The 61,936-nt window shown below is 45.0% G+C and overlaps 3 protein-coding genes across 3 annotated transcripts; all 3 read right to left on the reverse strand.

The window, feature by feature from the left end:
* Positions 1-33,272: 33,272 nt before the first annotated feature.
* On the reverse strand, positions 33,273-37,994 carry LOC123080447 (uncharacterized). The gene is made up of 2 exons (XM_044503375.1): positions 37,770-37,994; positions 33,273-35,586 (listed from the first exon to the last, which is right to left on the reverse strand). Exon 2 carries the CDS (start codon positions 35,578-35,580, stop codon positions 33,481-33,483), a length of 2,100 nt encoding a protein of 699 aa, XP_044359310.1. The 5' UTR covers positions 35,581-35,586; positions 37,770-37,994; the 3' UTR covers positions 33,273-33,480.
* A 2,189-nt stretch (positions 37,995-40,183) lies between these two features.
* On the reverse strand, positions 40,184-41,885 carry LOC123075396 (autophagy-related protein 18a-like). The gene is made up of 3 exons (XM_044498008.1): positions 41,636-41,885; positions 40,689-40,815; positions 40,184-40,599 (listed from the first exon to the last, which is right to left on the reverse strand). The coding sequence occupies exons 1-3, from the start codon at positions 41,661-41,663 to the stop codon at positions 40,509-40,511; spliced, it is 246 nt and encodes an 81-aa protein (XP_044353943.1). The 5' UTR covers positions 41,664-41,885; the 3' UTR covers positions 40,184-40,508.
* Positions 41,886-42,556: 671 nt separating this feature from the next.
* LOC123075397 (uncharacterized) lies at positions 42,557-47,486 on the reverse strand. Its single transcript, XM_044498009.1, has 2 exons — positions 47,177-47,486; positions 42,557-44,875 (listed from the first exon to the last, which is right to left on the reverse strand). Exon 2 carries the CDS (start codon positions 44,867-44,869, stop codon positions 42,773-42,775), a length of 2,097 nt encoding a protein of 698 aa, XP_044353944.1. The 5' UTR covers positions 44,870-44,875; positions 47,177-47,486; the 3' UTR covers positions 42,557-42,772.
* Between the last annotated feature and the right edge of the window lie 14,450 nt (positions 47,487-61,936).

Genomic DNA, 61,936 nt, shown 5'->3' on the forward strand with positions numbered 1-61,936 from the left:
CTTGATTGATCTTGATGAATATGAGTATTACAAGAGTTGATCTATCACGAGATCGTAATGGCTAAACCCTAGGAGTCTAGCTCTTATGACTATGGTAATGAATCTCTCCTCCTCCAGACTAAGTCCTCCGGTTTATATAGATGCCGGGAGGATCTAGGGTTACACAAGGTCGGTTACAAAGAAATGAATCTACATATTCGGTCGCCAAGCTTGCCTTCCACGCCAAGGAGAGTCCCATCCGGACACGGGTGCAGTCTTCGGTCTTCGTATCTTTACAGCCCATCAGTCCGGCCCATGGCTAACAGGCCGGACGCCCGAGGACCCCTTAGTCCAGGACTCCCTCAGTAGCCCCTGAACCTGGCCTCAATAACAAGGTATCCGGCGCGTAGGTCTGTCTTCGACATTGCAAGGCGGGTTCCACCTTCCGAACTCCAAGATAGTCCTCAGACGTATTGAACGTATCCGGACCTATAACATACACACCACACACAACGCAGAGAGAATTTAATTTTACACGAGTCCAATCCGCTGACAACTTTCTGTAACATGACATCACATCTGTCCGGTCATAATTTGAAACTGTTTTTCGTCTGCCGCTCCACGTTTCGAGACGCGGTTGCCATTGGCACGTCTTTTCAAAGCAGAGATCGTGTCCCCTTATTACGGGATTCTCATCAATATGGGCGTGGGTAACCCCACTGTACCATTTACACAGTCCTTGGGAATAGGAGAGTTTTGAGGCGAGTGGGGAGGCGTTCAATATTCACTGCCTTTATAAGGGGATAAGGATTCCCCCTTCTTCTCCCACGCCTTCTTTCTCCTCCGCCCTTCCAATCTTGAGCTCCAGCGCCCAAGATCTCTTCTTCTTCCCACTCAAGCTAGCACTCAACCATGTCCGGATCCGGAGGTCAAGGCAAGTGGATGGTCTCCTCCGTCAAGGAGAAGGACATTACTAAGCTTCGGGCGGCCGGGTACTTGGCGAAGGAAATCGCCCACCGTCTGCCGGCCCACGGACAAGTCGTCCCTACGCCGAAGCCTAACGGGAGGGTGGTATTCATCCCTCATTTCTTCCGCGGGCTAGGGTTTCCACTCCACCCTTTCGTCCGTGGGCTGATGTACTATTACGGGATAGACTTCCATGATTTGTCCCCGAACTCCTTCCTCAACATCTCGGCGTTCATCGTCGTGTGTGAGGCCTTCCTCCGCATCCAACCCCACTTCGGGCTGTGGCTCAAAGTCTTCAACGTGAAGCCGAAGGTGGTGGATGTTGGAAATATTCCCTAGAGGCAATAATAAAATGGTTATTATTGTATTTCCTTGTTCATGATAATTGTCTATTGTTCATGCTATAATTGTATTAACTGGAAACCGTAATACATGTGTGAATACATAGACCACAACATGTCCCTAGTAAGCCTCTAGTTGACTAGCTCGTTGATCAATAGATGGTTATGGTTTCCTGACGATGGACATTGGATGTCATTGATAACGGGATCACATCATTAGGAGAATCATGTGATGGACAAGACCCAATCCTAAGCATATCACAAGATCGTGTAGTTCGTTTGCTAAGAGATTTTCTAATGTCAAGTATCGTTTCCTTAGACCATGAGATTATGCAACTCCCAGATACAGTAGGAATGCTTTGGGTGTACCAAACGTCACAACGTAACTGGGTTGCTATAAAGGTGCACTACAGGTATCTTCAAAAGTGTCTGTTGGGTTGGCACGAATCGAGACTGGGATTTGTCACTCCGTATGACGGAGAGGTATCTCCGGGCCCACTTGGTAATGCATCATCATAATGAGCTCAATGTGACTAATGAGTTAGCCACGGGATCATGCGTTACGGAACGAGTAAAGAGACTTGCCGGTAACAAGATTGAACGAGGTATGGGGATATCAACGATCGAATCTCGGGAAAGTAACATACCGATAGACAAAGGGAATTGAATACGGGATTGATTGAATCCCCGACATCGTGGTTCATCCGATGAGATCATCGTGGAACATGTGGGAGCCAATATGGGTATCCAGATCCCGCTATTGGTTATTGGCCGGAGAGGTGTTTCGGTCATGTCTGCATGGTTCCCGAACCCGTAGGGGCTACACACTTAAGGTTCGGTGACGCTAGAGTTGTTATGGGAAATAGTATGTGGTTACCGAAGGTTGTTCGGAGTCCCGGATGAGATCCCGGACATGACGAGGAGCTCCGGAATGGTCCAGAGGTGAAGATCGGTCTATTGGACGAAGGGTATTGGAGTCCGGAATTGTTCCGGGGGTACCAGGCTATGGCCAGCATGTCCGAAAGGGGTTTCAGAGGCCCCGGCAAGCGTTGGGGGGGGCCTTATGGGCCAAGGGGAAGGGGAAAACCAGCCCACTAAGGGGTTGTGCGCCCCTCCCAACCCCTCTCACGTAACCAGGAGAGGTGGGGGCGCCACCCCTAGGGCAGCCGCCCCTCCCGGCTTGGGGGGCAAGTTTCCTAGGGGGTGGGGGCGCCCAAACCCATCTAGGGTTTCCCCTGGCCGCCGCCTCCTCCTCTAGATCCATCTGGAGGGGCCGGCACCCTCTCCCCTTCCCCCTATATATAGTGAGGGGGTGGGAGGGCAGCCAAAACCCTTCCCTTGGCGCAGCCCTCTCCTCCTCCAACTCCTCCTCCTCCTCCGTAGTGCTTAGCGAAGCTCCGCCGGAGAACCACGAGCTCCATTGCCACCACGCCGTCGTGTTGCTGGAGTTCCCCCTCAACTTATCCTCTCCCCTTGCTGGATCAAGAAGGAGGGGACGTCCCCGGGCTGTACGTGTGTTGAACGCGGAGGCGCTGTCCGTTCGGCGCTAGATCGGATCTTCCGCGATTTGAATCGCCGCGAGTACGACTCCATCAAACGCGTTCTTGTAACGCTTCCGCTTAGCGATCTTCAAGGGTATGAAGATGTAGTCCCTCTCTCACGTTGCTAGCATCTCCTAGATTGATCTTGGTGACACGTAGGAAAATTTTGAATTATTGCTACGTTACCCATCAGTGGCATCATGAGCTAGGTCTATGCGTAGATTCTATGCACGAGTAGAACACAAAGTAGTTGTGGGCGATGATTTGTTCAATTTGCTTACCGTTACTAGTCTTATCTTGATTCGGCGGCATTGTGGGATGAAGCGGCCCGGACCGACCTTACACGTACTCTTACGTGAGACAGGTTCCACCGACTGACATGCACTTGATGCATAAGGTGGCTAGCGGGTGTCTGTCTCTCCCACTTTAGTCGGATCGGATTCGATGAAGAGGGTCCTTATGAAGGGTAAATAGCAATTGGCATATCACCGTTGTGGCTTTTGCGTAGGTAAGAAACGTTCTTGCTAGAAACCCATAGCAGCCACGTAAAACATGCAACAACAATTAGAGGACGTCTAACTTGTTTTTGCAGGGTATGCTATGTGATGTGATATGGCCAAAAGGATGTGATGAATTATATATATGTGATGTATGAGATTGATCATGTTCTTGTAATAGGAATCACGACTTGCATGTCGATGATTATGACAACCGGCAGGAGCCATAGGAGTTGTCTTAATTTATTGTATGACCTGCGTGTCAATGAAAAACGCCATGTAATTACTTTACTTTATTGCTAACCGTTAGCCATAGTAGTAGAAGTAATAGTTGGCGAGACAACTTCATGAAGACACGATGATGGAGATCATGGTGTCATGCCGGTGACGAAGGTGATCATGCCGCGCCTCGAAGATGGAGATCAAAAGGCGCAAGATGATATTGGCCATATCATGTCACTTTATGATTTGCATGTGATGTTTGTCATGTTTACATCTTATTTGCTTAGAACGACGGTAGCATAAATAAGATGATCCCTCACTAAAATTTCAAGAGATGTGTTCCCCCTAACTGTGCACCGTTGCGAAGGTTCGTTGTTTCGAAGCACCACGTGATGATCGGTGTGATAGATTCTAACGTTCGCATACAACGGGTGTAAGCCAGATTTACACATGCGAAACACTTAGGTTGACTTGACGAGCCTAGCATGTACAGACATGGCCTCGGAACACAAGAGACCGAAAGGTCGAACATGAGTCCGTATAGTAGATACGATCAACATGGAGATGTTCACCGATGATGACTAGTCCGTCTCACGTGATGATCAGACACGGCCTAGTTGACTCGGATCATGTATCACTTAGATGACTAGAGGGATGTCTATCTGAGTGGGAGTTCATTAAATAATTTGATTAGATGAACTTAATTATCATGAACATAGTCAAAAGGTCTTTGCAAATTATGTCGTAGCTTACGCTTTAGTTCTACTAAGATATGTTCCTAGAGAAAATTTAGTTGAAAGTTGATAGTAGCAATTATGCGGACTGGGTCCGTAAACTGAGGATTGTCCTCATTGCTGCACAGAAGGCTTATGTCCTTAATGCACCGCTCGGTGTGCTGAACCTCGAGCGTCGTTTGTGGATGTTGCGAACATCTGACATACACGTTTTGATGACTACGTGATAGTTCAGTGCGTAATGTTAAACGGTTTAGAATTGAGGCACCGAAGACATTTTGAAACGTCGCGGAACATATGAGATGTTCCAAGAGCTGAAATTGGGATTTTAGGCTCGTGCCCACGTCAAGAGGTGTGAGACCTCCGACAAGTTTCTTAAGCCTGCAAACTAAGGGAGAAAAGCTCAATCATTGAGCATGTGCTCGGATTGTCTGAGTACTACAATCGCTTGAATCGAGTGGGAGTTGTCTTCCAGATGAGATAGTGATGGTTCTCCAAAGTCACTGCCACCAAGCTACTAGAGCTTCGTGATGAACTATAACATATCAGGGATAGATATGATGATCCTTGAGCTATTCGCGATGTTTGACACCGCGAAAGTAGAAATCAAGTAGGAGCATCAATTGTTGATGGTTAGTAAAACCACTAGTTTCAAGAAGGGCAAGGGCAAGAAGGGATACTTCATGAAACGGCAAATCAGTTGCTGCTCTAGTGAAGAAACCCAAGGTAGAACCCAAACCCGAGACTAAGTGCTTCTGTAATGAGGGGAACGGTCACTGAAGCAGAACTACCCTAGATACTTGGTAGATGAGAAGGCTGGTAAGGTCGACAGAAGTATATTGGATATACATTATATTAATGTGTACTTTACTAGTACTCCTAGTAGCACCAGGGTATTAGATACCGGTTCGGTTGCTAAGTGTTGGTAACTCGAAATAAAAAGCTACGGAATAAATGGAGACTAACTAAAGGTGAGATGACGATATGTGTTGGAAGTGTTTCCAAGGTTGATGTGATCAAGCATCGCATGCTCCCTCTACCATCGAGATTGGTGTTAAACCTAAATAATTGTTATTTGGTGTTTGCATTGAGCATAGACATGATTGGATTATGTTTATCGCAATATGGTTATTCATTTAAGGAGAATAATGGTTACTCTGTTTATTTGAATAATACCTTCAATGGTCTTGCACCTAAAATGAATGGTTTATTGAATCTCGATCGTAGTGATACACATGATCATGCCAAAAGATATAAGATAGTAATGATAGTACCACATACTTGTGGCACTGCCATTTGAGTCATATTGGTATAAAACGCATGAAGAAGCTCCATGTAGATGGATCTTTGGACTCACTCGTTTTTGAAAAGATTGAGACATGCGAACCATGTCTATTGGTATATATGCATGAAGAAACTCCATGCAGATGGATCGTTTGGACTCACTTGATTTTGAATCACTTGAGACATGCAAATCATACCACATGGGCAAGATGACTGAAAGGCCTCGTTTTCAGTGAGATGGAACAAAAGAGCAACTTGTTGGAAGTAATACATTTGATGTGGGCAATCCAATGAGTGCTGAGGCACGCAGTGAATATCATTATGCTCTTACTTCACAGATGATTTGAGTAGATTCTAAGTATATTTACTTGATGAAATACAAGTCTGAAGTAATTTCAGAGTGAAGTAGAAGATCGTCGTGACAAGAGGATAAGATGTCTATGATATGATCATAGAGATGAATATCTGAGTTACGAGTTTGGTACACAATTAAGACATTGTGGAAATTGTTTCACAACTAATACCGCCTGGAACACCATAGTGTGATGGTGTGTCCGAACATCATAAATGCACCCTATTGGATATGGTGCATACCATGATGTCTCTTATCGAATTGCCACTATCGTTTATGGGTTAGGCATTAGAGACAACCGCATTCACTTTAAATAGGGCACCACGCAATTCCGTTGAGATGACACCGTATGAACTATGGTTTAGAGAAACCTAAGGTGTCGTTTCTTCAAAGTTTGGGGCTGGGACGCTTATGTGAAAAATTTTCAGGCTGATAAGCTCGAACCCAAAGCGGATAAATGCATCTTCATAGAATACCCAAAACAGTTGGGTATACCTCCTATTTCAGATCTGGAAGCAAAAGTGATTGTTTCTAGAAACGGGTCCTTTCTCGAGGAAAAGTTTCTCTCAAAAGAATTGAGTGGGAGGATGGTGGAGACTTGATGAGGTTATTGAACCGTCACTTCAACTAGTGTGTAGCAGGGCACAAGAAGTTGTTCCTGTGGCACCTACACCAATTGAAGTGGAAGCTTATGATAGTGATCATGAAACTTCGGATCAAGTCACTACCAAACCTCGTAGGACGACAAGGATGCGTACTACTTCAGAGTGGTACGTAATCCTGTCTTGGAAGTCATGTTGCTAGACAACAATGAACCTACGAGCTATGGAGAAGCGATGGTGGGCCCATATTTCGACGAATGGCTCGAGGCCATAAAATCCGAGAGAGGATCCATGTATAAAAACAAAGTATAGACTTTGGAAGAACTACTTGATGGTCGTAAGGCTGTTGGGTGCAGATGGATTTTAAAAGGAAGACGGACAATGATGGTAAGTGTCACCATTAAGAAAGCTCGACTTGTCGTTAAGATGTTTTCTGACAAGTTTAAGGAGTTGACTATGATGAGATTTTCTCACTCGTAGCGATGCTAAGAGTCTGTTGGAATTATATTAGCAGTTACTGCATTATTTATGAAATCTTGCAGATAGGATGTCAAAAAACATTGTTTCCTCGACGATTTTCTTGAGGAAAGGTTGTATGTGATCAACCAGAAGGTTTTGTCAATCCTGAAAGATGCTAACAAGTATGCAAAGCTCCAGCAATCCTTCTAAGGACTGCAGTAAGCATCTCGGAGTTGGAATGTACGCTTTGATGAGATGATCAAAGATTTTGGGTTTTACAAAGTTTATGAGAAACTTGTATTTCCAAAGAAGTGAGTGGGAGCACTATAGAATTTTTGATGAGTATATGTTGTTAACATATTGTTGATCAGAAATGATGTAGAATTTCTGGAAAGCATACAGGGTTATTTGAAAAGTGTTTTTCAATGGAAAACCTGGATTAAGCTACTTGAACATTGAGCATCAAGATCTATAAGGATAGATCAAAAACGCTTAATAGTACTTTCAAATGAATACATACCGTGACAAGATTTTGAAGGAGTTCAAAATAGATCAGCAAAGAAGGAGTTCTTGGCTGTGTTACAAGGTGAGTATTGAGTAAGACTCAAGACCTGACCACGGCAGAAGAGAGAGAAAGGACGAAGGTCGTCCCCTATGCTTTAGACGTAGGCTCTACAGTATGCTATGCTGTGTACCGCACCTGAAGTGTGCCTTGCCATGAGTTAGTCAAGGGGTACAATAGTGATCCAGGAATGGATCACATGACAGCGGTCGAACTTATCCTTAGTAACTAGTGGACTAAGGAATTTTCTCGATTATGGAGGTGGTAAAAGAGTTCGTCGTAAAGGCTTACGTCGATGCAAACTTTGACACTAATCCGGATGACTCTGAGTAGTAAACCGGATTCGTATAGTAGAGCAGTTATTTGGAATAGCTCCAAGTAGCGCGTGGTAGCTGCATCTACAAGATGACATAGAGATTTGTAAAGCACACACGGATCTGAAAGGTTCAGACCCGTTGACTAATAACCTCTCTCACAAGCGAGATATGAACAAACCCCATGGGTGTTGGATTCATTACAATCACATAGTGATGTGAACAAGATTATTGACTCTAGTGCAAGTGGGAGTCTGTTGGAAATATGCCCTAGAGGCAATAATAAAATGGTTATTATTGTATTTCCTTGTTCATGATAATTGTCTATTGTTCATGCTATAATTGTATTAACTGGAAACCGTAATACATGTGTGAATACATAGACCACAACATGTCCCTAGTAAGCCTCTAGTTGACTAGCTCGTTGATCAATAGATGGTTATGGTTTCCTGACCATGGACATTGGATGTCATTGATAACGGGATCACATCATTAGGAGAATGATGTGATGGACAAGACCCAATCCTAAGCATAGCACAAGATCGTGTAGTTCGTTTGCTAAGAGCTTTTCTAATGTCAAGTATCGTTTCCTTAGACCATGAGATTGTGCAACTCCCGGATACCGTAGGAATGCTTTGGGTGTACCAAACGTCACAACGTAACTGGGTGGCTATAAAGGTGCACTACAGGTATCTCCGAAAGTGTCTGTTGGGTTGGCACGAATCGAGACTGGGATTTGTCACTCCGTATGACGGAGAGGTATCTCTGGGCCCACTCGGTAATGCATCATCATAATGAGCTCAATGTGACTAATGAATTAGCCACGGGATCATGCGTTACGGAACGAGTAAAGAGAGTTGCCGGTAACAAGATTGAACGAGGTATGGGGATACCGACGATCGAATCTCGGGCAAGTAACATACCGATAGACAAAGGGAATTGAATACGGGATTGATTGAATCCCCAACATCGTGGTTCATCCGATGAGATCATCGTGGAACATGTGGGAGCCAATATGGGTATCCAGATCCCTCTATTGGTTATTGGCCGGAGAGGTGTCTCGGTCATGTCTGCATGGTTCCCGAACCCGTAGGGTCTACACACTTAAGGTTCGGTGACGCTAGAGTTGTTATGGGAAATAGTATGTGGTTACCGAAGGTTGTTCGGAGTCCCGGATGAGATCACGGACATGTCGAGGAGCTCCGGAATGGTCCGGAGGTGAAGATCGGTATATTGGACGAAGGGTATTGGAGTCCGGAATTGTTCCGGGGGTACCAGGCTATGGCCAGCATGTCCGAAAGGGGTTTCAGAGGCCCCGGCAAGCGTTGGGGGGGGGGCCTTATGGGCCAAGGGGAAGGGGAAAACCAGCCCACTAAGGGGTTGTGCGCCCCTCCCAACCCCTCTCACGTAACCAGGAGAGGTGGGGGCGCCACCCCTAGGGCAGCCGCCCCTCCCGGCTTGGGGGGCAAGTTTCCTAGGGGGTGGGGGCGCCCAAACCCATCTAGGGTTTCCCCTGCCCGCCGCCTCCTCCTCTAGATCCATCTAGAGGGGCCGGCCCCCTCTCCCCTTCCCCCTATATATAGTGACGTGGTGGGAGGGCAGCCAAAACCCTTCCCTTGGCGTAGCCCTCTCCTCCTCCAACTTCTCCTCCTCCGTAGTGCTTAGCGAAGCTCTGTCGGAGAACCACGAGCTCCATTGCCACCACGCCGTCGTGCTGCTGGAGTTCTCCCTCAACTTCTCCTCTCCCCTTGCTGGATCAAGAAGGAGGAGACGTCCCCGGGCTCTACGTGTGTTGAACGCGGAGGCGCCGTCCGTTCGGCGCTAGATCGGATCTTCCGCGATTTGAATCGCCGCGAGTACGACTCCATCAACCGCGTTCTTGTAACGCTTCCGCTTAGCGATCTTCAAGGGTATGAAGATGCACTCCCTCTCTCTCGTTGCTAGCATCTCCTAGATTGATCTTGGTGACACGTAGGAACATTTTGAATTATTGCTACGTTACCCATCAGTGGATGGCCAGCACGCTGTCCAATGTCTCCTGGCGGAAAGGCACTTTCGTGGAGACTGACAAGGAATGGCAGAAACAATGGTTCTACATTACAGAACCCCGTGGCGCCAACTGGGCCGCAGTTGCCGAATTCAACTCCGGTGCTCCAATGCGGCTCACCTCCTAGGTCGAGAAGATCCCGAACTGGTGTTCGCCAAATGAGCTGATAGCGCTGCAGACGCGCGTTCAAAGCATGGTGGACAAGGTTGTCAAACTTATCGATATAATCTAGGTGATGCTAGTTCGCCGGATTCTCCCGTGCCAAAGCCGAAGCCTCCCGCTATGGAAGTTCAATCCGAAGAAGCACCATACCCTGAAGAGGCTCTTCGAGACCACTCATAAAGATGCCTGGAAGTTGCTCTTCAAGGGCAACAAAATTCCGCCAGCCACGGATTCGGATCATGGGCACGACATTAACCACCCTGCCAGCGAGGTGAGTTTCCAACGCGTCCTCTACTTGTTTGCTTCAAGGAGGATATCTGAACTTTTACTGTCATTGCTTCTTCAGGAATGGATGGAGAGGGCGAAGCGGATCCAGTGTCCGGCTCCGCTACCTGAAGAACCAGTCATTCCGCGTTTAGCGAAGATGCTGGTGCCGGCGCCCTCTACCGCGCCGATGAAGAATGCCAAGGGGAAGGCCAAGGGGATCTGGAGTGGACCCCGTCGCAAGGGCGCTTCGGACGCGACGTCCGAAGACAAGACCCGCTCCTCCTCCGCCGAAGATGACGACGATGAGGAGGAGGAGGAGGACAACCCTCCCCCTGATGAGGGAAGGAAGAAGAGGGCGGCCTCCACGAACCTGGAGGCGCGGACGTCCAAGAAAGGGAAGGGCTCCTTCGCGGATAACTCCGCGTGGGACGTCGGCAGCAGTCCGGAGTGACACCCCCGCACTAAGCCTCCAGCTGCATCGTAAGTGCTATGACTCCCGCATACCCATATGTCCAGCCTCTCCTCTTCAATGTATTGACATGGTTAATTATGCTATTGCAATCCGGCCCACGACAGCTCCCAGCGATCCTCATCAAGAGGTTCGTTGGATTCAAAGGAGATGGCCAGCGAGACACTGCCGGCCGCTTACTCTCCCAAGGCCAAAGGAGACGATGAGGTGCTCTCCCAACGGACCTTCCCAGGCCTGGGAGAGGCTCAAGAGGCGCCCGAAGGTGAAGCCCCCGTCGCCGAACACCAGGGGGAACCAATCCCCCTGGAGACTGGGGATGAGGGCCATACTCAGTTCAGCCCTCAACCGGACTTGATTCCGGAGACCGATACGGCTCCGGAATCTGGCACACTGCTACCTCTTGAGCACTGCGTTGGTTTTCCATTCAAGAGGAAAGGGTGATGCAGCAAAGTAGCGTAAGTATTTCCCTCAGTTTTTGAGAACCAAGGTATCAATCCAGTAGGAGGCTACACACAAGTCCCTCGCACCTACACAAACAAATAAATCCTTGCAACCAACGCGATAAGGGGTTATCAATCCCTACACGGTCACTTATGAGAGTGAGATCTGATAGATATGATAAGATAATATTTTTGGTATTTTTGTGATAAAGATGCAAAGTAAAATAAAAGGCAACGAAAATAGCTAAGTGTTGGAAGATTAATATGATGGAAAGTAGACCCGGGGGCCATAGGTTTCACTAGTGGCTTCTCTCGAGAGCATAAGTATTTACGGTGGGTGAACAAATTATTGTTGAGCAATTGACAGAATTGAGCATAGTTATGAGAATATCTAGGCATGATCATGTATATAGGCATCACGTCCGAGACAAGTAGACCGACTCCTGCCTGCATCTACTACTATTACTCCACACATCGACCGCTATCCAGCATGCATCTAGAGTATTAAGTTCATAAGAACAGAGTAACGCTTTAAGCAAGATGACATGATGTAGAGGGATAAACTCATGCAATATGATATAAACCCCATCTTGTTATCCTCGATGGCAACAATACAATACGTGCCTTGCTGCCCCTACTGTCACTGGGAAAGGACACCGCAAGATTGAACCCAAAGCTAAGCACTTCTCCCATTGCAAGAAAGATCAATCTAGTAGGCCAAACCAAACTGATAATTCGAAGAGACTTGCAAAGATAACCAATCATACATAAAAGAATTCAGAAGATTCAAATATTGTTCATAGATAAACTTGATCATAAACCCACAATTCATCGGTCTCAACAAACACACCGCAAAAGAAGATTACATCGAATAGATCTCCACAAGAGAGGGGGAGAACATTGTATTGAGATCCAAAAAGAGAGAAGAAGCCATCTAGCTAATAACTATGGACCCGAAGGTCTGAGGTAAACTACTCACACTTCATCGGAGAGGCTATGGTGTTGATGTAGAAGCCCTCCGTGATCGATGCCCCCTCCGGCGGAGCTCCGGAACAGGCCCCAAGATGGGATCTCACGGGTACAGAAGGTTGCGGCGGTGGAATTAGGTTTTTGGCTCCGTATCTGGTAGTTTGGGGGTACGTAGGTATATATAGGAGGAAGGAGTACGTCGGTGGAGCAACATGGGGCCCACGAGGGTGGAGGGCGCGCCCAGGGGGGTAGGCGCGCCCCCTACCTCGTGGCTTCCTGGTAGCTTTCTTGACGTAGGGTCCAAGTCCTCTGGATCACGTTCGTTCCGAAAATCACGTTCCCGAAGGTTTCATTCCGTTTGGACTCCGTTTGATATTCTTTTTCTGCGAAACTCTGAAATAGGCAAAAAACAGCAATTCTGGGCTGGGCCTCCGGTTAATAGGTTAGTCCCAAAAATAATATAAAAGTGTATAATAAAGCCCAATAATGTCCAAAACAGAAGATAATATAGCATGGAGCAATCAAAATTATAGATACGTTGGAGACGTATCAAGCATCCCCAAGCTTAATTCCTGCTCGTCCTCGAGTAGGTAAATGATAAAAACAGAATTTTTGATGTGGAATGCTACTTGGCATAATTTCAATGTAATTCTTCTTAATTGTGGTATGAATATTCAGATCCGAAAGATTCAAGATAAAAGTTCAATATTGACATAAAAATAATAATACTTCAAGCATACTAACTAAGCAATTATGTCCTCTCAAAATAACATGGCCAAAGAAAGTTCATCCCTACAAAATCATATAGTTTAGTCATGCTCCATTTTCGTCACACAAGAATGCTCTCATCATGCACAACCCCGATGACAAGCCAAGCAATTGTTTCATACTTTAGTAATCTCAAACTTTTTCAACCTTCACGCAATACATGAGCGTGAGCCATGGATATAGCACTATGGGTGGAATAGAATATGATGATGGGGGTTATGTGGAGAAGACAAAAAAGGAGAAAGTCTCACATCAACGAGGCTAATCAATGAGCTATGGAGATGCCCATCGATTGATGTTAATGCAAGGAGTAGGGATTGCCATGCAACGGATGCACTAGAGCTATAAATATATGAAAGCTCAACAAAAGAAACTAAGTGGGTGTGCATCCAACTTGCTTGCTCACGAAGACCTAGGGCACTTGAGGAGGCCCATTGTTGGAATATACAAGCCAAGTTCTATAATGAAAAATTCCCACTAGTATATGAAAGTGACAAAACAAGAGACTCTCTATTATGAAGATCATGGTGCTACTTTGAAGCACAAGTGTGGTAAAAGGATAGTAACATTGTCCCTTCTCTCTTTTTCTCTCATTTTTTTGGGCCTTCTCTTTTTTTGGCCTTTCTCTCTTTTTTTTTATTCCTCACTTGGGACAATGCTCTAGAAAATGATGATCATCACACTTCTATTTATTTACAACTCAATGATTACAACTCGATACTAGAACAAAGTATGACTCTATATGAATGCCTCCGGCGGTGTACCGGGATATGCAATGAACCAAGAGTGACATGTATGAAAGAATTATGAACGGTGGCTTTGCCACAAATACTATGTCAACTACATGATCATGCAAAGCAATATGACAATGATGAACGTGTCATGATAAACGGAATGGTGGAAAGTTGCATGGCAATATATCTCGGAATGGCTATGGAAATGCCATAATAGGTAGGTATGGTGGCTGTTTTGAGGAAGATATAAGGAGGTTTATGTGTGAAAGAGCGTATCATATCACGGGGTTTGGATGCACCGGCGAAGTTTGCACCAACTCTCAATGTGAGAAAGGGCAATGCACGGTACCGAAGAGGCTAGCAATGGTGGAAAGGTGAGAGTGCGTATAATCCATGGACTCAACATTAGTCATAAAGAACTCACATACTTATTGCAAAAATCTACAAGTCATCAAAAACCAAGCACTACGCGCATGCTCCTAGGGGGATAGATTGGTAGGAAAAGACCATCGCTCGTCCCCGACCGCCACTCATAAGGAGGACAATCAAAGAACACCTCATGTTTCAAATTTGTTACATAACGTTTACCATACGTGCATGCTACGGGACTTGCAAACTTCAACACAAGTATTTCTCAAATTCACAACTACTCAACTAGCACAACTTTAATATTACTACCTCCATGTCTCAAAACAATCATCAAGCATCAAACTTCTCTTAGTATTCAACACACTCATAAGAAAGTTTTTACTAATCTTGAATACCTAGCATATTAGGATTATTTAAGAAAATTACCATGCTATTTAAGACTCTCAAAATAATCTAAGTGAAGCATGAGAGATCAATAGTTTCTATAAAACAAATCCACCACCGTGCTCTAAAAGATATAAGTGAAGTACTAGAGCAAAAACTATATAACTCAAAAGATATAAGTGAAGCACATAGAGTATTCTAATAATTTCCGAATCATGTGTGTCTCTCTCAAAAGGTGTGTACAGAAAGATGATTGTGGTAAACTAAAAAGCAAAGACTCAAATCATACAAGACGCTCCAAGCAAAACACATATCATGTGGTGAATAAAAATATAGCTCCAAGTAAAGTTACCGATGGAAGTAGACGAAAGAGGGGATGCCTTCCGGGGCATCCCCAAGCTTTGGCTTTTAGGTGTCCTTAGATTATCTTGGGGGTGCCATGGGCATCCCCAAGCTTAGGCTCTTGCCACTCCTTGTTCCATAATCCATCAAATCTTTCACCCAAAACTTGAAAACTTCACAACACAAAACTCAGCAGAAAATCTCGTGAGCTCCGTTAGCGAAAGAAAACAAAAGACCACTTCAAGGTACTGTAATGAACTCATTCTTTATTTATATTGGTGTTAAACCTACTGTATTCCAACTTCTCTATGGTTTATAAACTCTTTTACTAGCCATAGATTCATCAAAATAAGCAAACAACACACGAAAAACAGAATCTGTCAAAAACAGAACAGTCTGTAGTAATCTGTAACTAACGCAAACTTCTGGAACTCCAAAAATCAGCCAAAATAGGACGACCTAGACAATTTGTTTATTGATCAGCAGCAATTGGAATCAATATTTTATCACGTTCTGGTGATTTTTAACAATTATTTTCGTGAACAGAAAGTTTCTGGAATTTTCTGCAAGATCAAATAACTATCATCCAAGAAGATCCTATAGGTTTAACTTGGCACAAACACTAATTAAAACATAAAAACACATCTAACCAGAGGCTAGAACAAATATTTATTCCTAAACAGAAGCAAAAAGCAAAAAAACTAAAAATAAAATTGGGTTGCCTCCCAACAAGCGCTATCGCTTAACGCCCTTAGCTAGGCATAATAGCAGGATAGATCTAGGTATTGTCATCTTTGGCTTTCAACTTTTTAGCGGAATCAAGCTCGAATCCGGGAGGTTCTTTACGTTTCCCTTCATATTCTAAAATTTTTAGATCTAAAGAATCCAACCGCTTATTGCAAAGAGTAATCAACATATTCATGCGGTGAATATTTCCGCTAACGTTCTTAAGAGGTTCAAGAGACTTCTGTAAAATCTTAGTTACTTCGCAATTTTTTTCAAAAACTTGTGTCTCTTCCTGGGTATGATGGGGCCCCTTTTGTTGAGGTAGTGTTCCCACTATACCTTCTATAACTTCATGCGCAATATGGGGATCAATTTCATAAAATTGCCTTTGGCAATGCAATCCAAGAGTTGTCTATGAGACATATTTAATCCAACATAAAAATTGCGAAGCAAAATTCTCAGGTTCACTTCAAAGGTACAATTACGGTAAGACTCCATTATTCTCAACCAGGCATCTTTTAAGTTTTCTCCTTGTCTTTGTTTGAAGTGAAAAACTTCAAACTCAGGGGACAATGGAGTAGATAAGGGACTAGCCATAACGACAAGCAAACGGAAAAGAGGCAAACAGAAAAGAGAGGGCGAATAAAACGGCAAGGATGAAGTGGGGGAGAGGAAAACGAGAGGCAAATGGCGAATAATGTAATGCGGGAGATAAGGGTTTGTGATGGGTACTTGGTATGTTGACTTTTGCGTAGACCTCCCCGGCAACGGCGCCAGAAATCCTTCTTGCTACCTCTTGAGCACTGCGTTGGTTTTCCCTTGAAGAGGAAAGGGTGATGCAGCAAAGTAGCGTAAGTATTTCCCTCAGTTTTTGAGAACCAAGGTATCAATCCAGTAGGAGGCTACACACGAGTCCCTCGCACCTACACAAACAAATAAATCCTCGCAACCAACGCGATAAGGGGTTGTCAATCCCTACACGGTCACTTACGAGAGTGAGATCTGATAGATATGATAAGATAATATTTTTGGTATTTTTGTGATAAAGATGCAAAGTAAAATAAAAGGCAACGAAATAGCTAAGTGTTGGAAGATTAATATGATGGAAAATAGACCCGGGGGCCATAGGTTTCACTAGTGGCTTCTCTCGAGAGCATAAGTATTTACGGTGGGTGAACAAATTACTGTTGAGCAATTGACAGAATTGAGCATAGTTATGAGAATATCTAGGCATGATCATGTATATAGGCATCACGTCCGAGACAAGTAGACCGACTCCTGCCTGCATCTACTACTATTACTCCACACATCGACCGCTATCCAGCATGCATCTAGAGTATTAAGTTCATAAGAACAGAGTAACGCTTTAAGCAAGATGACATGATGTAGAGGGATAAACTCATGCAATATGATATAAACCCCATCTTGTTATCCTCGATGGCAACAATACAATACGTGCCTTGCTGCCCCTACTGTCACTGGGAAAGGACACCGCAAGATTGAACCCAAAGCTAAGCACTTCTCCCATTGCAAGAAAGATCAATCTAGTAGGCCAAACCAAACTGATAATTCGAAGAGACTTGCAAAGATAACCAATCATACATAAAAGAATTCAGAAGATTCAAATATTGTTCATAGATAAACTTGATCATAAACCCACAATTCATCGGTCTCAACAAACACACCGCAAAAGAAGATTACATCGAATAGATCTCCACAAGAGAGGGGGAGAACATTGTATTGAGATCCAAAAAGAGAGAAGAAGCCATCTAGCTAATAACTATGGACCCGAAGGTCTGAGGTAAACTACTCACACTTCATCGGAGAGGCTATGGTGTTGATGTAGAAGCCCTCCGTGATCGATGCCCCCTCCGGCGGAGCTCCGGAACAGGCCCCAAGATGGGATCTCACGGGTACAGAAGGTTGCGGCGGTGGAATTAGGTTTTTGGCTCCGTATCTGGTAGTTTGGGGGTACGTAGGTATATATAGGAGGAAGGAGTACGTCGGTGGAGCAACGTGGGGCCCACGAGGGTGGAGGGCGCGCCCAGGGGGTAGGCGCGCCCCCTACCTCGTGGCTTCCTGGTAGCTTTCTTGACGTAGGGTCCAAGTCCTCTGGATCACGTTCGTTCCGAAAATCACGTTCCCGAAGGTTTCATTCCGTTTGGACTCCGTTTGATATTCTTTTTCTGCGAAACTCTGAAAAAGGCAAAAAACAGCAATTCTGGGCTGGGCCTCCGGTTAATAGGTAAGTCCAAAAAATAATATAAAAGTGTATAATAAAGCCCAATAATGTCCAAAACAGAAGATAATATAGCATGGAGCAATCAAAAATTATAGATACGTTGGAGACGTATCACACGCAACCTCCTTCGAAAGAAGGGGGGTATGCCTATTCCACCGGTGACCCCTGTCCAACCAGGGGCACCAGATAATCTGCTAGAACCGCTGCGAGGCGCTTCCCTTGTGGATGAGCACCGTGTTGTTATGGACATGGTGATTGAAAGGGTTCAGTCCGCCTAAAGCGGACTAACCGAAGCTTGCAGCACCCTGCTGACAGGTTTTGAGGTAAGCGACGCAGAAAGAGAAAATCCCAATATAGACAGTAGCCCCTGAGACGGAATCCGGCACGCAACCTCCTTCGAAAGAAGGGGGTATGCCTATTCCACAGGTGACCCCTGTCCAACCAGGGGCACCAGATAATCTGCTGGAAGCGCTGCAAGGCGCTTCCATTGTGGATGAGCACCGTGTTCTTATGGGCACGGTGATTGAAAGGGTTCAGTCCGCCAAGTGCGGACTAACCGAAGCCTGCAGCAGCCTGCGGACAGGTTTTGAGGTAAGCGACGCAGAAAGAGAAAATCCCAATATAGACAGTAGCGCCTGAGACACTGTCCGGTGTTTCGGAAAGAAAAGGCCGGATAGAGGATCAATCCTTTATTGTAGGAAACTAACTAAATTTGTCGGGAATGAATATGCAGGCGTCGCTGCTGGCCGCGGCCTCGCATGCTGCCGAAGTCTCCGAACTAAAGCGGAGGCTGGAGAAGGCCGGGGAGGAGCTTGGCTAGGTGAAGAGGCAGCTCCAGGAGAATCAAGGTATGTAATAACCAGGGAAATACTCGAAAAGAGTAAGATGATATATATTGACCGAAGTGTCATGATATGTATAGGAGCAACAACCAAGGTCGAGACCCTGAAGAAGGCCCTGGCCGAAGCCGAGGGGAAGGCTGTCAAGGAGCAGGCCGCCCGTAAGAAGCTCAAGGCCCGGGTCAACGAGGTCCAACAGGAGCTCCAGGACGCGGTGAGGAAGTGCGAGACTTTGGAGCGCGATGCATCGGTTCGAGAGACCGAACTCGCCAAGGCTCGTCAGGGCGCGGAGACGGCCCGAAATGAGGCCCAGGGCGCCCTCCAAGAGATTCAGGAGGCCAAGAAGATCGTGGCGGCAAGGCATTTAGTATGCAAAGCAAGTATATGAAGAAGAAGTATTTCTTACTAACCCGGATTCGGAGTTCTCCAGGAGCCTTCGTAGATCTACCGCAGAGTGTGTCCGACGCCGCGGAGTTCTTTCAAGCCGAAGAAGGGAGCTCCACGAAGAAATTATTCTGTCGCAGTATCTTGCGCCAGAGCATCCTGTGCCCTTCACCGATCAGCTGAAACAACTGGTGGAGCTGCATAGGGTGGCCGAACTAGCCATGAAGGATTTGATAATCCGGCTATGGCCAGCCGAAGCTATGCCCGGCAGCTACTTCGGACTCGTGAAGCGGCTGGTGAACGCCTGTCCTCGGCTGGACGTCGTCAAGCGATCGGCCTGTATTGAAGGTGCACGCATGGCCTTCGCCCGTTGCAAGATGTGGTGGGCGAAGATGGACGCTGTCGAGCTGACCAGGGGACGCCAGAGGGCAAGGAGCACCGCACACCTGAGCGCTATTTTGCGGATGTCCTAGAGGGGTCTCGCATTGCAGCAACGCAGTGTGGGCAAGACATTATTTTCGAATGAATACGTTCATGTTGTCTTTTCCTGGAATGATGAAAAGAAGTCGGTTTGTAATATAATGCTTGTTATGTTTTAATTTTTTTCCTCCTGTGCGGCCGTGTTGTATGAAATCTGAGGGTTGGCCAGTCGTCGGCTTCATCCCCCACGTAGGTAGTACGGACGTGCTTGGGATGGAATCTAAACAATCTTGATCCAATTATATGGTCCTTGAAGGAGTTGTTTAGCGCAACGAACCAGGCAATCAGACTATGCGGCTTGAATGCCCTCACTTAGCCATAGGAGTTTTACAATAAAACATGTGTGCAGCCCCTAGTATCCGAACCAGAGTGCTATGGGCGTCTGATCGGGAAGTGCCGATCCTTCGCGTAATGCGGAAGAAATCTCCAACGATTTGCAACCTCCGAAGAGCTGACCGGCTCTCGCTGTATCATGATAGTCAGTTTTTGGCTTTCTCTACTGAGGTGCTCCTTTGGATAAATCAGGGCACAATCGCAGTAGTTCTCCCTTTACTACCTTAGCCGATATAGCGGAACGTAAGGTAGCAAGCACAGGAGCCGGGCAACCCAACTATTGACCAAAGACATGATTCGGAGCCAATGCATATAGTGCTAAATTCGGGGTGCCGAACTATACTGTAAAAGTGTTCGTACTTTTGTTGCCATGTTGTGGGGTGCTATGAAGCCCCTGGCAAGTTGGAACGCACCGAGTGTACGGATGCTATCTGATAGAATTACCAGAAAGAAAAAAAAAGGAAGAGAAAAAAAAGGAAGAAGCAGTGGTAAGCTAAAGTCGTGGAAACTTGGGCCGCAAACTGTTTCTACTATAATTTCATTGGTGCATTACAGCGCATTTATACAAGTAGTGCAGTAAGCTAAAAGGCTATTTACTATGGCTTCACCAAGAGAGAGCTGCGTATGAGTCCTGAAGATAGGTAAAGGGATCGTTAAAGAGACCACCTAAGAGTTTTCCAGTACGTCCATGCTTCTTGTTGTCTTGGTGTTTTTGTCCTTCAAGAGGACCAATGATCAGGCCGCCAGGAAAGGCCTGTAAAAAGAACAAAAATAAAAGAAGAAAGGGAAATAGTGAAAGTATGAGTGTCCGGGGCGGTCGAGCTGCCCTGTGGATCACAAGTTAGCTATGCCTCCGTCGATATCCATGGGATTTTGAGTGCGTAGTTATGTACGCGCGGCACGATTGCCACAACTCGATAGGGACTGAGACGGAGGCCGGATTGCTAGTCGAGCTCCTGACGAGCCGAGCTATCCTTCTGCAGGGTAGTTCGGACCCTCTTAATGGTGTCCATGGGCCCGGCAACCGAATTAGGGTTCTGCTTGAGAAGACCACTATGTACTTCTGCTGCTAAGGCGGCTGTGTGCTCTTCTGTACGGAGGGAGCATTCCGTATTTCCGTTGACCGTGATGACGCGGCGTGGACCGGGCATCTTGAGCTTGAGATAAGCATAGTGTGGCACAGCGTTGAATCGCGCGAATGCGGTTCGTCCGAGCAGTGCGTGATAGCCGCTGCGAAAGGGGACGATGTCGAAGATTAACTCCTCACTTCGGAAATTGTCTGGAGACCCGAAGACAACCTCTAGCATGATTGAGCCTATACAACGGGCCTCCACACATGGTATGACTCCCTTAAAGGTAGTTTTTGTGGGCTTGATCCGTGATGGATTGATGCCCATTTTTCGCACTGTATCCTGGTAGAGCAGATTGAGGCTGCTACCTCCGTCCATAAGGACGTGCGTCAGGTGAAATCCGTCAATGATTGGATCGAGGACTAGCGCGGCCGAACCGCCATGACGGATGCCGGTCGGATGATCCCGACGATCAAAGGTGATCGAGAATGATGACCATGGATTGAATTTTGGGGCGACTGGCTCTATCGCGTAGACGTCCCTTAGTGCGCGCTTGCGTTCCCTTTTATGGATGTGTGTAGCATATATCATGTTTACTGTTTTGACTTGGGGGGGGGAGGACTTCTTCTGTCCCCCTGTGTTCGGTTGCCAGGGCTCCTCGTCGTCGTCCTCTCTCTGTGGTCCCTTTTTCCTGTTCTCGACGTTTAATTTGCCGGCCTGTTTAAAAACCCAACAATCTCTGTTGGTATGATTGGCTGGTTTGTCTGGGGTGCCATGTATCTGGCATGGCGGTCGAGTATGCGGTCCAGGCTAGATGGTCCCTGATTGTTTCTCCTGTACGGTTTCTTCCGCTGGCCGGACTTGGAGCCACTGAATTCGGCGTTGACTGTAGTGTCGTCGGTATTGTCACCATTGCTTCGGCGTTTGTGCTTGTTACGTCGGAGCTTGCCGTTGCTGTTCTTAACCTCAGAGGGGCCTGCCTCCCTGGCTGTGTTTTTGCTACAAGCCAACCAACTATTCTCACCCGCGCAAAAGCGGGTCATGAGTGCCGTGAGGGCTGCCATAGATTTTGGCTTTTCTTGGCCGAGGTGGCGGGCGAGCCATTTGTCACGGATGCTATGCTTAAAGGCCGCTAGGGCTTCTGCATCCGGACAGTCGACAATCTGGTTCTTTTTAGTTAGGAACCTAGTCCAGAACTTCCTGGCTGACTCCCCGGACTGTTGAACTATGTGGCTTAAGTCATCGGCGTTTGGTGGCCGGACATATGTACCTTGGAAGTTGTTGAGGAAGGCCTCTTCCAAGTCCTCCCAGCTGCCAATAGAATTTTCAGGCAGGCTGTTTAACCAGTGCCGAGCTGGTCCTTTAAGCTTTCGCGGGAGGTACTTGATAGCGTGGAGGTCATCTCCCCGTGCCATGTGGGTGTGGAGGATAAAATCCTCGATCCATACCGCGGGATCAGTTGTCCCGTCGTATGATTCAATATTCACGGGTTTGAACCCTTCGGGGAATTCATGATCCATTACTTCATCAGTGAAGCAAAGAGGGTGTGCGGTGCCTCTGTATCTGGCCGCATCGCGCCGTAGCTCCGATGGAGTTCGTCTGCCGTTATCGGCTCGGGTGTGACTAGGTTTGTCACGTCCGAATAGGTAGCCATCATCACGTGTCGAGGGACGTCCTCGCGATCCATAAATCGATCAGGTATGTCCTGCTCTACTATCCAGCGTCTGCCGGAGGTCGTATGTATGACTCCGAACTGTTTCGTCTCTATTTTTACGAGGCGGTGGGGCAGGCTGCTGTTCGGCCAGAGTTGCCGCTCTATCCCGACCACGTGGTGATCGGTCCGCCGCACTGTCCCGACCGCGTAGTGGTCGATCGGCCGCATTACGCGAGGGAGGTATGGGCTCCGGCGCCTCTTCATCGAACTGGGGTAGCAGCCTTCGCTTCGGGTAACTCTTGGCTGGGCGTCTGAGGCCGTATTCTTCGGCTGCCAAGACATCAGTCCATCTGTCGACGAGCAGATCTTGGTCAGCTTGAAGCTGCTGCTGTTTCTTTTTCAGGCTCCTTGCAGTGACTATTAGCTGGCGCTTGAAGCGCTCCTGCTCGAGAGGTTCCTCAGGCACGATGAAATCTTTGTTGCCGAGGCTTTCCTCATCCTCGAAGAGCGGACGATAACTACCGGCCTCCGAGTCGTTGGGCCTGGCCTGTTCGTCGGGGCTAGCTTGCCCGTTTTCTTGCTCCTCCTGTTCGGATGTTACCTCAGCAAGGTCTTCACTATTTTCGGCATTGTCCGGAGTATTATTTTCACCGGTGCCAGCATTGGTGTCTTTTGAACGACGTGACTTAGAGCGGCGCTGAGGACGCTGGCGTTTTTGCTGTGTCTCAGGAGGTTTATTCTCGACTGGATTTTCTTTGTCATCGTCGTTGGTTGTTTTGGGTGTATCCACCATGTACACATAGTACAAAGAAGTGGCCGTCCAGCGTCCAGTATATGGCGGATTTTGGTCTTGCTCTTCATCAGCATCGTCGTCCATACCGTCGATGTCTTCGGAGCCGTAATCAAGCGTGTCGGTTAAATCCTCGACCGTGGCTATGAAGTGGGTGGCAGGTGGGAAGCAAAATTCTCCATTGTCAGCCCCTAGTTCGAACCGAACATAGTTCGGCTGTGAGTCCCCGCCAAGGACAAGTTCTTTAAGGAGTTCAGCACATCGCCCAAGGGCGAGTGCTGGAAGATGTCTGCGGCGCTGAACTCGAAGATCGATAAGCGATCAAGTTCGGCATCCGCGGACTCACATGGTTCGGAACTTATACCCAGAGAAGAGTCCGGAGTTCCGGTGACACGAGTATTGTGTGAGGTTAAGTCCATGTGCGACTCCAACGCCGGGGAATCTCTGGCCTCCGTGGTGGGGTTGAGCCTCCAATCCTTGGATGCCGCAGTATGCTCCGGATCTAAGGCCAGAGTGGTTACATGAGCTATCTTCTGGATGCGGTCTGACGACAGATTTAGGTTATGTTCGTCGAGGTGACCAGGAGCGGTCGCCGCGGTCTCGAATCCGGCGAAGATCAAATCTCCACGGATGTCCGCAACGTAATTCAAGCTCCCAAATCTGACCTGATGGCCAGGGGCGTAGCTATCGATCTGCTCCAAGTGGCCAAACGAGTTGGCCCGCGGCGCGAAGCCGCCGAACACGAAGATCTATCCGGGGAGGAAGGTTTCTCCTTGGACATCGTCATTGTCGACGATTGAAGGGGCCATCGACCCTTTTGGGGACGGCACAGTGAAACTCTCAATGAAAGCACTAATGTCGGTGTCAAAACCGGCGGATCTCGGGTAGGGGGTCCCGAACTGTGCGTCTAAGGTTGATGGTAACAGGAGATAGGGAACACGATGTTTACCCAGGTTCGGGCCCTCTCTATGGAAGTAATACCCTACTTCCTGCTTGATTGATCTTGATGAATATGAGTATTATAAGAGTTGATATACCACGAGATCGTAATGGCTAAACTCTAGGAGTCTAGCTTGTATGACTATGGTAATGAATCTCTCCTCCTCCGGACTAAGTCCTCCGGTTTATATAGACACCAGGATGATCTAGGGTTACATAAGGTCGGTTACAAAGAAAGGAATCTACATATTCGGTCGCCAAGCTTGCCTTCCAAGCCAAGAAGAGTCCCATCCGGACACGGGTGCAGTCTTCGGTCTTCGTATCTTTACAGCCCATCAGTCCGGCCCATGGCTAACAGGCCGGACGCCCGAGAACCCCTTAGTCCAGGACTCCCTCACCTACTGCTAAGCCACTTAGCAGTAGCGCTGGTAGCGCTACTGCTAAGTAGCTATTGCAGTAGCACGGGTAGAAACGCGCTACTGCTAAACGTTAGCTATAGCATCGTATCAGTAGCGAAGTGCCCCGCGCTACTGATAGCACTTAGACCCGCGCTACTGCTAGGCTTTTCCTTAGTAGTGATATTTTTATAAATAACATGAAATTCATGTTTTGTCGGGCTTGGGGCCAGGCTGCGGGCTAGAAAGTGCGCAAACCTCTTTTTACCTGTTCCTCGAGGTACCGGCAAACCATCCGCCGTTCGTCTGGTTGCGATTCGTGTGTTGACGTGGCCCACCTCTCCTATAGCACTTGTATTCTCATAACCCACCTCTCGTATAACATTGTTGTATGTCAGATGGCTGGCCCACCTCTTTTCACCACTTTGCACTAGTATGTCAGCTATAGGTACTACTTTTGCCAGCGCACTGTACGCATGCATGCAACTTCATTCCTCTCTCTGCCCTTCCAAACAAATCCATCTTTTTATTTTTGCTTACGATTTTAGATGATCACTATTTTCACAATAAAAATCTGTTATTGAACTTTTTATATATATTCAGATTCCTTGCAACATGATCTTCAGAACAAGTTCAATCTTGAATATTTTTCAACTAGATTTAGAAATAACGTTTTTCATAGTCTCAAAAAAATACCTAGTTTCATAGATTTCAGTTAGTCCAAAAAATAAATTTCACTAAGTTCATAGATATAAATTATTTCAAAGAATTGAAACATATATTTTAAGTCAAAATGATTGAAAATCAATCTTTTATAAGGACTAAAATCGGTATTCTAAAATGAGTGAAATAATTCAACCACGTCTTTTGAAATGAAACGAGCAAAATTTGTACTTTCAAATGAGTGAAATTAGTTCTCTAAAATGATTGAAATAAATTTTATTTGAATGATATTTTTTCAATGAGTGAATAGTTTTAAATTGAAGTTTTTTTAAACCCCTTATTTCAGTGTGTATATTGTGAGTGTAATAGGTTTTTTGAAAATAGTAAATGAGTGAAATCTATCTTTTGTAACAAGTGAAATCACTTTTTTGAAACAAGTGAAATATAGTATTTCAATTGAGTGTGTGTAATATGTTTTCTGAAATATATTACACTCTCTCAAATCTTGTATGTATTCAGATAAGAAAATATAGTATTTCAATTGAGTGATCGGATTTGTTTTTTGAATTGAGTGAAATCAGTTTTTGAAATACTTGAAATGGGTTATTCGAAACGAGTGAAATCAAATGAGTAAAGTTTTTTAATGAAATGATTTATTTTTATTTTTATTTGAAACATACCAGCTTCTTGAAACAAGTTTTTTTAAATGAGTTAAATTATCTTTTGAAAATTATTGTAACATGTTGTTCTTTCAAATGAAACAACTGAAATCAGTTGTATCAAATGAGTGAAATCATTTGTTTGATGAAATCAGTGAAATCAGTTTTTGTAATGTGTGAAATAAATTTTGGAAATGAATGAAATCCATCATTTTGAATGGGCCTAAATCCATCTTTTCAAAATGAGTGAAATATGTTTTCTCAAGTGAGTGAAATTAGGAATACTCTCAAAACATTTTTACGAAAAAGCAAAATAATCTTACGTTTTATGAAAGTGATTTCAAAGATAATTGAAATATATAAAATAAAAAAGCAGTCCAAATATATCCAAGATTGATCTTCATCCGAAGGTCTTGTAACCACGATTTCAAATATATAAAAAGTTTCAAAAATGAACATTTGGTTTAAAACATATCACTCGTTTAAAAAACAAAGATGAAATAAAATGCATGTCATCATGTGGGGAGAAACAATACATGCATTGGCGGTCATGTTGTATTCTAGAGTATTGCTTTGGGAAAGAATTGTCTTGTTTATACCTAACGTGCTGCACCAATCTTGATGAATTTAACGAACGATGGATTGTTCACCTGTAGATACCGATTCCGGTAAATTTACTTATTCGCTGGAAAGTGAGGCCCCAGCCCGGCCCGAACATCGGGCTTCAACAAGCACCTTCTGTCAATCGGACAGCACCACCGCGCCGACCGTGTTGACGCCCGGGAGGAGCGGCAACCCGTTGCGCCGGCGAGGTCACCCAATGCCGCAGAACTTGAGCAGCAGCATGCCGGTGCAATGCTTGAGCACGTCAAGGTGCGCCCACGCACTGCCCAGGCACCGGAGCCCTACGCCCGCCCGCCGACCCCGAAGAACTACGACAGAGCCACCGCCTCCTCCTCCTGGTCATCATCGGCAGCGACGAGAGCCCGAAGCACCCCTGTGCGACAAGCACGTTGAGAGAGTCGATGACCCCCGCGGGCTCCGGCGTGGGCAGGCCGAAGGCGGTGAAAGGCCCTGCGCGCACGGCGACCCGTCGCGCCGGATGCCATGGCCCGCCCACACGCGGCCATCCAGCAGCTAGAAGATGTCCGGAAGATGTCTGTGGCACCGGCGAGAGGTGCAGCTGCACGGGGAGAGGATGCGTTGCGGGGCCGGAGGTGCTAGCCCAAGGCCCCAAGCCCACGCCGGAATGCATGCGTGCAGGAGGTGTCGGTTTGAGGAGCAGCTGTAGCACCGCTGTACAACCTGCACGCGCTCCTTCGTGCCCTCAGAGTCACATGGCAAGCCAAGCAGGGGCGCGGGTCGGCGAGCACGAGAAGCAGTAGCGGCAACAAAGGCTGCTTGTGGCGGTGTGCGACGGCAGCCCATGGCGCCGGTTAGCACCACGGGGTGGCGGCCGGGAGGTGCCTAGGTGGCGAGCAGCACGCGAAAGCCGGGGGAGAGCAGCCCATGCTTTGACGCGCATACTAGCTGCTCGATGAAATGTCCTAGAGAATATATTGTCAGGAAGAAGAGTGTTGGTGTTGACATGTGGGCCCCACATGTCATAAGGGTCAACTTAACGGCCCGACGTAACGGAGTTGAATTTCGCCCCGCCTATCATATACACGTTTAAATCGTTTAAACTGACCGTGCTGTGCCGTGAGGTGCAAGTTGTGGCTGTGTCCCGTGTGGTCTTCAGGTGTCCGAAGGAGTGGCCAGCACGGATGGTTAAGGAGGAGCACAAGGCTTGCCGGGGATGAGCCGTGGGTGGGGACAATGACGAGTAAATTGCATAAAACCATCACTTTGAAGATTAGGTTTGCAGAAAACACTACGCTACAATTCTTTTGCAGAAAACACCATGTCTTGAGTAATCATTTTGCAAAAACCACTGATCGGCGGATTAGAGCACTTTGAGCATGTTTATGACAGATGGGTCCCCTTCGTCAGGAGCTGACTTGGCAAAAAACGCCACCTTGGCACTTTGACTAGTCAAAATCCCCTTCCTGCAACCCACCCGGTCGCCCTCCATGGCCCCATCTCTCACGCCAATGCACTCACGGCCAGCGGCCAGCCACAAGCCCGACTCCATCTTCCCCCGCCCGCATGGTCTGCTCGTCCTCACGCCCTGCCTTCTTCCACCGCCCCCGGATCCGGCCCAACCGCGATGCTCCGACCTCGCCACGCCGTCCTTCATCTGGATCGAGCCGCCACCGCTCTGTCCTCGATCTGGATCGAGCCGCCACCGGCCGCCCTCGATCTGGATCGAGACGCCGCCACTTCCTCTCGATGGCAAACGGCAGGCGGGGAGGAGGGGCAACAGCGACTAACGCGCGCTTGGAGGGAGGGGCCGGGCGATAACTACCCCGCATTCAAAGAGCCAGTCGCCGATGTAGACCAGCCCGGCGTCGGCGGCGTCGGCAGCGCCTGCGCCATGGCTCGCGTCCACGCCACCGGTGGCAGGTCGAAGAGAACCAGATGGGTGAGCTCCACGCCGCCGAGCAGGTGGTGCCCTTCCGTGGGCGGGAGCAGCTGGTTCGCCCAGTTCTGCAACGGGGATGACGTCTCGAGCCACCGGCACTAAGTTCTGCAACAGGGACGACGTCTCCGGCCACCGGCGCGAAGTTCTGCGGCGAGGACGGCATCTCCGGCACCCGCGCGAAGTTGCCAATGATTGCATCAACGGGTCGACGCAGCTGGACAGCGGTCTGCTCATGTACACGTGGCTTTTTGACTAGTCAAAGTGTCCAGGTGGTGTTTTTTTGCCAAGTCAACTCCTGACAAATGGGACCCATCTGTCATAAACGTGCTCAAAGTGCTCTAATCCGTCGATCAGTGGGTTTTGCAAAATGATTACACAAGACGTGGTGTTTTCTGCAAAAAAAAATCAACATAGTGTTTTCTGCAAACCTAGCCTCCAAAGTGGTGGTTTTATGCAATTTACTCCACAATGACAGCCGGCGATGACTGCGGGCATACCGGCACGAGATGTGACGGACGACATCAGATGCACGAGGAGGCGCGGAGTCACATGACAGCTTGAAGTGGCGTGTTTAGTAGCCAGAAGGGCAGCCGGTGGTGCGTGGTAGTTAGCACGACCACTAATGGTGGCGGCGCTGGCTCGTCGACTGCTAGCACGCTCGGTTGTGGCACGGTGCAACAATTGCAAGTCAACTGTTTGACGAAATGTCTACATCGGAGATGGATGAAAAGAAATAGACATATTGCCACCTGGACATGACCCGGTCAAAACGATGCTGAGTCAACATGGATACTGCTTCGGTTGAGTCAGGGGACCAAACTTCTCCGGTTTCAAGAGTTCGTGGTGCAGGTTGTACGGTTTCGTAGTTGAAGGACCAGATCTAAACTCCGCCAAGGGGTTGAAAGACGAAAAATATACTTTCCTCTACTAAAAAATAGTCGTAGAAGTTGTCTAGCGGAATAGTGTCAAAATTTCGTGACATATACTACCGTAGAAAAATGTATTGAAAATCTGGCCACGCAAATGCACCGGATAGACCATCAGCGCAAACATGACGTGAAGGAGCTCAGTAAATGAACAGAAATTAAAAACAGATCATGGATGAATGAGCAGCAATGCTATTACCTAGAAAGCTTCGTCTCGGTCCTGTAGAGCGGGTAGCTAGGCTGTCTACTCCAGCCAAAATTCTGCAAGAAAGAAACCACCGAGCGACCAAAATTAGGCGAGATGAGGTGCAAATGGTGCATGGAAGGAGGGGAGGAGGGGTGATTCCAGCGTGCGTACATTGAGCGCGGAAAGTCGGGGTGCTGGTGCGGAGGTTTAGGGGGACAATTTCGAAGTCGAAGCCTTCTCCGTTCAGCACGCCATACGCTTCCTGCTTGTTCTTATACCCTCATTCTTATGCCCAATCTCTGTCTCTGTCTGACCGTCTCTCCCCTAGCTCAATCTCACAGAAACCATCAAACAGTTTTTGAGATTAGAACATGCCAACCATGCCAACTGGTTAATTGCATGACACCTCTGCCGGAATTAGCATCGAGTTGACCAACAGGGGTAGTTCGAGGTTGCACCCGGCAGCACGCCCAATCATTATCACGATCTCTATAAACACGCAATCTATAAGATGCAGGGCCGCCTTAACAAACTACCAATAGGGCAGAAGACCTGTAGCTGAAGATGTCCGACCCAGGTAATTTATTCCCAAGAGGAATAGTGGACTTTTGGCAGAAATATCACAAGAAAGCTTGAAAACAAAATGGTATGCTAGCGCTCATAAAATAGTTGCATTCTATGTTATTTCATCTCCGCAAGGATTCTTTCCTCTAAGACCAACACCAAGATATATAGTACTTCTATATACAAATAAACATTAGCAGTACAACGGGGTTGCGGTTGCATCTCCATGATGGCGGAACGATGCCGTGGCGCGATTTAACCGTGCCCTCATCTCTGCGCGACGGGTAGACATGACACAGTAAATGTGGAAGTAGTCTATACAAACTGAAAGTTCAAGAGAGTACCAGGCCATGATTTTGACCTTCCTGGCATAGTCTCCTATCTCATAGTATTAACTAAATAATTAAACTGTACAAGACACACCTGAAAACAATCTTAAATAGAATCGTATAATCATAATTGGCCGATAAATACAACATGTGGTAAGTATGAAAAGGAAAAACCCAAATATTTGCACTATTAGGCTTGCCCAACAATCCCCTGTCGCGATTCGGTTTGCTAACACCCCTACATGGATGCAGGTGTTACGTCTTGCATGTTTGCAGGTGTTTGGAACTCTCCACTCACTTTCCTTTCATCCTATCTATCGACAAAATTTGTCATCATTAATGGGTCCTTCATCATTGTCACCACATACAACCACATGTTATTCCCTACTCTTTTCACGAATTGTCCAATTCTTTTATGGCATACTCTAGTTACTCCTATTACTATTCATTTGATCATTGTTCATCAATCTACTTCTGGTAATAATTGGTCTGTTGGATTTGATTATGCGGGTCTTTTGTGCAGAGGGCCTTGGAACCAAGGTCGTGATTCTCAGGTGCAATAGTGCACGCGACCTCAATTCACACTCCACTTCCACATCTTCTCCACCGTTAATTCAGATCTATGGCGTTGTCGACCTAGACACCTTGCATCGTCATGACATTCTTCGTCCGCTTGCATCGTCATCTTCAGTTCCATGCAATAAAACAATAAATGAGCATAATTTTAGTCACCTGTGTTAGTTTGGGTGCCATGTTCATTTCCCCTTTTCAGTCCTCGCTAGTTGCACGGTGCATCCTTTTGAACTTATACATTGAGATATCTGGACATCCCCATTAAAAGCCATCCAGCCTAGCTGTCGAACCAGCATTCTCGGGGTCATCCTTTTCATCGCGCTCTCCCTCACCTATAGGATTCGTCAACTTGAAGTGAAGAACGCTTTCCTGCATCAGTCGTTCTTCAAGGTCGTCTTCCGTTGCTAGCTTACGAGATCTGTCCTCCCCCAACTATGTGTGCCGCCTCAACAACTCGTCTACGGGGTTCTGCAGGGACTCTCTAGTACATGTCGTTCACACGTCTGGACATCATCTATGAAGTGCAGTTCGTCTGCCTCCACATACATGACCAATGTAGTACCTCTTATGGGTACATGCAGTGCCCCCTACCTCAGATCACCGTCATGTCGACACATGACAATGTTAACACAGTCTACATGTCTACGAATCGACGCAACGTCGGTGAAGTAAACACATCAAGATTGACTCAGCACTTGGACGCCGACCGCGGGCACATACAGAATCCTTCTTCAACCAGATACGGTGTCCCTCACCTCCTCCATCAATTGCGTACTAAAATCAGAAAATAGCCTGCTAAAAAATAGAAAATAGGAAGAAAAATAGCCTCGCAGGCAGCCATCGTGAGTGGTTGGTTCATGGCTGCTAATTAAACAAGTTCTTTGTTTCATGTCATCATGCACATATGGGGGCTGCTAAGAACGTATCTTACCATCTCTGGGTGGAAAGTGTGCAACATGCCAAAGTTAGCTCGATCAGGCAACGGATTACCAGTCCACCTAACTGGGGCCTCATCCGTATCGATGAGTAGTTTCAGACCTGCGATTAGCGTAGGTACGTGGAGGCGGCCCACCACAAACACATGGAAAATCATTTCCTGAAGCAGACTACTTTGACAACGGCCTACTCTACAAAGAAACAGAAAACAAATCGCTAGCTCCCAGCAACCGTCAACGGTCTGATCCGTGAATACTAATTAAGAAATTGTTATATTATGTTTTGAGGGAGGCTGCTAACGAAGGTGTCGACTCCCCGGTTATATTAAAAAATGCCCAACATTTCAAATTGTCAATCGACTGAGCTGGAGCTATCAGGCAACGACTTTTGCACAGAACAGGTCACTACAAGGCAGCGCCCTCCACTCCATGCAAAGCCTCCTGTCTGGATGTTACGATCCTTGACACCGGCGTCACGCACAGAGGATTCGGGTCATAATTTGGATACAATGGGAATACAAATCAAAAGAGAAATAAAGGAGGAAGAGCAATGGAGGAGGGAAAAGTAGCCATGCAGCCATGCTACAGTTCAGTTCATCATCGATGCCTCCTGTCAGGCAACACACAGGTTCAATACATGGGCCAAGCCAGACATCAAATAGGCTTGCAGGCCCGAACTGTCTACCCGCTACTATCCTGTTACCAGCCCAGGACCCAGGTCGTGACACTCTGTCGCCAAGATTTGCTACCCTGAGCGTCGCACAACCATGAAGACATTCGCATTGTGTGTCTGAGCTTCCAAACAGTCCATGTGTGTTGGTACTGCTAAGAAGAGGAGTTAGCTTGATTAGGGATGTAAATGATGCAATAAACGCCGTCCACAAGTCATGTTTAGTTAGTTTTTGCTAGCTCGATAGATCATAAGTGGGCTTAAATGTATAGTGAACTAAGTTAACTTAAGCCTGTATGTACTCTTTTGCTTTTATGAAGAACAATGACTCTGCTTACCGTTTTGAATTCAACTGTATAGTGAGTCCAAAATGGGAGCAACTAGCCTGAGCCCAAAACATCTGATTCCAGGGGCACAATCATAAAACAGTTTGCCTGCAATATGAAAGAAATCTTATCCCTAGTGCAACGAAAACAATCAAGCCCCCAACAAAAGCAAGTTCATATCACAACTCCACGAGGCGTTGTGCAACCAAAGCAACAAAATCAAATCCTGCTCCAGCCGGCTGCAACAGACCCATGGTACATACATAACCAATCCACATGGTATCATTAGTAGTACAAGCGTACACCAGATTATAGAGTTTCAGACAGGAAATACAACACATAATCACAATATTACACCAAACCAACAAGCGCAATGTCATCATAAACGCAAAGCCTTAAATATACAAATTGTGATGGATACACATAGACTGAGTGTAGCTCCTTGCAGCCTCGCCTTGAGACCTTGGTCTAGGGGATTATTGTAGTACTGGGACGCTCAAGAATACCGGCATGCATGAGCAAAGCCCAGACGTGAGTCACAAACTCGCCTCCTTCCGCAAGAAGTTCTATGTGACCAGCTACATTGTTAGATGGGGCAATATACACCATCATCTCGGCCCAGAAATCTGCCAGTAGGTCCCACCGGTTCGCATGATTGTCCATGCTCTCCAGCGCTTTCCCCAGCACAGCACCATAGGTGAACAATTTTCTTCCACCACCTACGACATACTCTAGTTCACTAAGTTTTCCATACTTTTCCCTTGGAGAGACGAGGTCATGTAGCATTTCTTTTGCTTCTTTTACCATCTCATCGAGAGCACACTTTGTTTCTGGTGCACTGCCTGGAAGCAACGTTGGTGCAAAGGCGACCAAGTAGGTACAATACTTGGACAAGATAGTGGCGACAACTTGATTCGGGTGCACATCGTGTGGGCGTTTGATTGTATCCGAGATCTCACAGAAGCTAGTCGCGACATGCCATGCCAGTATGGTGTCGGTCAGTGTATATTCATCGTTGATCTGGCATGCACCGCATAGTTCATCACTCATGCCGTGTCTCATTAGTGCGGAGGTTCCATGTGAAAGATGGCCGTTTGTCGAGTTTCTGATAGTCCGTGCCACTGCCCTCTTCACTTGCATTGGCAACTCCACAGGCTTGCCTGCTTTCTCAGTTGGAAGGAGATGCTTCAACTGACACCGGTAGCTGGAACTAAAGGAATCAAGAACCGAGTATTGGCCAATAGTGTTGCGCCAATAACGAAGCCACTTGTGAGGTCGTCCATAACATAAAAGAAGCTTCTCAATACGGGTGTTCCCTTGCCATGATGGATGTGCTACGTACTTACAAACAAAGGATATTTTTGCCCAGCCAGAGACACAGTAAGACCATATCTGCAGGAACTGAGATACCGATAGTGCAGCCAACGCTATTAGGGTAACCAGGACATCTTTTGTGCTGGTTTCTACAAAACGACTGTCCAAAATAGAGCCGTGCCGGTTCAAAACACTAAGAGACCATGCACCAGCCGCTATACTGACCAATGTGAGGGTGAGTGAAAGAGCATAATACCTTAGCTCGTTGCCATACATTATGAAGGTATATTTGGTGAAGAAGAAATCGTAGAGGAAAGCCAACTCTGCTTCAATCACTTGAAATGCTCTTTCATAGTCCTGTTCTGTTTGCAATAGCCCATCAAGAACAAGATCACGAGTCTTGTCAAGCCCAGATTCAGGACAAGTGTAGCCAAAGTATCGCCGAACCACCAGATGGAACAATGCGAATGAGAGACACAGATCCTTGAGACGACGGATAGGAGCACTATAGTAAGATGACAAGATACCGATGTTGTCACACCAAATGTTATCCAGTGTTATTGCATTTTCTCCAATTGTTGCCCGCCCAGAATGGATTAGAACCGGGTACTTGTATCCCTGCATGGTACGAGGGTCGTAGGATGTGCTGAGTATGTGCTCACCCTTCATGTAGCGGGCCAGCCACTTGATTCCATTGTCCGATGATGGTTTGCTTGCTAACAATGCAGCACCAAACTGCTCAGCCGTTTTAATTCCCAATAGAAATCCCACGACAAACAAGCAACCAATGGGAACAAGGCGACTGGAACTATGCTTCATACCGAATGTATAAATAAAACCACCTGATACCGTGGCACTGCACATCGTGAACAAGAGACAATCACAGTAGAGCTTCATGAGTTGCTTGTTTTGATCGAGCTTCTGGACAGACATTGAGCTGGTGCCTCCAAAAAGCATGGCCAGAAACATTGCCCACACCGGGTACAACTCATTTTTAATTTTCCCCGCCTGCATCAGTCCCACAGTGTAGGAGAGAAGTGGGAAGGATAATATAAACACTCCGCCCACTCCATATCTTATAATGATGCTCCGAGATTGACGCCTCCTGGGCGAGAGAATGGCAAGGGCGATCATAAACACAGCCGCGACGATGACAAAACCTTCCACGCGGTCTACACTCTTCCTTGGTTCTAGATTATTGTTGACCCAACCCTCTGTGTAGTTTTTGCATACTTCTTCCATGATTGTATTCATTTCCTTCTGCATATGTTATTCAGGTAAAGAGTGTGAGTTTGATATACCGATTGGACAAAGGGAAATGCATACGAGCACTGGTGTGCATGGGGGTCGGAAGCCAGCTTTTATTTTGAAGATGCATTTTTCTAATTCTTGGGGGGCATGCACAACTGACAAGGGCTCCACTGGCATTCGGGAGAGGGGACCCTCCTGTGGGCATTTGGGCCGGTCCAATTTGTCATCCCAAACATTTTTTATATTAACTTTAGTTGACGTGAGGTGGCAACTTCAGTTGTTAAAACATGGCAACTTTGCCCCAGTTTGTTTTTTGTCAGAAAATTGTCATGTTTGTCAACCTTGCATGAACTAAAATTGCCACGAAAAATGTTCGGATTGCCATGCTTAAAATCCGAACGTTTGGGATTTATCATTTCTGTAAATCAAATATGCATGCATTGAGTAGTTTTTGAACTGTACATTTTTTGAGTTTTTTTTAAGTATACATGTATGCAAGCAAACAATTTTCTTACTCCACTAACAATAGATGGGCCCTTTTTCTAGTTCGCCCATGGCCCCTCGAAGATTAGGACCCTGTTTGGATCTACGCCCCGAGCTGCCCTGCCAAAAAATTGGCGTTAACCTGCTCGTGCGGGCGCGTTTGGATTGTCACCGAATAATTGGCACGCCCTGCATTCTTTAGTTGTACTAGTTCACTTTCACGCTAATATTTTGGCCAGATGCGGGCGGCCAAAACGGTCGCCAATTAATTGGCACGCCCGCAGTTGGCAGGGCCAACACCGGTGCGATCCAAATAGCCCCTATATATGACCGGCCATAGTTTTTTTTTCCTTCTACTTTGCTGCTGAGCTTCGCACTGACACATGAGAGTTGCGACAGCAGACAACAGCGAGTCTGACGTGTAAAACGCTGCAAGTTTCGGCTACAATGATCTTGTATTTTATCTGTCTATATCTTTTAATCCTTTAATTAACCTATCTATTAATTTTTATTAATAAAGGAAGGTGATATTCTTAGTCCACCATGCTATTTTGTAGTAAACCCTCGGATGTTTCTGGTAATCAAACAACAGTTCAGTTTTAAGGTAGATTTTTGCTTTTGTAGAAAATCCCTTGATAATTATGGTAATCAACCTGCAAGTCAGTTTTTTAAGTCAGATTTTTGCTTTTGCAAAACCCCTATGATATTTGGGTTAATCAACCTCCAGTACTTATCAAATGCTTTTAAAAAATATTCATATATTTAAACTCTAACTTCATATTTAACATGTTGTATATGTGTAGAATTTGATATGATGTTATTTTACTTGTTAACCATTTTAAAAATGCTATTAAGGGTGCAACCTTAGTCAGTAATGCATGATCCGTCTTTCTTTCACACTGGTTTTGATCCGGATTGGAAAGGAATACCTCGGAAAACAAGCATTGAGCATGAAAGAAACCACCTATTTGTGCATGCACGTCTTGCCAAAACCTCACGAAAAAAAAAAACAGATCTCTCGTCTTGTACCAAGAGATATACGCCTTAGGATTGACAACATTTAAACACGTTATGATTGTGTGAGCACTGAGCCTACCGTCGGAAAGGGTGGGAAGGATGATATGTGGCAGCAAGGATGGGATGCCATGTGTTGAAATAAACAACATGCACCTATTGGGGTCTTGAGTCGTGGTTACTGGGTTAGGATAGTGTGGTATTTTTTTCCTGTTGGAACCTTAATTAGTAATTTCTAAATAAATATTAAAAATTCTGATTCTTTATGTTTTTTTGTTAGTGTAGCAAGCATGCTTGACAATTTTCAAGTGAAACAAATAGTAGCGCATCATCGGTGGAAAAAAAGTTAAGTATAACATTTGGTGTTCGACTTGTTATTTTTGCATATGTCAAAATGCTTAACCTTTTCCCATCAAAATTTGCAGGTAACATTTGAGTGTGACAATGACCACATCTAATTTTTTAAATAAAAAATACAAAAAATATTTTTGGTTGGCAGGTTCCGGAATTGGATTTCCGAAATATCACAAACTAGATTTCCCAAGATAACCTGCTATATCGTGCGGCAAAAGAGAAAATATCACCCGCTAGACTTCAAGACAATCTGCTATATTGTGCACGACCGAGTGGGTTTGTGCACGTTCAGCAGCAGAATTAGCTCCAGTATGCATGAATGGATTGAGGTGAGATCTTACCGGTGACCACTGAAGAGCGTACGTCCTGGTGCGGCTGCAGGAGAGGGACGTTCGTCTGGACTCCGGAGGGTGGAGGCTGGCTGATCTCCGGCTCTGGTTTGGAACACGAAGGAAGCTGGAGTAGCAGTCTAGCAGAATGAAGGTGGAGGGGGAGGCCTCTCTCTTTGTGCCCTACACTAAACTACACTGCGCAGGTCAATAATTGGAACCGAAACTCTGTTTCAGCATTGCCACTGTTTTAGCGTGGCCCAGCAACCAGCATTCAGACTCGTTTCTAAACAACAAGAATAATGTTATCAACCTACTGTTACGATAAGATCCGTTGTCCCACACGGATCTACCTACTGTTAATCAGCTCGGCTCCTAGCTCCACAATGATATTTATAAGAAATAATGTTATCAACCTACTGTTACGATAAGATCCGTTGTCCCAGGCACCTAGGCACCATGCAGGTAAGGCCCATACGATTGATCACTTTCCAAATATTGTTGAATACCATACCTGCCATAATAATGCATGTTATTATAATACCTTGCAATTTATTTCCATCTATAAAATGGCATCCTAGTTTCCTTATAAATATGTACGCATTATAATACCTTGTCTATGCTCTCTTGCTTTTGCCTTGTATTCGTAACCAGAATACAACGCGCACACACATATGCTGCACCCATCTTTATATTTTGGCTACTAAAAATAAAAAGATACTGCCATGCATGTAGAAAGATTTTGTCCTAGGTATCATATACCTAACACTAAGAATTTGTGTACATATAATAGTAGGTATATAACAGAAACATATAAATAATATACCCAAGGTACGATTGAGAGAAATGATACCTAAGAAATATATATCCAAAAACATATACCCCTGAATGATAATTAAAGTATGACAATGATAAATATATTTTTAAGTGCAAACTCAAGTCCCCGTAAAAAATATATATGTGCAAAAAAAAGTATATACCCATAAGTACATACTCAAGTCCTCGTAAAATATTTTTAAGTGTATATACCCATAAATGTACGTACCCCAACGTGAAATTTATGTGATATACCAAAATGTAAAATTTATTTGTACATACCCAACGTGAAATATATGTGTACATATCCCGACGTAAAATTTATACGTAAATACCTGACAGAGATGTATCCAAGGTATGATACTCGAGGAATATGATACTCGATAAATTATTCTACCATGAATTATGATATGTTGTTCATTGTCTTTGTTTCGGCGGCGACAATGACAGCGCTGAATAAAGATTCTTCAAATCCTTCCTTGACATGGCCATCGGTCCTATGGTTGGGGATGGATTTGGAAACCAGTCTGTTGAAGCAAGGATGGCGTGGCGGCGGCGGCATCCTCGTGGTGGACCTGTGTCCTCGGGCTCCGCCGTTGTGACGACGTTTGCTCCAGCATCGGCGCGGAGCTTGGGAGGTAGTCCAGGAGCGGATGCAGATTGTGGTCTGCATCGACGACATCTGGAAGACGGAACATGTGCTGGGTTCGTGGTTCGTGAATGGCAGGTATGGTTTCCTTCTGCAACGTCTTAGTCGCGGTGGGGTGCCATATCTGGAGTTCGATAGCGTGTCCGGGGTGTTGCCCCGGTCTGATTCGTTCAACGGTAAGGGCTTCACTTTTGGTGAGCCACCTTGGAGGTCCGCAAAGCTGCATATCAGCGATGAAGCCGCGTCGAGCTCGGGTGAGGAGGTGATCCATCATTCTTTTCTTCGGTGGCGGCTGTCGTGGTGCCGGAGGCAGGTGATGGGCGTTGGTATCAAGCTCAGATATGTTTTGCTATCTTTTTAGTTTTGTCATGTCGGTCCTTACGTGACTTATACTTTAATCTTTATGATATGAATGAGACACGTATTACCATGCAAAAAAATTATTAATAGGCCAATAATTATTAAGTATTTCTCACATACCTTACTACACGTTCATGCTTTGAAATTAGGAAGATTTAATGCATTGATGACTATCCATTAATTTAAACTATAAATGGTTGCTCCAATCTATATTACTTGTCGCGGCTTTACTCTACTACAACTTTCTACCAAAGCTGAACTAAAGTTACGACAAGTATATGGAATGGAGGGATTACTATTTTTTGCAACTAAACAATAATTTTACCTCAAAAATTGATCCTTATACTATGAAAATTTATGTACGCTCACTTGGGGATTAAGCCATTGACTTTCGCGGTAAGGAATGCCGAAAGCAAGAAGTGTCACAAACATGGGGCAAGTGGCCCAAGGTACCCTGGCTGCTGGGCTGATGCGTGGCAGGGACGCGTTGAAGGTGTGTTGCGAGTTATGAGAAGAACATTATGGCATCATAGTCAAAGAACTCGGGAATGCAAAACTCGTAGGAGTGGTACATTTGCAAGTCTTGCGCTCTTCATTGCAGTTCAGCTCAAGAGATGTGTCATTTCAATTTTATTTGAAGAGCAACAAGAGACCTTAGCAGAAAGACTTTCATGCCAAGGACATTGGTAAAATTCAACTAGCAAAAGTATTGTTAATCGAACACTCATAGATAAAAGATGCATTCTATCATTGTTCATCTGCACAAGGCTCCTTCTGACCCTCCACAGAGCACATTATGGCATCGTCACCAAAGGCATATATTTACACATAACATTAGCCCTCGGGTGAGCCGAGAGCTTACAGAGATACTGTACAGACAGCCATGGCACACAATGCAGACAAATAGTTGCTGCTTTATTATCTTGCTACGGTTGATCTGATGGTTTTAGGAAATTGTGGCATTCCAGCTGCTGCATTTCTCCTCCATTGACTGGGTCAAACTGGCACCGGTAGAAGCTGCAAGCCAAAAAAAATAGATACAAAGACCAATTGTTGGAAATCTAATCTTTTATTTCCAGAATTAGAGTTTAATTTCATGTATGTACCTTCCGTCCATGCCAACAACTGCCACGGTATTCTTCTCATGGCCAAATGCGACGATGTATTGCTCACCCTCATGGAGCCTGAATTGAGCAACAGACCACTCCGAGTGGAAATATTTAGGTAGCACACCTGCCATCAATGAAATAGACATGCTTTAGTAATAGATGAAAAACTGAAAAGTGTCTTCAGCACTTCAATCTCAAGATCCAGGTCAACTTCATGCAATCCCACTCGCACCTAAACATGCACTCAAGACCCAAAAAATATTTAGTTTGTGCATGCTCTAAACCATCAAAATACAGAACATAACCAAATGCAAGACACCAACAAGTGCAGACCAATCATGCTATGCTCATTTCCAAGCTTCGAGCAAAAGAACATATCAAAAGATATGTAAAGCAGTAACTTGGAGAAAGATAAGGAGTACGGGGCAAAAATTATCATGGGAACTAGAACCTAAAGAACATTTATGTATACTAACTACACAGTAAACCAATCAAGCATTATACGCAGTGTCAAACATGCTCAGAGAAACAGCTAACCAAAACGTTTTTCAGTACCCTTCATTTAAGTAGAAAATGCCACAAACAAATCTGAAAAGCTAAAAGGCTTGTTGTAATGGGGAAACTCCGCCAAAAAAAAGTGTATTTCATTATTGGACGTCAACAGTTCTTTAGTCTTACTTGCAATAGAAAGAAAGGAAATACATAGTATGCAGCAGTGAATACGGTTGATACAGCATTTGCTACAATTTAATTCATAACAGGAGCAACTCACCATTTATACGTTAACTATAAAAGCTTAGTTCTTGGTTTGTAAGTTATGAAGATGATTTTTTCAAGCGAATTACATGTAATGACATTAAACACACAAGAAGCTGAGAATAACTTCATTATTGCAAACAAGAAGATGTATGCAACTCAAGATATCTGAATGATTAGGAATTTACCTTTAATAAAGGAGAATGATGGACTCATGTGGGGAACATCAGCGTCTGGAGCTGGCAGAGGCTTATCATTTGTGGTCAAACCAACATTTATCTTTAAATTGAACACATGAATTGTTCCTTTATCACTAGATACAGCCAAATACTGTAAATTATTTGAGAAAGCCAAGCTATATATCTCTGCTCTGTCAGCACCTCTCCTTACCTGCAACAGAACAAAGCAGACAATAATTAAATGCTATATCCCCAGCAGCAAAAGGTAAGGTCATGTGAGAGACTTCATGCATCATAAGTTTCCCACTAATTAGGAGTTCGCAAATTATAACTTGATATGTGGTGACCAACTCAGTGTCCTTCGTCATCATAATTTGGCAGTAATTTCAGAGTTCCACAGCCACAGGCACAACTTTGGTAAGTTAAATATTGGCAGTAATTTCAGAGTTCCAATCATAATTTGGCAGTTTCATCATAATTTGGCAGTAATTTCAGAGTTCCAATCATGCTATATAAGGGATGTAAATGATGCAATAAACGCCGTCCACAAGTCACGTTTAGTTAGTTTTTGCTAGCTCGATAGATCATAAGTGGGCTTAAATAGGACCCGGTTTACATCCCTAAGTTAACCTCAGCCTGTATGTACTCTTTTGCTTTTATGAAGAACAATGACTCTGCTTACCGTTTTGAATTCAACTGTATAGTGAGTCCAAAATGGGAGCAACTAGCCTGAGCCCAAAACATCTGATTCCAGGGGCACAATCATAAAACAGTTTGCCTGCAATATGAAAGAAATCTTATCCCTAGTGCAACGAAAACAATCAAGCCCCCAACAAAAAATAGTTCATATCACAACTCCACGAGGCGTTGTGCAACCAAAGCAACAAAATCAAATCCTGCTCCAGCCGGCTGCAACAGACCCATGGCACATACATAACCAAGCCACATGGTACCATTAGTAGTACAAGCGTACACCAGATTATAGAGTTTCAGACAGGAAATACAACACATAATCACAATATTACACCAAACCAACAAGCGCAATGTCATCATAAACGCAAAGCCTTAAATATACAAATTGTGATGGATACACATAGACTGAGTGTAGCTCCTTGCAGCCTCGCCTTGAGACCTTGGTCTAGGGGATTATTGTAGTACTGGGACGCTCAAAATACCGGCATGCATGAGCAAAGCCCAGACGTGAGTCACAAACTCGCCTCCTTCCGCAAGAAGTTCTATGTGACCAGCTACATTGTTAGATGGGGCAATATACACCATCAACTCGGCCCAGAAATCTGCCAGTAGGTCCCACCGGTTCGCATGATTGTCCATGCTCTCCAGCGCTTTCCCCAGCACAGCACCATAGGTGAACAATTTTCTTCCACCACCTACGACATACTCTAGTTCACTAAGTTTTTCATACTTTTCCCTTGGAGAGACGAGGTCATGTAGCATTTCTTTTGCTTCTTTTACCATCTCATCGAGAGCACACTTTGTTTCTGGTGCACTGCCTGGAAGCAACGTTGGTGCAAAGGCGACCAAGTAGGTACAATACTTGGACAAGATAGTGGCGACAACTTGATTCGGGTGCACATCGTGTGGGTGTTTGATTGTATCCGAGATCTCACAGATGCTAGTCGCGACATGCCATGCCAGTATGGTGTCGGTCAGTGTATATTCATTGTTGATCTGGCATGCACCGCATAGTTCATCAATCATGCTGTGTCTCATTAGTGCGGAGGTTCCATGTGAAAGATGGCCGTTTGTTGAGTTTCTGATAGTCCGTGCCACTGCCCTCTTCACTTGCATTGGCAACTCCACAGGCTTGCCTGCTTTCTCAGTTGGAAGGAGATGCTTCAACCGACACCGGTAGCTGGAACTAAAGGAATCAAGAACCGAGTATTGGCCAATAGTGTTGCGCCAATAACGAAGCCACTTGTGAGGTCGTCCATAACATAAAAGAAGCTTCTCAATACGGGTGTTCCCTTGCCATGATGGATGTGCTACGTACTTACAAACAAAGGATAGTTTTGCCCAGTCAGAGACACAGTAAGACCATATCTGCAGGAACTGAGATACCGAAAGTGCAGCCAACGCTATTAGGGTAACCAGGACATCTTTTGTGCTGGTTTCTACAAAACGACTGTCCAAAATAGAGCCGTGCCGGTTCAAAACACTAAGAGACCATGCACCAGCCGCTATACTGACCAATGTGAGGGTGAGTGAAAGAGCATAATACCTTAGCTCGTTGCCATACATTATGGAGGCATATTTGGTGAAGAAGAAATCGTAGAGGAAAGCCAACTCTGCTTCAATCACTTGAAATGCTCTTTCATAGTCCTGTTCTGTTTGCAATAGCCCATCAAGAACAAGATCACGAGTCTTGTCAAGCCCAGATTCAGGACAAGTGTAGCCAAAGTATCGCCGAACCACCAGATGGAACAATGCGAATGAGAGACACAGATCCTTGAGACGACGGATAGGAGCACTATAGTAAGATGACAAGATACCGATGTTGTCACACCAAATGTTATCCAGTGTTATTGCATTTTCTCCAATTGTTGCCCGCCCAGAATGGATTAGAACCGGGTACTTGTATCCCTGCATGGTACGAGGGTCGTAGGATGTGCTGAGTTTGTGCTCACCCTTCATGTAGCGGGCCAGCCACTTGATGCCATTGTCCGATGATGGTTTGCTTGCTAAGAATGCAGCACCCCACTGCTCGGCCATTTTAATTCCCAATAGAAATCCCACGACGAACAAACAACCAATGAAAGGAACAAGGCGACTGGAACTATGCTTCATACCGAATGTATAAATAAAACCACCTAATACCGTGCTGGCGCACATCGTGAACAAGAGACAATCACAATAGAGCTTCATGGGTTGCTTGTTTTGATCGAGCTTCTGGACAGACATTGAGCTAGTGCCTCCGAAAAGCATGGCCAGAAACATTGCCCACACCGGGTACAACTCGTTTTTAATTTTCCCGGCCTGCATCAGTCCCACAGTGTAGGAGAGAAGTGGGAAGGACAATATAAACACTCCGCCCACTCCATATCTTATAATGATGCTCCGAGATTGACGCCTCCTGGGCGAGAGAATGGCAAGGGCGATCATAAACACAGCCGCGACGATGACAAAACCTTCCACACGGTCTATGCTCTTCCTTGGTTCCACATATTTGTTGACCCAACGCTCTGTGTAGTTTTTGCATACTTGTGCTTCCATGGTTGTATTCATTTTCTTCTGCATATGTTATTCAGGTAGAGAGTGTGAGTTTGATATACCGGTTGGACAAAGGGAAATGCATACGAGCACTGGTGTGCAGGGGGGAGGAAGCCAACTTCTATTTTGAAGATGCATATTTAGTGTATATAGGCTGTAAAGATTTTGGAACTACATCAAATGCTAATTCTTAGGGGACATGCACAACTGAGAAGGGCTCCACTGGCATGCATGTCACTAACAATTATTCCATTCGTTCATTATTATAAGATGTTTTAACTTTTTTTGAATCAAATGTATATAGATGCATTTTAATGTGTTTGTTCACTCATTTCAGTTTGTATGTAATTCATATTGAAATATCCAAAACATCTTATAACAATGAATGAATGCAGTAATAGTTTCTGAACCACATTAAACGTTGGTGCATACAAATCAACTGATAAGCACCCCATCAACATGCATGCATGTCAATAATAGCCAATTGTGGTGAGGAGATCGTGTGATCCATGGTACAATGAACTAGGACGATCCCCCACACAAAAAACTAGGACGATGGAAAATCTAGGAATTTTGATTTGGGTTTTATTTATTCTCTAACAAGAGTATTATATTGTTTGGAATTAGCACAATGAACTTCCCTTGAATTGATAGTTATCTAACATATTTATTAATTTTAAAATCACCCACTATGCCTAGCCTAAATATGTTACTGTAATATGACGTACCTAAAGAAAATGAATTCACAATGAAGATAATAAAATAGATTAAAAAAATATGCATGTTACCTATCTAAGTTACTTTCAACAATGACTAGGCTTAAAATGAATGTGAGGCTCGCACATTAGCTTCCTCTTTGACCAATCTTCACTTCTTGTCCGTGACAAAAAAAGTCCGCTCTTTGAGCCCATCGGGAGCACCAAGTGCCACCACGCACCAGGACGTCGTCGCAGCCCCTCAATCCGGCCAGCATGGCAGCCGCCAGCCGCCGTATCCGGCTCGCGCGCGACGAGCTCGTGGGTGCAGCTACTGCTAGTCGCGGCCGCCGCAGCCGCCACCGCCACCGCCATAAAATACTGCAGGTGCTGCTCGCACATATTGCGTCGGCGGTGGCCAACCTCATAGATTCTTGTGCTCTGAATTCCGGCGACCTCGAACTCAAACTAGCGCACGATCTCCACTGGCGCAACCTTGAACTCGAACCAGCGAGTATTTCGGCGAGCGTTAACTTCGCCTACAGGCTACAGCATCACAAAGTCCTGCCCCATGCACGACTGTGGGCCAAAGGTTAAGGCCAGCATCGCGCTTGGGTGCTTCGTTGCTTTGCCCACGCTGCTTTTCGGCAGGACGGTGTGGATGGTGCGGCTTTGGCAAGTAAGTGTTGAGATCTACTCTTTCCGTCCCATAATATAAGAACGGATTTTAAACTAATATAGTTTGAAAAATGCTATTATATTATGAAACGGAGAGAGTAGTTACTGGTTGGTTGCCATTCTAGAAGTCTAGAAAAGTCATTGGCGGATGATGAACATAAGAACACTACCTATTTTATTTTAGGTTGCTGTAATTCTAAGCCGCCTTACGTTTTGTGTTTCTTAGCATTAACTAATTCTAAACCGCCTTAGTTTTTGTGTTTCCTAGCATGAAGTTGGACATAAGAAAGTCTTAGCCTCTACTTATACTAGACGATACCCCGCATGTTATTGCAGAAATGTTTTGCAATATATTCAGTGAGAATTGGTTGTATGAAACATGAATATGTATAGTAATAATATGAGAACTAAAACTAAAAAATGGTTTATGGTGTTTGGATATTAATTGTATAATATAAATATATATTCAGTAAGAATTGGTTGTATGAAACATGAATATGTACGATAATAATATGAGAACTAAAACAAAAAGAAATGGTTTGTGGTGTTTGGATATTAATTGTATAATATAAATATATATTCAGTGAGAATTGGTGGTATGAAACATGAATATGTATGAAATAATATGAGAATTAAAACTAAAAAAATGATTTGCGGTGTTTGGTTATTAATTGTATAATATAAATAACATAATAGTATCTAAATTCCCATGCATGTTTGCATGTTGAGGTGCCTTTTTATTATGCATGGTTGCATGTTGTGGCGGGTCTTTCTCCATGCTTGTTGAATGATGAGATGACATACTTACATGTTGAGCGAAATAGCTTAGTGAAGGCTAGCTATTTAGATATAGAAGATACCAATTACATAACATGACGTGATGGAACTGACTAGTAGACAAGCATAACTTCAAAACGGAGCACCAAACGAATGAGCAGCAGTATATTACCGTAGCGGCCGGGCTTCGTCTCCGTCCTGCAGGCTGCAGCTAGGGCGCGTGCGCGTCCAATCCTGTCCTTTGGGCTAGCAAGGAATTAATTAATTAGGGAAGCAGTGGGAAGAAAACATGCAGGCTTGCTGGAAGGACCAAGGAGGCATATATTGGCAGGTGCGGCGAGGGGGCCGTCTATCTCCAAGTCGTCGCCCTTGTCGTCCAGTACCGCGCGTCGCTGCGACGCGCAGCACACGTATGACGGGCGAGTGGCCACAGAGGCATCCTGCCCTGCTTCCTCCCTCCGTGCCTATCTCTTATCACTCGCTCGCTTCTTGCTCCTCACACGTAGCTATTCCCTGTCTCCTCTATCTGTCACTGTGTATCCATGCATGTCACTTCGCTCCAAACCCTCGCCTATGACGACGGGCAGTCCTGATCTTGGGTGTTGCACGCCACGTGCGAGTGCGACCTGCCCGCCTACCAGATCCAGGTGGTGGCCATAATATCGGCGCTGCCGGCAAGCAGTGGCACTCAATGCAGCTGCAGCTGCTATCAGTCTTTTCTTAGAACGAAAGCTTAAAAAGAACCCGACTTTGAATTAACAAAACCATCAACCGGCCAGGGATACAAAAGGCCATCGGTACAACCAGTTAACAACTGCGAACAGCCGCTGACAAGAACAGAAAAGAAAAAACAGCAGATACAAAGTGTTGCCGAAGCAGCTTACAAGCACCAAAGACTATAAGCCTTATAAAGATAAGCAAACTAAGCACTAGCTAGGAGTCGATGGAGTCTTCCATGTGAAGTAGATCAAGATGAGCAAACGGAGGGGTTCTTCCTACGGAGCCAAAGTCCAGCGATGGTCGCACCTGAAGAAAATATGCCCTAGAGGCAATAATAAAGTTACTATTTTATATTTCTTTATTCATGATAAATGTTTATTATTCATGCTAGAATTGTATTGACCGGAAACCTAAATACATGTGTGAATATATAAAAAAATACTGTGTCCCTAGTGAGCCTCTACTTGACTAGCTCGTTGATCAAATATGGTTAAGGTTTCCTAACCATGGACATGAGTTGTCATTTAATAACTCGAGCATTAGGAGAATGATATGATGGACAAGACCCATCCGTTAGTTTAACATATTGATCGTTCAATTTTATTGCTATTGCTTTCTTTATGTCAAATACATATTCCTTCGACTATGAGATTATGCAACTCCCGGATACCGGAGGAATGCCTTGTGTGCTATCAAAAGTCACACGTAACTGGGTGATTATAAAGATGCTCTACAGGTATCTCCGAAGGTGTTTATTGAGTTGGCATAGATCGAGACTAGGATTTGTCACTCCGAGTATCGCAGAGGTATCTTTGGGCCCTCTCGGTAATACACATCATAAGAAGCCTTGCAAGCAAAGTGACTAATGAGTTAGTTATAGGATGATGTATTACAGAACGAGTAAAGAGACTTGCCAGTAACGAGATTGAACTAGGTATGAAGATGCCAACGATCGAATCCCGAGCAAGTAAAATACCAGTGGACAAGGGGAATTACGTGAAGGAAATATGCCCTAGAGGCAATAATAAGGTTATTATTTATTTCCTTATATCATGATAAATGTTTATTATTCATGCTAGAATTGTATTAACCGGAAACTTAGTACATGTGTGAATACATAGACAAACATATTGTCACTAGTATGCCTCTACTTGACTAGCTCGTTAATTAAAGATGGTTGAGTTTCCTAGCCGTGGACATGAGTTGTCATTTGATTAACGGGATCACATCATTAGGAGAATGATGTGATTGACTTGACCCATTCTGTTAGCTTAGCATTTGATCGTTTAGTATGTTGCTATGCTTTCTTCATGACTTATACATGTTCCTATGACTATGGGATTATGCAACTCCCGTTTACCGGAGGAACACTTTGTGTGCTACCAAACGTCACAACATAACTGGGTGATTATAAAGGTTCTCTACATGTGTCTCCGAAGGTACTTGTTGGGTTGGCATATTTCGAGATTAGGATTTGTCACTCCGATTGTCGGAGAGGTATCTCTGGGCCCACTCGGTAATACACATCACTATAAGCCTTGCAAGCATTGTAACTAATGAGTTAGTTGCGGGATGATGTATTACGGAACGAGTAAAAGAAGACTTGCCGGTAACGAGATTGAACTAGGTATAGAGATACCGACGATCGAATCTCGGACAAGTAACATACCGATGACAAAGGGAACAACGTATGTTGTTATGCGGTTTGACCGATAAAGATCTTCATAGAATATGTGGGAGCCAATATGAGCATCTAGGTTCCGCTATTGGTTATTGACCGGAGACGTGTCTCGGTCATGTCTACATAGTTCTCGAACCCGTAGGGTCCACACGCTTAAAGTTCGATACGGTTATATTATGAGTTTATGTGTTTTGATGTACCGAAGGTAGTTCGGAGTCCCGGATGTGATCACGGACATGACGAGGAGTCTCGAAATGGCCGAGACATGAAGATTAATATATTGGACGACTATATTCGGACACCGGGATGGTTCCGGGGGTTATCGCATATATACCGGTGTGCCAGGGGGTTACCAGAACCCCCCGGAGGTTATTGGGCCTCATGGGCCCAAGTGGTGGAAGAGGAGAGGTGTCCAAGGGGCAGCCGCGCGCCCCTCCCCCCCCCCCCCCAAGTCCGAATTGGACAAGGAAGGGGGCGGCGCCCCCCTTTCCTTTCCCCCTCTGTCTCCTTCCCTCTCCTCTCCTACTCCAACATGGAAGGGGGGGTCCTACTCCCGGTGGGAGTAGGACTCCTCACGGGGCGCGCCAAGGGTGGCCGGCCCCCTCCCCCTCCTCCACTCCTTTATATACGGGGAGGGAGGCACCCCCTAGAGACACAACAATTGATCCCTTGGATCTCTTAGCCGTGTGCGGTACCCCCCTCCACCATAATCCACCTCGATAATATCGTAGCGGTGCTTAGGCGAAGCCCTGCGTCGGTAGAACATCATCATCATCACCACGCCGTCGTGCTGACGGAACTCTCCCTCAAAGCTCGGCTGGATCGGAGTTCGAGGGACGTCATCGAGTTGAACGTGTGCTGAACTCGGAGGTGTCGTGCGTTCGGTACTTGATCGGTCGGATCGTGAAGACGTACGACTACATCAACCGCGTTGTGCTAACGCTTCCGCTTTCTGTCTACGAGGGTACGTGCAGGCCCGGCCCTAAGGGGGGGCAGAAGGGGCGGCCGCCCCGGGCCCCCGAGTAGGAAGGGGCCCCCGATGGCTTGGTTATCTTATGTGTGTGATGTTTAGGAAAGAACTGTAATTTTGTTTGGAAATAATTATTTCCTGTGTTGACAGATCGCCTGATTCTAGAAAAGGTAAGGAATTATTTGCCATGTAAAGACGGACTGATTTTTATGTGTTTGACGTTTAGGAAAGAATTCTTTCCCATGTAACAGATTGACTAATCAATTCTCAATCAAAAATGGAAAGAACTGTAACAAACCGATTAATTATGGCCTTACCTCACGCGAGTGGTGTTCTCGTCTTTCTATTTCTTCTCTTCCAAAATTGGCAATGAATCGGCCATGCCAATGCCAAGTTCAATGTCATGTCACCCGCATCGTCTAATTGTGATTTTCCTCTGCTGGACGTGATTAGTGGACGAAGGTAATGCGATTTTTAAGATTCCATCAACCTCCTCTTCTTTTTATATAGTCTGGTATGATTGTTCGGTTCATGAAGTTTTAATCCGGGTACATATCTCTCACACACTCCAATTTAATGTATTGTTTGGGAATAGAAAAGGGAAACTGGGATTTCTGTTCGTGACTCGTACGCAGCAGCAAAAGCTTGCAAGTTCTATTTTCAAGCCATCAAGGTACCTTGTTCCATGTCGCTTTCTTGGCATTTTTTATTTACTTAGAAGTGTTCTTAATTTGTTGTATCATATGTGTGTGCTACTTAGCAAGAATGCTATTAATTTACTTGGAAAGTATCCATCCGACAAAGAGAAGAAAAAAACATGCATATGAGTTGATTGAGTCCTAGAAAAAGTCTTCTACTGCTTCCCCAGAAATAAAGAAAGTACTTCTGCTAAGGATTCAAGGAATTAGCTTTAGTTACTGTTGAAGAATGACCTAGCGAAATATTATAGGATGATAAAAATTTGAGTTGGCACAGAACAGTAACTAATTCACCTAATAAAAAAAGCATCGATTGAAAAGAATAAAAACAATATAAGTATCAACTGAAACAAGCAACCAACTTTTATGTGGCCTTTTTTTTGAATAGTTGAGATGGCAAGGCAACATAAATTGTAGTGTAAAATGAGTATTAATTTGCAATTGGAATAGAAAAAACATATATATTTATATGGCTTTAGGGCCCCTTTTTGATATCTTGCCCCGGGCCTCCGAAATCTCAGGACCGGGCCTGGGTACGTGGACACACTCTCCCCTCTCGTTGCTATGCATCATCATGATCTTGCGTGTGCGTAGGAATTTTTTTGAAATTACTATGTTCCCCAACAGTGGTATCAGAGCCAGGTTTTATGCGTTGATGTTGTATGCACGAGTAGAACACAAGTGAGTTGTGGGTGATACAAGTCATACTGCTTACCAGCATGTCACACTTTGGTTCGGCGGTATTGTTGGATGAAGCGGCCCGGACCGACATTACGCGTACACTTACGCAAGACTGGTTCTACCGACGTGCTTTGCACACAGGTAGCTGGCGGGTGTCAGTTTCTCCAACTTTAGTTGAACCGAGTGTGGCTACGCCCGGTCCTTGAGAAGGTTAAAACAGCACTAAGTTGACGAACTATCATTGTGGTTTTGATGCGTAGATAAGAACGGTTCTTGCTCAGCCCGTAGCAGCCACGTAAAACTTGCAACAACAAAGTAGAGGACGTCTAACTTGTTTTTGCAGGGCATGTTGTGATGTGGTATGGTCAAGGCATGATGCTATATTTTATTATATGAGATTATCATGTTTTGTAACCGAGTTATCGGCAATTGGCAGGAGCCATATGGTTGTCGCTTTATTGTATGCAATGCAATCACCCTGTAATTGCTTTACTTTATCACTAAGCGGTAGCGATAGTCGTAGAAGCAATAGTTGGCGAGACAACAACGATGCTACGATGGAGATCAAGGTGTCGCGCCGGTGACGATGGTGATCATGACGGTGCTTCGGAGATGGAGATCACAAGGACAAGATGATGATGGCCATATCATATCACTTATATTGATTGCATGTGATGTTTATCTTTTATGCATCTTATTTTGCTTTGATTGACGGTAGCATTATAAGATGATCTCTCACTAAATTTCAAGATAAAAGTGTTCTCCCTGAGTATGCACCGTTACCAAAGTTCGTCGTGCCCAGACACCACGTGATGATCGGGTGTGATAAGCTCTACGTCCATCTACAACGGGTGCAAGCCAGTTTTGCACACGCAGAATACTCAGGTTAAACTTGACGAGCCTAGCATATGCAGATATGGCCTCGGAACACTGAGACCGAAAGGTCCAGCGTGAATCATATAGTAGATATGATCAACATAGTGATGGTCACCATTGAAAAGTACTCCATCTCACGTGATGATCGGACATGGTTTAGTTGATTTGGATCACGTGATCACTTAGATGATTAGAGGGATGTCTATCTAAGTGGGAGTTCTTAAGTAATATGATTAATTGAACTTTAATTTATCATGAACTTAGTCCTGATAGTATTTGCATAACTATGTTGTAGATCAATAGCTCGCGTTGTTGCTCCCTGTTTATATTTTGATATGTTCCTAGAGAAAACTAAGTTGAAAAATGTTAGTAGCAATGATGCGGACTTGGTCCGTGATCTGAGGATTAACCTCATTGCTGCATAGAAGTATTATGTCCTTGATGCACCGCTAGGTAACAGAATTATCGCAGGAGCAAATGCAGACGTTATGAATGTTTGGCAAAGCTCGGTATGATGATTACTTCATAGTTTAAGTGCACCATGTTTTACGGCTTAGAACCGGGACTTTTAAAATGTTTTGAATGCCACGGAGCATATAAGATGTTCCAAGAGTTGAAATTGGTATTTCATACTCATGCCCGTGTCGAGAGGTATGAGACCTCTGACAGTACTTTGCCTACAAGATGGAGGAGAATAGCTCAACCAATGAGCATGTGCTCAGATTGTCTGGGTACTACAATTGCTTGAATCAAGTGGGAGTTAATTAATCTTCCAGATAAGATAGTAATTGACAGCATTCTCTAGTCACTATCACCAAGTTACTAGAACTTCGTGATGAACTATAATATGAAAGGGATGACGAAAGTAATTCCCGAGCTCTTCGCGATGCTGAAATCGACGAAGGTAGAAATCAAGAAAGAGCATCAAGTGTTGATGGTTAACAAGACCACTAGTTTCAAGTAAAAGGACAAAGGGAAGAAAAAGGTAACTTCAAGAAGAACGGCAAGCAAGTTGCTGCTCAAGTGAAAAAGCCCAAGTCTGGACCTAAGCCTGAAACTGAGTGCTTCTACTACAAAGGGACTAGTCACTGGAAGCGGAACTGCCCCAAGTATTTGGTGGATAAGAAGGATGGCAAAGTGAACAAAGCTATATTTGATATACATGTTATTGATGTGTACTTTACTAGTGTTCATAGCAACCCCTCGCTATTTTAATACTGGTTCAGTTACTAAAGAGTAGTAATGTTGGAAATATGCCCTAGAGGCAATAATAAAATGGTTATTATTGTATTTCCTTGTTCATGATAATTGTCTGTTGTTCATGCTATAATTGTATTAACTGGAAACCGTAATACATGTGTGAATACATAGACCACAACATGTCCCTAGTAAGCCTCTAGTTGACTAGCTCGTTGATCAATATATGGTTATGGTTTCCTGACCATGGACATTGGATGTCATTGATAACGGAATCACATCATTAGGAGAATGATGTGATGGACAAGACCCAATCCTAAGCATAGCACAAGATCGTGTAGTTCGTTTGCTAGAGCTTTTCTAATGTCAAGTATCATTTCCTTAGACCATGAGATTGTGCAACTCCCGGATACCGTAGGAATGCTTTGGGTGTACCAAACGTCACAACGTAACTGGGTGGCTATAAAGGTGCACTACAGGTATCTCCGAAAGTGTCTGTTGGGTTGGCACGAATCGAGACTGGGATTTGTCACTCCGTATGACGGAGAGGTATCTCTGGGCCCACTCGGTAATGCATCATCATAATGAGCTCAATGTGACTAAGGAGTTAGCCACGGGATCATGCGTTATGGTACGAGTAAAGTTACTTGCCGGTAACGAGATTGAACAAGGTATTGGGATACCGACGATCGAATCTCGGGCAAGTAACATACCGATTGACAAAGGGAATTGTATACGGGATTGATTGAATCCTCGACATCGTGGTTCATCCGATGAGATCATCGTGGAACATGTGGGAGCCAACATGGGTATCCAGATCCCGCTGTTGGTTATTGACCGGAGAGTCGTCTCGGTCATGTCTGCATGTCTCCCGAACCCGTAGGGTCTACACACTTAAGGTTCGGTGACGCTAGAGTTGTAGAGATATTAGTATGCGGTTAACCGAAAGTTTTTTGGAGTCCCGGATGAGATCCCGGACGTCACGGGGAGTTTCGGAATGGTCCAGAGGTAAATATTTATATATGGGAAGTCCTATTTTGGCCACCGGAAAATGTTCGGGATTTCTCGGTATTGTACCGGGAAGGTTCTAGAAGATTCCGAAGTGGGGCCCACCTGCATGGGGGGCCCACATGAACGTGGGTAGTGGGGGCAAGGCCCCACACCCCTGGTCAAGGCGCACCAAGATCCCACCTTAGAAGGAATAAGATCATATCCCGAAGGGATAAGATCAAGATCCCTAAAAAAGGGGGATAACAATCGGTGGGGAAGGGAAATGATGGGATTTCTTTCCCCCACCTTTGCCAACGCCCCAATGGACTTGGAGTGCAAGAAACCAGCCCCCTCCACCCCTATATATAGTGGGGAGGCGCATGGGAGCAGCACCCCAAGCCCCTGGCGCCTCCCTCTCCCTCCCGTGACACCTCTCCCTCTCGCTGAGCTTGGCGAAGGCCTGCCGAGATCCCCGCTGCTTCCACCACCACGCCGTCGTGCTGCTGGATCTCCATCAACCTCTCCCTCCCCTTGTTGGATCAAGAAGGAGGAGACGTCTTCCCAACCGTACGTGTGTTGAACGCGGAGGTGCCGTCCGTTCGGCGCTCGGTCATCGGTGATTTGGATCACGACGAGTACGACTCCATCAACCCCGTTCACTTGAACGCTTCCGCTCGCGATCTACAAGGGTATGTAGATGCACTCCTCCCCTCTCGTTGCTAGCATCTCATAGATTGATCTTGGTGGTATGTAGAAAATTTTGAATTTCCGCTACGTTCCCCAACAGTGGCATCATGAGCCAGGTTTATGCGTAGATTCTATGCACGAGTAGAACACAAAGTAGTTGTGGGCGATGATTTGTTCAATTTGCTTACCGTTACTAGTCTTATCTTGATTCGGCGGCATCGTGGGATGAAGCGGCCCGGACCGACCTTACACGTACTCTTACGTGAGACAGGTTCCACCGACTGACATGCACTTGATGCATAAGGTGGCTAGCGGGTGTCTGTCTCTCCCACTTTAGTCGGATCGGATTCGATGAAAGGGTCCTTATGAAGGGTAAATAGCAATTGGCATATCACCGTTGTGGCTTTTGCGTAGGTAAGAAACGTTCTTGCTAGAAACCCATAGCAGCCACGTAAAACATGCAACAACAATTAGAGGACGTCTAACTTGTTTTTGCAGGGTATGCTATGTGATGTGATATGGCCAAAAGGATGTGATGAATGATATATGTGATGTATGAGATTGATCATGTTCTTGTAATAGGAATCACGACTTGCATGTCGATGAGTATGACAACCGGCAGGAGCCACAGGAGTTGTCTTAATTTATTGTATGACCTGCGTGTCAATGAAAACGCCATGTAATTACTTTACTTTATTGCTAACCGTTAGCCATAGTAGTAGAAGTAATAGTTGGCGAGACAACTTCATGAAGACACGATGATGGAGATCATGGTGTCATGCCGGTGACGAAGGTGATCATGCCGCGCCTCGAAGATGGAGATCAAAAGGCGCAAGATGATATCGGCCATATCATGTCACTTTATGATTTGCATGTGATGTTTGTCATGTTTACATCTTATTTGCTTAGAACGACGGTAGCATAAATAAGATGATCCCCCACTAAAATTTCAAGAGATGTGTTCCCCCTAACTGTGCACCGTTGCGAAGGTTCGTTGTTTCGAAGCACCACGTGATGATCGGGTGTGATAGATTCTAACGTTCGCATACAACGGGTGTTGACGAGCCTAGCATGTACAGACATGGCCCCAGAACACAAGCAAAACACTTAGGTTGACTTGACGACCCTAGCATGTACAGACATGGCCTCGGAACACAAGAGACCGAAAGGTCGAACATGAGTCGTATAGTAGATACGATCAACATGGAGATGTTCACCGATGATGACTAGTCCGTCTCACGTGATGATCGGACACGGCCTAGTCGATTCGGATCATGTATCACTTAGATGACTAGAGGGATGTCTATCTAAGTGGGAGTTCATTAAATAATCAGATGAACTTAATTATCATGAACATAGTCAAAAGGTCTTTGCAAATAATGTCATAGCTTACGCTTTAGTTCTACTAAGATATGTTCCTAGAGAAAATTTAGTTGAAAGTTGATAGTAGCAATTATGCGGACTGGGTCCGTAAACTGAGGATTGTCCTCATTGCTGCACAGAAGGCTTATGTCCTTAATGCACCGCTCGGTGTGCTGAACCTCGAGTGTCGTCTGTAGATGTTACGAAACATCTGACATACACGTTTTGATGACTACGTGATAGTTCAGTGTGTGATGCTAACGGTTTAAAATTGTGGCACCAAAGACGGTTTTGAAACGTCGCAATACATATGAGATGTTCCAAAGACTGAAATTGGGATTTCAGACTAATGCCCACGTCAAGAGGTATGAGACCTCTGACAAGTTTCTTAAGCCTGCAAACTAAGGGAGAAAAGCTCAATCGTTGAGCATGTGCTCAGATTGTCTGAGTACTACAATCACTTGAATCGAGTGGGAGTTAATCTTCCAGATGAGATAGTGATGGTTCTCCATAGTCACTGCCACCAACCTATTAGAGCTTCGTGATGAACTATAACATATCAGGGATAGACATGATGATCCTTGAGCAACTCGCGATGTTTGACACCGCGAAAGTAGAAATCAAAAAGGAGCATCAATTGTTGATGGTTAGTAAAACCACTAGTTTCTAGAAGGACAAGGGCAAGAAGGGATACTTCATGAAACGGCAAATCAGTTGCTGCTCTAGTGAAGAAACCCAAGGTTGAACCCAAACCCGAGACTAAGTGCTTCTGAAATGAGGGGAACGGTCACTGAAGCAGAACTACCCTAGATACTTCGTAGATGAGAAGGCTGGTAAGGTCGACAGAAGTATATTGGATATACATTATATTAATATGTACTTTACTAGTACGCCTAGTAGCACCAGGGTATTAGATACCGGTTCGGTTGCTAAGTGTTAGTAACTCGAAATAAAAGCTGCGGAATAAACGGAGACTAGCTAAAGGTGAGATGACGATATGTGTTGGAAGTGTTTCCAAGGTTGATGTGATCAAGCATCGCATGCTCCCTCTACCATCAAGATTGGGGTTAAACCTGAATAATTATTATTTGGTGTTTGCGTTGATCATAGACATGATTGGATTATGTTTATCGCAATACGGTTATTCATTAAAGGAGAATAATGGTTACTCTGTCTATTTGAATAATACCTTCAATGGTCTTGCACCTAAAATGAATGGTTTATTGAATCTCAATCGTAGTGATACACATGTTCATGCCAAAAGATATAAGATAGTAATGATAGTACCACATACTTGTGGCACTGCTACTTGAGTCATATTGGTATAAAACGCATGAAGAAGCTCCATGTTGATGGATCTTTGGACTCGCTCGTTTTTGAAAAGATTGAGACATGCAAACCATGTCTATTAGTATATATGCATGAAGAAAGTCCATACAGATGGATCATTTGGACTCACTTGATTTTGAATCACTTGAGACATGCAAATCATACCACATGGGCAAGATGACTGAAAGTCCTCGTTTTTAGTAAGATGGAACAAGAGAGCAACTTGTTGGAAGTAATACATTTGATGTGTGCAGTCCAATGAGTGCTGACGCACGCAGTGGATATCGTTATGTTCTTACTTCACAGATGGTTTGAGTAGATGCTGAGAATATTTACTTGATGAAACACAAGTCTGAATTATTGAAAGGTTCAAGTAATTTCAGAGGGAAGTTGAAGATCGTCGTGACAAGAGGATAAAATGTCTGTGATATGATCATAGAGATGAATATCTGAGTTACGAGTTTGGCACACAATTAAGAAATTGTGGAAATTGTTTCACGACTAATACCGCCTGGAACACCATATTGTGATGGTGTGTCCGAACATCATAACTGCACCCTATTGGATATGGTGCATACCATGATGTCTCTTATCGAATTACAACTATCGTTTATGGGTTAGGCATTAGAGACAACCGCATTCACTTTAAATAGGGCACCACGCAATTCCGTTGAGACGACACCGTATGAACTATGGTTTAGAGAAACCTAAGCTGTCGTTTCTTAAAAGTTTGGGGCTGCGACGCTTATGTGAAAAAGTTTCAGGCTGATAAGCTCGAACCCAAAGCGGATAAATACATCTTCATAGAATACCCAAAACAGTTGGGTATACCTCCTATTTCAGATCTGGAAGCAAAAGTTTCAGGCTGATAAGCTCGAACCCAAAGCGGATAAATGCATCTTCATAGAATACCCAAAACAGTTGGGTATACCTCCTATTTCAGATCTGGAAGCAAAAGTTTCAGGCTGATAAGCTCGAACCCAAAGCGGATAAATGCATCTTCATAGAATACCCAAAACAGTTGGGTATACCTCCTATTTCAGATCTGGAAGCAAAAGTGATTGTTTCTAGAAACGGGTCCTTTTTCGAGGAAAAGTTTCTCTCGAAAGAATTGAGTGGGAGGATGGTGGAGACTTGATGAGGTCATTGAACCGTCACTTCAACTAATGTGTAGCTGGGCACAGGAAGTTGTTCCTGTGGCACCTACACCAATTGAAGTGGAAGCTTATGATAGTGATCATGAAACTTCAGATCAAGTCACTACCAAACCTCATAGGACGACAAGGATGCGTACTACTTCAGAGTGGTACGTAATCCTTTTCTGGAAGTCATGTTGCTAGACAACAATGAACCTACGAGCTATGGAGAAGCGATGGTGGGCCCGGATTCTGACGAATGGCTCGAGGCCATAAAATCCGAGGGGATCCATGTATGAAAACAAAGTATAGACTTTGAAAGAACTACTTGATGGTCGTAAGGCTGTTGGGTACAGATGGATTTTAAAGGGAAGACAGACAATGATGGTAAGTGTCACCATTAAGAAAGCTCGACTTGTCGTTGAGATGTTTTCCGGCAAGTTCAAGGAGTTGACTGCGATGAGACTTTCTCACTCGTAGCGATGCTAAGAGTCTGTTAGAATTATATTAGCAGTTACTGCATTATTTATGAAATCTTGCAGATAGCATGTCAAAACATTGTTTCCTCGATGATTTTCTTGAGGAAAGGTTGTATGTGATACAACCAGAAGGTTTTGTCAATCCTGAAAGATGCTAACAAGTATGCAAAGCTCCAGCAATCCTTCTAAGGATTGGAGTAAGCATCTCGGAGTTGGAATGAACGCTTTGATGAGATGATCAAAGATTTTGGGTTTATACAAAGTTCATGAGAAACTTGTATTTCCAAAGAAGTGAGTGGGAGCACTATAGAATTTTTGATGAGTATATGTTGTTAACATATTGTTGATCAGAAATGATGTAGAATTTCTGGAAAGCATCCAGGGTTATTTGAAAAGTGTTTTTAATGGAAAACCTGGATTAAGCTACTTGAACATTGAGCATCAAGATATATAAGGATAGATCAAAAACGCTTAATAGTACTTTCAAATGAATACATACCGTGACAAGATTTTGAAGGAGTTCAAAATAGATCAGCAAAGAATGAGTTCTTGGCTGTGTTACAAGGTGTGAGTATTGAGTAAGACTCGAGACCTGACCACGGCAGAAGAAAGAGAAAGGACGAAGGTCGTCCCCTATGCTTTAGACGTAGGCTCTACAATATGCTATGCTGTGTACCGCACCTGAAGTGTGCCTTGCCATGAGTTAGTCAAGGGGTACAATAGTGATCCAGGAAGGGATCACATGACAGCGGTCGAACTTATCCTTAGTATCTAGTGGACTAAGGAATTTTCTCGATTATGGAGGTGGAAAGGGGGTTCGTCGTAAAGGGTTACGTCGATGCAAACTTTGACACTAATCCGGATGACTCTGAGTAGTGAACCGGATTCGTATAGTAGAGCAGTTATTTGGAATAGCTCCAAGTAGCGCGTGGTAGCTGCATCTACAAGATGACATAGAGATTTGTAAAGCACACACGGATCTGAATGTTGCAGACCCGTTGACTAAAACCTCTCTCGTAAGCATAACATGATCAAACCCTAGAACTCATTGAGTGTTAATCACATGGTGATGTGAACTAGATTATTGACTCTAGTAAACTCTTGGGTATTAGTCACATAGCGATGTGAACTTTGAGTGTTAATCACATGGTGATGTGAACTAGATTATTGACTCTAGTGCAAGTGGGAGACTGTTGGAAATATGCCCTAGAGGCAATAATAAAATGGTTATTATTGTATTTCCTTGTTCATGATAATTGTCTGTTGTTCATGCTATAATTGTATTAACTGGAAACCGTAATACATGTGTGAATACATAGACCACAACATGTCCCTAGTAAGCCTCTAGTTGACTAGCTCGTTGATCAATAGATGGTTATGGTTTCCTGACCATGGACATTGGATGTCATTGATAACGGGATCACATCATTAGGAGAATGATGTGATGGACAAGACCCAATCCTAAGCATAGCATAAGATCGTTTAGTTCGTTTGCTAGAGCTTTTCTAATGTCAAGTATCATTTCCTTAGACCATGAGATTGTGCAACTCCCGGATACCGTAGGAATGCTTTGGGTGTACCAAACGTCACAACGTAACTGGGTGGCTATAAAGGCGCACTACAGGTATCATCGTCATGACATTCTTCGTCCGCTTGCATCGTCATCTTCAGTTCCATGCAATAAAACAATAAATGAGCATAATTTTAGTCACCTGTGTTAGTTTGGGTGCCATGTTCATTTCCCCTTTTCAGTCCTCGCTAGTTGCACGGTGCATCCTTTTGAACTTATACATTGAGATATCTGGACATCCCCATTAAAAGCCATCCAGCCTAGCTGTCGAACCGGCATTCTCGGGGTCATCCTTTCCATCGCGCTCTCCCTCACCTATAGGATTCGTCAACTTGAAGTGAAGAACGCTTTCCTGCATCGGTCGTTCTTCGAGGTCGTCTTCCGTTGCTAGCTTACGAGGTCTGTCCTCCCCAACTATGTGTGCCGCCTCAACAACTCTGTCTACGGGGTTCTGCAGGGACTCTCTAGTACATGTCATTCACACGTCTGGACATCATCTATGAAGTGCAGTTCGTCTGCCTCCACATACATGACCAATGTAGTACCTCTTATGGGT

The sequence above is a fragment of the Triticum aestivum genome, chromosome 3D (assembly GCF_018294505.1).
Source record: "Triticum aestivum cultivar Chinese Spring chromosome 3D, IWGSC CS RefSeq v2.1, whole genome shotgun sequence".
Classification (NCBI taxonomy): Eukaryota; Viridiplantae; Streptophyta; class Magnoliopsida; order Poales; family Poaceae; genus Triticum; species Triticum aestivum.

Excerpts from the sequence above, each read along its gene's own strand:
- LOC123080447 (XM_044503375.1), bottom strand. The coding sequence starts at position 35,580 with ATGAATACAATCATGGAAGAAGTATGCAAAAACTACACAGAGGGTTGG.
- LOC123075396 (XM_044498008.1), bottom strand. The coding sequence starts at position 41,663 with ATGAGTCCATCATTCTCCTTTATTAAAG. Across the intron at positions 40,816-41,635 it reads ATCATTCTCCTTTATTAAAG|GTGTGCTACCTAAATATTTC; the intron begins GTAAATTCCTAA and ends CATTGATGGCAG. Across the intron at positions 40,600-40,688 it reads GTTGTTGGCATGGACGGAAG|CTTCTACCGGTGCCAGTTTG; the intron begins GTACATACATGA and ends TTTGGCTTGCAG.
- LOC123075397 (XM_044498009.1), bottom strand. The coding sequence starts at position 44,869 with ATGAATACAACCATGGAAGCACAAGTATGCAAAAACTACACAGAGCGT.